Source organism: Polypterus senegalus, chromosome 17 (genome assembly GCF_016835505.1).
Source record: "Polypterus senegalus isolate Bchr_013 chromosome 17, ASM1683550v1, whole genome shotgun sequence".
Lineage (NCBI taxonomy): Eukaryota > Metazoa > Chordata > Cladistia > Polypteriformes > Polypteridae > Polypterus > Polypterus senegalus.
Genome location: NC_053170.1, coordinates 9,910,570 through 9,971,517, shown reverse-complemented (window position 1 = coordinate 9,971,517; position 60,948 = coordinate 9,910,570). Strand labels below are relative to the sequence as shown.

Sequence of the window (60,948 nt, the reverse complement as noted above, 5' to 3'; positions counted from 1 at the left end):
TAAAAATGAAGTCAAGAAATCATTATTTGCCATTGGTTTTCTTTTTTTCTATGCCTTGATTTCATGAAACATTAAAACAAACTGAAAAAACGGAGGTGTTCTAAAACTTATGACTGGTAGTGTTTGTTTATTTATCTACCCATGTATTTGTTTTTTTTAAAGTGCTTCTGGAGAAAGCCAAATTTACCCCTGGGGATTAATAAAGTTCTATCTATTGGACAACCAGGCAGATGTAATAGCGAAAATGACATGCCAGCAATGATGAGGTCGCAGCCATTTACTACAAACACTTTACTGAATGCTTTAGTTTCTAATACCATTTCAATACACAGACGGTCTTTAATCACATTTTACATCAAAGCATATCAAAAGAACCAGTTAGAAGGGAAAGGATTCCCTAAAAACACACTGTAGAAATAACTAAAGGTTAAAGAGAAGCTGCTTTTGAAATGTGTCATCTCCGTATCGCCTGTATTATCTATTTTTTTTTTTCTGTTGACATCAGACTCTGGATTATTGAATTATTCTTAGAAGTACTATTGGGTAATATTCATATCACAGGAAAAATGACAATCAAGTGTAGGAAAAAGGACTAAGGAGGGACATTTTGCAGCTTCTCAAATAGACGCTCAAAAACTGAACAGCAAATTCAGATCGTCATATGTACACAGCTTTAAACCAAAACTTATAAATTAATATTTTCCAAATATTTCAGTTCTCCTAGTCAAATTGACTGATATGTGCACTGTAAGGCATGAAAAAGCCCTCTCGATATAAATCAAGTGAAGTAAAATACAATCTACACCAGCTAAAAAGTATGAAATGATTGCCAGGAAAGTAAAATAGTGCAATTTACAGAGGGCACAGAAAACACCGAGCACACACACATAAGGTGACAAGACCTATTAGGGCAAAAGGCAGGATTTAATTAATCCTGGATGGGACAAATCAACACTCACTCATTTAGAGTCACCAGTTAGTCAAATGTTCCTTAGGGGCGGGAAACGAACACAACATGAAGAGAAGAGAAAATGCAAACTGGCCTTAAACGGAACTTATGGTAACATCTGCCTGTTCCAGTTGCCATAATCACAGAGAAGTTGATCCTACGAACATGAAATGCACTTAACGCAAGCCATTGACACATGTATTTGAATGCAGTTAAATACAAATTCTGGAAAGGTGTGATAGGGTTTAGTTTGAAAAGGGCAGTGGAAATCTCAATTTTTTCAAAATATCAATACGAAAAGCAAAATATCTACAAAATCCATAACAGTTTGGGTACACGACACCTTTGTTATTTACTATCCGCGTGAAGATTTCATCCAGTAAAGTCTCATTTTGTGTTAATTGTCAATGTCTTCAACTGTCCTAAAAATAAAGAAAGAACGAACAATATGAAGTCAACTCACACTTACCAGAAATTGCAAATACTGTATTTTCACTGACACCTACAAAATGTATATTTCATGAACTGCATCTAGTCGGTTGATTCTCTCTCCACAAGCCTATGAGAGAGAATATTTGACAATAGGAAAAGTGAAGAATTCCACAGCTGTAGCCCTTTAGCTCAGCTAAAAAGTCCAAGCACTCTTGGCAGTTAAATGTTATAAAACGGCAAAAGAAATAAAGGAGAGATGAGACAACCTGCAAGAAAACCTGGATTTAACAAAAACACTGCTGCAGTCAGAGAGGAGCGTTACAGCTTTTAGTTCAATTCGTTGAACTCCTTTGCCCTCCTAACTTAACCATCTCCCATATTTAATGAATACGGATGACGTCTATTGACGGAGTGGAGTGACCAATGAAGCGGCTGTCACATGACCCCAAGCAATCCCATGTTCCTGTACATGAAATTCCGTGCTGTAATGTTCGACTTACAATTTTGCACCCAAGTGCAACGCTTGCCTAAGATAATGTTTTTAACCTATTAAATGTGTGTGTGTGTATATACGGGGAATTGATTTTGAAATTAAATTTATTGCAACACAAGTACAATCCACAAAGGAAACAGCAGAATAAACATTCAAAAAAACAAACAGCAGAAGTTCTGGTCCCCCAACCAATTGCTAAAACTGCCTAGTACACTATTTCACTTGATCACGACAAATGCACAAAAATTCAGTTTTGTTTTTTTATATTTTAACTTACAGCCAAGAACAAAAGGCTAGACTACTCTAAAGTTGCCTTAGAAACATGTTTGTCAGAAGTGGTTTCCTGAAATTAAAACCCACCTAGAAATGTCAGATGGTGCCTCTAGAATTTTTTTTTTTTTTTTTTTACTTCCTTTCACTCTGAAGAACTGCATTTTAAGATAAAGTCAGCCGTCCGCCTCTGCCTCTAGCCTGACACGTTATCCTGGGCGGCACTCCATCGTGCAGAGTATGGCTACTGCGGTTCTCTCTCTTTCCAACACTGCTTTCCTTTACGACACCAACCGCAAAAGTTCTACATTCTTAAGTAAACGATTTGTTAAACTTTGGAATGTGAACACGGGGTCCTGTGATATGAATACAAATTTAAAAAGATAAATATACAAATATATACATTAAACTTCACAAAAAGCACCAGAATTCAGCTAACTTACAACTTAAACATTGTCTAATATTCTTCATTGCGATAACAAGTGCTTAATTTGTTTATTGTCAGTTGCCAAACGAGAACTCCATTCTCCTTATGGCTGTAAAAATCTCTTATTTGTGGCTTTCACTAGAGCAAAAATAATAATAAAAGACCACACCCTTATTGTAAACAGAAACCAAAACTGATCTTAGCAGTGCGAGGTGTTCAGCATCCCACAAGTGAACATCCAGCTATGTAGCCATCGGAATTCGGATTACAGCTATTCACTCAATATTCCGCAAAAAAAAAAAAAGCATATTTCGGAATAGGCCATCTGTTATTTCACATATTCCATTGATATTTCAATACTAAAGTGCGTGGTATGAAATTCAGTGTACTAAATTGTATACCCAAAAAAGTACAAATACAGCATGTGTAAACTTACAAAGGGTTCCTGCATGATTTCAATTCTGATTCAAGCCAAAGTGTGAGCACACATTCTCAAACCTAGCGGCATTATTGAAAAGTCTTCAGCATTTCCAAGAGGGCACTTTCTTGTTTAATTAAAGTTGTGTTTGTGGGGATTGGGATTTTTTTTTCTTTTTAAATAAGTGGAGGTGTTCTTTGCAGAAGGAAACAAAAAAAAAAAAAAAAGGAAAGGAACGCGCTTGTCAGGGTGGGCCAAAGTGAAGCATTTGCTGCTTCATACCTCACAGTGATGAATACAACCAAAACTGTTTGGTTGCCACAGCAAAACACCAAGGAGAACTAGAGCACATTGACATTTGAACGCGGGGTGGGGAAGAGTTACTGTTTCCTCAAAAGGTTGGCCAGGAAGCCTGAACTGGAATGTTGTGCTTGCTGGTTTTCCTTCTGGTGACTCTGAGAGCTGGTGGGATCAATTTGGTTCAGCTCAGACTGGTCCAGCATTTCAAAATCATCCCCTTCGACATCAGTGTCCAACTCGGAGCTAGATTGCTTGCGGTAGCCCCGAGTTGCTCTCTGGGTAGCGTCTCTCTGACTGGAACTCTGGGCAGCACCTATCAAGGCTGCTTGAATCATATTGCTGGCCAGGACTCCTGCTAGGTCTGTGGTGAAGTTCTGTGGAGGGGGTAACCCGCTTAGCGACAGTTCTGCGTCAATTTCTTCCTGATCAGAGTACAGGCGCCCCCTCTCCCGTGGAAAGGATCGATAGGAAACGCTAGGGATGCCGATGCTGGTATCTTCATCATCATCAAGAATAGTAGCTTCGGGATTGATAGAAGGAAAATCTGGAAGATCGCGGGCAAAAGATTCTTCAGGATCACTGTGACGGTCCAAATCTAACAGGAAAAGAATAAGCGGGGTTCACAATATTATCAGAACTTGGCAATTAACATTAAAATATATTTTCAAATGTGTCCCCAGAAGGATGTATGGCGTATTTTAAATACACAAACACACAGAAATACAAATTAAAGCATTCCCATGGGTGCGTAGGATACAAGCAAGTTCATTCATACATTTCTTTCAGACAAAACTGACTAATCCAATGCAAACAGGCTCCTGATATCACTCCTGATATTTTAATCTTTCACTTGATTCAAAATTCTGCTGCTAGGACCATAAAACTCCTCTTTTTAAATATCTGCACTGGTATCAAGTTCACTGAAGGGCTGACTGAAAAAATCCTCTTAGTATGTGAAGCTTCAAATGGCTTGAGCCCTTTCTACTTAGAACTTAGCAATGCATACATTTCATCATGATCAGAAAATTCAATCCTTTCTAAGGAGAAATAAAACTGCTGGTGTGTAGGAGTGTTGCATACCCAGATTACATCTGTAGATCATATTGCATCTGTTGGTAATTTGCAAAAAAAAAAAAAAGTTTACAATCGTTAGAAACTATTAATGACTCCAGGCATTAAAAACTGCGTACATTTGAGAGGGTGGGAAAGGGTGGTACTCGTGCAGAGGTGCCACAGGTAAAAGCTTCTCTATCTTAAAATACTTCCTGCATGGGTTTCATATTCTGATTGAGTGAAGCACAATTGGGTTGTTACTACTTGTTAGTATATTGGTGATAAATATTAACGAGATTAAATCACTTAGAGATCTGTACATAGACAACGTTTTTGCAAATTTAACTCACCAGCAACACATTTCTTTCACTACATTCAAATTAGAAACTTTGTTAAACAGAAACTGCCCAATTTCCCACACCTCCCACCTACCTCTATACCAGAAAAAATATTGCTCAGTCTCGAGGACTCAAGACAGCATTTCTGCAATATATAAAACTAATTTTACAGTCCCTCCCTTTCAGAGATCCAAGAGAGAAGTGGGAAAAGGATCTCTTACTCAACATCTCAGAAAAGGAGTGGAAAGTAGCAAAGCACAGAATTCACTTGAGCTCCATATGCGCAAAACACAATCATTCAACTTAAAATTATATATCGAGCACATCTCTCTCATTTAAAATTCTCCAAAATGTTTCCAGGGCAAGATCCAACCTGCGAATACTGCAATGAAGTTCCAGCCTCACTGGGTCACATGTTTTGGGCCTGCACCAAATTAACATCATTCTGGACCCAAATCTTTAAATGCCTTTCAGACAGCCTTGGTGTCACAATCCCTCCTAATCCACTAACAGCTGTGTTTGGTGGGCTTACAAGGGGGCTTAAAGTGGAGAAGGACAAAGAAACTGTAATTGCCTTTCCTACACTATTGGCACGTAAACTTAACTTACTCAACTGGAAGAATCCTAACTCTCCTATTCTAAAGTCAGTGGATAACCGATGTTATATACTATTTGAAACTGGAAAAAAACAAATTCGCACTTAGAGGATCTGTACAGAACTTCTTCAAAACCTGGCAGGTTCTAATCAAAAACATTTTTGGAATACAGTAAGCATTTAAATTGAGGAAGCAGATTATCTTCCCTCTTTTACTCCATTTATCATTATTCATTTATTACTTTATCTATTAATTTGTCTTTACTAGCATAAAGTTTTACACTGCTGGCCTAGCCCTCTTTCTCAGGGGTGGAGAGTTGATTTGTTTCAAACATTTTTCTTTTTTGTAAAACTCAAGTTATGTATATGGAGTGTTATAGTCCAAAGACATGCAGGTTAGGTGCATTGGCGATTCTACATTGTCCCTTTAGGTGTGTGTGTGTGTGTGTGTGTGCGCCCTGCCCGGGGTTTGTTTCCTGCCTTGCGCCCTGTGTTGGCTGTGATTGGCTCCAGCAGACCCCCCTTGATCCTGTAGTTAGGATATAGCAGGTTGGATAATGGATGGATGAATTCAATAAAATAAAAATAAAAAAAAGAAACCGTTAATGACTCACTTCTATTCTGTTATTTCTTCTCGGTATCCTGCTTTGGCGCGTCATGCTACTGTACAGTGGGGGAAATAAGTATTCATCCCCTGCTGAATTTGCAAAGTTTTCTCACTTACAAAGAAATGAACAGTCTCCAATTTTTATGGTAGTTTCATTTTATTGGAGAGAAACAGAAAAATCAACCACAAATCCTGAAAAAACATTACGTAAAACTTATAAATTGATTTGCATGTCATTGAGAGAAATGTTAAGATGTTAAAGACAGGCCTGTACCTGTGCCTTCTTGAACAGGGGGACCTTGCGGGTGCTGCAGGATTTTAATCCAATACGGTGTAGTGTGTTACCAATGATGTTCTTGGTGACTGTGGTGGTCCCAACTTCCTTCAGATTATTAAAAAGATCCTCCCGTGTAGTTTTTGGCTGATCCCTTACCTTTCTCATCATCATCCTCACCCCATGAGGCATGGAGCTCCAGACCGAGGCGAATTGATGGTCATTTTATATTTCTTGCATTTCTGAATAATCACACCAACAGTTGTCACCTTCTCACCAAGCTTCTTGCTGAAGGTCTTATAGCCCACGGTGGTGGAGAGGTTGGAATGGAAGAAATTGATTCTGTGGACAGGTGTGCTTTATACACAGAACGATTTGAGATCAGGAGTATCTGTAATTGATTAATTGATTGTTTGTTTGTTTGACTGCAATCTGTGTGCCCACTGACTGGGTTGTAGGGGATCAAATATTTATTTCACTCAATGACATGCAAATCAATTTATAACTTTTATGTAATGAGTTCTTTCTGGATTTTTGGTTGATATTCTGTCTCTCACTCCATTAAAGTGAAACTAACATAAAAATGAGAGACTGTTCATTTCTTTGTAAGCAAGCCAATGTACAAATTCAGCAGGGGATCAAATACTCATTTTCCCCCACTGTACCTTGTTAAGGCACTTACCCTGCAATCTGTCACTGGCACAACATCACATTCCTTTAACTTTAGTTTACAGTTGTGGATGTCAGTATGAGAGAATGATACTGCTGAACATCCTAGAGTGGCAGAAAAGCCATTTTGCTTACATCACCAAACCTTTTTCTATTATAAAGAGCTGTGAAAAGACCCATTTTGCACAGGAATTCTGTCAGCTGGGGATTTGTTCTCCTATTGTCTAATGATAACTGGCCATATCTTAAATTCCATGATAATGGGACTTTATGGGTTACCAAAACTGTGCCAATATAACGAGGAGCGTCAAAATCGTATGCTTTTGGACTGTACGTTTTCATTCCAGACTGTTCATTAACTGATTAATATTGCTAATGTAAATAACTTCTTGGGCCCTAATATTAGCAGACTGTCGTTTAAGACTTCATAACCCTTAGTTTTTTTCATTTTTCCTTAACTAGCAGTCAAACAATAATGAGGCATAAAGCAAGCCAACAGATGACCAGCTAATGCAGGGGTCTCAAACAGAGTTCCTGGAGGGGCCACTCCATACTCTCTTTTTTTAAAATTAGAATTTAGTTTTTGTTAAAAATCCCAGAGTTCAGTGGGAAAAGGATCTCTTACTCAACGTTTCAAAAAAAAAAAAAAAAAAAAAAGGAGTGGAAGGCAGCCAATGCACAGAATTCACTCGAGTTACATATGTGCAAAGCATTCAATTATTCAACTGAAATTTTTTTTTATCAAGCACATTTATCTCGTTGAAAATTGTCAAAAATGTTTCCAGGGTAAGTTCCAACCTGTGAACATTGCAATGAAGCTCCAGCTTCACTAGGCCACATGTTTTGGGTGTGCAACGAATTAACATCATTCTGGATAAAAAAAATTTTAAGTGCCCATTGGTGTTACAATCTCTCCTAATCCATCAACTGCTGTGTTTGGTGGGCTCACAGAGGGGCTTAAAGTGGAGAAGGACAAACAAACTGTAATGGCCTTTACTTCACTATTAGCATGTAGACTTATCTTGCTCAACTGGAAGAATCCCAACTCACCTCTTTTATCTCAGTGGGTAACTGATGTTATATGCGAGGGATGCTCAAAACGCTTCTGCACTTTTATATTTTCGTTGGAAACGGTGAAGGTGGGAGGAGGAGTAATTGGGCATTAAAACGTTGGTACGACGCTGGGGAAATTGCATCGCAAATGAAGGTGACTCTCGTAAAAACATAATATTTGTTTTTGAAATTCTTAGAGGTTAAATAAAAATAAACTAAGTGCGGAAACTTTTTGAGTATCCCTCGTACTATTTGAAATTGGAAAAAAATCAAATTCTCACTTAGAGGATTTGTTCAAAACTTTTTTAAAACCTGGCAGGATCTGATCAAGAATAATGACTATTTTAGAATAAGCATTTATATTGGGGAGAAAGACTCCTTTACTACTCTCAAAAGTTTTATTCTGGCTGTTGGCCTTCCTCTCTTTCTCATGAGTGGGGTTGAACTGAATTTAGTTTTGTTAAGTTTGATTTGATTGTATGTAATGTTATATGTTTTTAATAAATTCAATCACTACTATATATACAGTAAATAAATAAACGTGTTGTGGGTGAGACTGTTTGTGTCTGGGCCAGTCTCCACAATGGCATCCCAGATGGGACTTTCCGCCTGGTTCAAGGAGGAGGGCCCCGTCACAAAATAATTTTGTGGACAGCCCAGTGCAGCAGGTGCGCCCACACACGTGCCGCGGATACGGTGTGCCCTCAACCCCGGGACAAGGAGTCGCCCAGCAGACCGTTGCCGCCGTATCGCGGAGGACTGGTGCTCACCTGGTGAGAAACAACGGCCAGGTCAAGGGTGCAGCGGGCTCCGACAAGCGTGCCGGCGCACAGCAAAGCCATGCCGGGGACGTTTCCTCGGGCAGACGGGATCCGGGAGGTAAGTTTCCCTGCTTGTCGGCAACCGGCCCTGTGGAGCCAAGTGTGTTCTTTATTTACAGAGCAGGGGCTGCCCGGATCCGCGTCAGTGGTGGGGGCATGTCGGTTTGCGGGGCTCCAGTGGCACGACACCAGCTACGAGAGCTGCGGAAAGGGAGCCGCTGCCGCTCGTGAAAGCCCAAAAAGGCCACCGCACCAGGAAGATGACAGCAAAGATGGCCGCGGACCAGAAGTCCCACCCGCTGACAGGCACGGGATTGGCCGGTGTGTCTTGTGTGCCCGCCAATGACTGTATAGAGGCGGGACCAAGGAATTCCCGTCTCGTGCCTGGGAGAGACCCGATTGGGCCGGAGGAAGAGGCCCACAGGAAGTCGCCAGCGTGTGTTGCTGACAGACAGGTGAGCTCACCATCAGCCAACTTCCTGTCTTTGCCGGCTGCTCTGCATGAGCTGGAGGCCTGCCTTCAGCCTGCAGAGCAGCGGTTGTTGCAGATGCTACGTGCCCTCCGGGCAGAAGTGCAAGTACTGGAGAGGAAGGCGGTCGCGTCGCTAGAGGTGCTACGGATGGCAACAAGACGGCGCAACACAGGAATCTTCAGCCGGAACGGTACGGCAGAGACGGTGAGTACAGCTGACTCCGTACAGCATAAGGGAGAATCCGCCGAAATTGGCTGTGACGCTGATGACCAGCAACCAGTATGCGGTTCTCCAACAACGGACGCAGCAGGGAGTGCTGTGCGCGAGGTGAGAAGGGAGAGAACGCAGGAGCTGGCAGGACAAGGGCTGATGAGTGCCCTGGGTCTTAGCACCCTACGCTCCGAGTCCGCGAAAGTCTCTCGTCGCTCTGTAGGGACACAGACGGGATCGGATCTGAGCGCTTGCCATGCTCAGATCCAGACCATCACGGCGTCCCAGAGGAAAAGGAGTAATTGAGGGAAGAATGCCGGTTCCTCCGATATAGGAGGATGTGGTGCTGGGTGCTCACGTCTGGTTGCTGGCCGCCCTCTGCAGGGGCAGGGGGAACCCGTGAAGTCAGCGGGGAGGAAAGGACTGAAGGCGGTCCCGTCTGTTGCATCAATAGGAGGGACACGGAACCCACGGAGGGGGTGCCAAACATGCAAGTGCCAGGGTGCCGGTTGGAGGGGCGGGCACTGCCAGTGCGTGGCACAAGAGGATGCCAGGGAAGGGTGGCCAGGCAGCAGCTCTGCCCCAGTCTTTCTATTTGTTGCAGGACCAAACCCTGGACGTGCAATGGGACCCTCTACGTTGGGAACCTGCCCTCATGCAACGGGCTGTCTGACGGGAGGATTCTCCGCTGGCGAGGCGTATGCCGCCACGGCTGGCGGAGACTACAGAGGAGCGAGTGGCTCCTACCAAAGGGGCGCGAAAACCTCGGAGGGGGTGCCGAACGAGTGGGCACCAGGGTGCCGGTAAGAGGGGGGAGTGCAGCCTGTGCGAGGCATAGGAGGACAGCAAGTGGTGGTGTTCAGGTGGCATCTCCAACCCTATCCCTGATAGGAGAACAGGGCCGGACCTCGGCTGCCCAGGAGTAGGACCCGCTTCGGGGGTAAGCTGCCCTCGCAGGACGTGTCGCTCCTCCAGAGTGGTCTTCGCTGACTGTGGGGCACTGTCAAGGATGCCAGGGGCAACGACCCGGCCGGGACACCTTGAGGGACACCACCGCCCTGGTTGCTTTGGGGGCCATGGGTTGAGGGCATGGAAGCCCAACCCTGTAGAACAGCCGTCACTTCCGCCACACTGCGGTGTGTCAGCGGGAGATTGCCGGGGTGTACCTGGAGCTCATCCGGGAGTGGATAAAAGGGGCCGCCTCCCTTTATTCTGGGCGAGAGTCGGGAGTGGAGTGGACTGAGCTGAAGAGGAGAGAAGGAGGCGGTCTGAAGAAGGCATTGTGTGGCCAGGACTTTTGGGGACTTTGGGGGTTTTGTGGTGCACCTTGTAAATATTGCTGTAAATAAACGTGTTGTGGGTGAGATGAATGTGTCCGCCTGTCTGTGTCTGGGCCAGTATCTAATAAATAAATAAATATATATACACACACACATATACAGGTATATATATAAAAAATCCAACGCCTGTCTGCTTTTCACGAGAGAACTACTTAACGGATTTAGATGGTTTTTTTCTATAATTTGCTTGAACATTCCTGCTGATTTTGCAATTTCTCTCATTGCGTTAAATATCATAGTTTGCTTGCAGTAGCGATTTATTTGCGCAAATCCAAGAGAGACACAGCAGACTGAGGGGTGAGGGGTGGGGGGTGAGGCCCTCCTCACTCATGGTTCAGCCTCAGGGTGTATCTTAATCCATTTAGCTAGCGAACTAGAGAACTATTTAACGGATTTAGATCAGGCTTTTTTCTTGAATTTGCTTGAACATTCCGGTTGACTTTGCGACTTCTCTCATCATGCTAAGAATCATAGTTCACTTGCAGGAGCGATATAGTTGCGATAATGCGAGACAGAGGCTGCGGGCCGAGGGGAGGGGAGAGCATGAAGTCAGGAGTAGGGAATCAGGCAGGGCCCCTCCTCACCGTCCTGTTTCAATTCTATGAGTCAGAAGCCGCAGGTGGTGGCTAGTAAAAAATAAAAGAATTCAATTTGAAAAGTACTGCAAAAGGGAGCTACTTCTCATATACTGTTCTGTAACATGACCTTAACAAAGGCTTCTATTTGGTTTTAATACACTTACAAAAAATAAGTGGCCTACTAAAATACCTTTATTTTGGAATGGTCAGGGGTGGCTTAAGTGAGAAATGGTTCTCTTCATATTGCATACTGTAACACATGTGAGCTTCAGGCGTGTTTCATGAGTCTGGGGTTGAATAGAATACAGAGAAGGATCTAATGTGACACTACCACTACCACTAATGCAATTTCTGTTTGCTTTATAGTAAAGGAGAACTATATGGAAGACTTATGAGGTCAATTCCACCTGAACACCAGCCAATCCCTTCTGTTTTCATCTCCATATATAAGCCACCTAACCTAGAAAGTCCTCATCTGCCTAAATACATTGTCCCAAGTGGAACAGATTTTTGTGAAGAAAGCCACCTAAACATATGAACAGTGACATATTTATTGACATATTTTTATATGACATTGAACGGCACCCTAAATTTTCTTTTGTTTTGGTGTTTCTCATTTCATAATGCATTACTATCAGATCTGTGAATCCTTCATACTCACAAGTAATTTTAGCAGAGAGTATCAAAGGCTTGTGATATGCCACACTAAAACAGAGAAGAATAACCACTCCACTGATGCTTTGTCAGTATCAGGACCAAACATAACAGTATGAGTAATAGATGCATTTTTTCATTACCTAAACTATAGTGTTACTGTCAATTCTTGATGTTAATGAAAAACATTATTTAACAGCTGGTCAGTAATCTCTGCCATTTCTAAAAGTGTCAAATTGTACTTTTATGAGAATACAATTGTGATCTTTTGTGGAGTAGAACAGATCAATAGTTCTTAGGCCTTCACTTTTTCCTTTTATAACCTTTTTCTAAAACAGTATATCTATATGAAGGAGACTTTGGTATAAATGAGATGAAGTTAGGTGGTCCCTTGTGGGCTCACTTTTTTGCATCTCACTATTGTTGGGCTGCCAGTTAAGGAAAAAAGAAACAATCAAGAATTCTGAATTTTAAACAGCAATGTAATTAATACTGTGGCAAGAGAAGCCTGTTCTTATAAGCAGCAGTAATTTCTGATTACTGAGAAGAAAGTAGCTGGAATGAAAATCAGCAGTCTCCTGGTATCCAAGTTTGACCTCCTTGCCTTTAACAACTGATGACTGTTGTTTAGACATGCAAAAAGTTGTAAGTATGTGAATAGGCTCTGAGCCTGTACTCTATGAAGAATGCTAAAACAAGAATAAACTGAAATGGATAGAAGTAATGCAATATTGATCCCATACTGGAGAGTAATGCAGACTTACCTTCAGAGCCTTCAGTGAGTGGCGTCTGGCCACGAGACAGGTTAAAGGTACCATTATCTGTGTAGGACACCTCTGCATCGGAGTGCTCAGAGTCTGTGATTGCCAGCTCTTTGGCCAAGCCTGTATCATCCAGCTGCATTGAAAACAAGGTTGGGAAGTATAAACAAGGAAGCTAGACATTATGTGTGAACTGTTGTGACACAACAATCAATAAAATGACACTTCAAGTAACCACTTGCAAAACTGTTGGCAATCAATAAATACAGCTAATCCCAATTTATACAATTTCAGTGTATGCAATTAAATGAGGTTTACCATATGCATGAGGCACATGTAATTGCCATACCTCCTGCGCTTCAAAAGCATGTTTGGTCCCAGCCAGTACTCAGATGAGAGACCACATAGGAAAAGCTTGGGTTGCTGCAGGAAGAGGTATTCTTTAGCCTAACAGGGGGCATCTACTCTGTTATATATGCAGTGACGGGACATTGTACTGTCCTTTATTTGACACGTACAACAGAGGTCCAGATTCTGTGGTAAAAGATCCCTGGGCATCTATAGAAAGGAGTAGGGCGTTTCCTGATGTCCTGGTGAAATTGCCTACACTGTACTACAGTCTGGTCATTCTGTCCCCCTAATCATCTCCTGCTCCTTTTTGGCTAACTATCCTTCTCACCCTTTCAACGCCTAATAGCTAATGTGTGGCGAGAGTACTGGCTCAAGAATGGCTGTTGTCACATCATCCAGGAGGATGCTACATATTGATGATGGTCGAAGTGGTTCCCCACTGTCTATGTAAGCTGCTTAGAACAGGTTAGATAAGTACTATATAAATGTAATTAATTATTATAAATTAACCTATACACCTCAGCCTCTGCTGTTCCGGAGAAGGTAGGCCTTCCAAACATGTTTGCTTTGCTTACCAAACGCTGCCTACAGTGGCTCGGCTACATTCACCGAAGGGCATATGGTTGTATACCCAAAGACATCCTGTATGGGGAACTGGCCAAGGATTTCAGAAATGTTGGAAAGCCAACCCTAAGTTATAAAGAAGCATGAAAACATGGCAGGAATGCATGCAATATCGAACCATTAGCTTGGGAAACCATTACATCAGACTGCAGTAAATGGAAGTAGGCCATTATTGCTGGCCTGATGAGTGAGGTGAGGAGAGGCAGACTATAGGTAGAAAAAAGGGACTGCAGAAGCCAAAAGGCCATCCATGTAGATCCTATCCTCACTTTCATCAGCGTGATATGCAACAAGGTCTGCCATTCAAAAAAAAAAAAAAAACAAGCCTTACAGTCATAGTAAATACTGCAGCTCAACAATGGACTGAGCAAACCATTTTGCACTTATTCTATTGTCTTTCAAGACAGGAGGGTGCCAATCATAAAATACTATTTAGTTTGTATAGAAATCTAATCACATTTTTAGTAAATATTAACTTATTAAATATTTAGACCACAAGCCTTCAAAAATGGATATCCAACATACATGTTAGGTTTGAATACACAATGGGAGATCTGAAAATCAAGAGTACACCTTATATGAAGGATTTATGAGTCGTAGTGGACTGGACACTAGCAACTTCCAGACAGTGTTCAGAAGCCATTAAGAAGGAAAACAGAATGTTAGGATACATAGCACCTGGATGTGTGGAGTACAAGTCACAGGAGGATCTGCTCAAGCTTTATAACACACTAGTGAGGCCTCATCTGGAGTACTGAGGGCAGTTTTGGTCTCCAGGTTACAAAATGGACAAAGCAGCACTAGAAAAGGTCCAGAGGAAAGCGACTAGGCTGACTCCAGGACTACAGGGGATGAATTACGAAGAAATATTAAAAAAAGATGAGCCTTTTCAGTTTAAGCTAAAGAAGATCAAGAGGTGACATGATTGAAGTGTTTAAAATTATGAAGGGAATTAGCATGGTTATTTTAAAATGACTTCATCAAGAACATGGAGACACAGTTGGAAACTTATTAAGTTCACACAAACATTACAAAGTTTTTCTTTACACATATAAGCGACCAAGTAGTGTGGTGGACATTAAGACTTTAGGGACTTTCAAAACTCAATGCATTTTTTTTTTTAAGAAATAAGTGGATAGACCTAGCAAGCTTTTTTAGGCTGAATGGCCTGTTCTCATCCAGATTGTTATAATGTTCTAAAATTATAACAGGTCAAATGTACAAACCCCACCCAAACCATACTCCAGTACAGGTTCTATTAGGTCCAGCTTTCAACAGATAATTGAAAACACAGTCCTTCGTTAATGGGTATCAGTCACCATCTTCTGTGTCCACATTATAAGAGCAAAAGACAACAATGGAGCTTTGACGTAAAGTACATTATATGTAAAATCCAACAATGAGAACCCAAGGGTGACGTGCTTGTATTTCAGTGTATAAAACTGCAGAGCACCATCTGTCTGTATGCAATAATGTCAAGATTAGGCACTCAAGTCTTTCAGTCTCTCTCAGTTCATTTGATTACCTTGGGACAAAATGCAGCTAGCTCCTCCTCACTGTCACTGCCTTCTACCATGGACCCTTGTGTATAACCTTTGTTTAGCACTGCATGAATAGACAAGAAGAAAGGAGTTAGTGTTCTAAAAAGAATTCAGTAAAAACCAGTGATGCATCCAAACACGGATAGGCTATATACACATCAAGTCCCATCCTTTTCAACATAAAATGTAAAAAATAAAAATTACACTGAATTAATGTTCATTTTGAAAAAGGTACTGGCAGAAGACAGCAAATAAGCATGATAAATCATTTTGAACAAAAATTGGAGCAATGTGCACAGTGAAGCGAATTTCTGATAAGACTCCTTGAAGCAGCTGTTCCAGTACAGTGTTCTAAGAGCCTGGGTCTAGCTAGGTAGTACTGGACACAAAAAAAAACATAACCAGGCTTACACATTTCTATCTAAAAAATATAGTTCAGAAATGAGGATACAGCCTTGATCCGAGACAGGAATCTTGAGGGATCTTACTGGAATGAAGAAGACAGCTATGCTGCATTATTACCTGTAGAAATGTGCTGCCTTCCATTCGATATATACTGTGCAAGGAAAAGTGCCCAGCAGAGAAGGCAGACAACTAAGTCCAGGTGGGAAAAATTAGATAGCCAAATTCTTCTGTCGACTTGCTTGTCAGTAAACTGTCCTGACCATACTACACACAGGATAAAACCGGAGTATACAAAATGGGAGGCACTATACCTTTTAAAGTGGGATTTTTGCACTGATTTTACCTGGATAAACTCTTTGTGACACGTGCTATATCTTGGATTTCGGGGTGGGTTTCTGTGCTGAATCAGTCGTTTGCTGCAATACTTTTACTTATGCAAAATGATACTCAGTCAAGCCAAGATTGTGTAGGAGATAAACAAAAACTTCTAGCAAAGTGTTTCTTTTAAGTCGCGGTTTGTGAACAGTAACTAACATTTATTTTCAAACTGTGTAGTGATAGAGCATACGTAAGTAGCAATTGTCACAAGTCAATATGTGATCCTGGATGGAATGCTCACACTCATGGACACACCTGCAAATTTTAAAAGGTCAATCAAACTTCTTTATTAGCAGGTCACTTTATATAGTAAGAAAAATAAAAGGGGGCTTTACTTTAAGTCTGAGGTGTTTTCATATTTAAAAAAAGCCCACATAATACTAGCTTCATTGGCGTCTTGAAAATGTGTGAACCTTTTCCAATAGCCCTATAATATTAATTATTTAAAGCTACAATCACTTCATGAGTAACATGTGCCACTACATTAATAGCAGAACAGGTATGACAGGGATGCACATGAACATACTTTGTCTCTCCTTCTGTTTTGTCATCATGTAGCCACGGACACTGAAGTCAAACCTCAGAAGAGCAGGTTCCAGCCAAGCATGGATTTTCTGGCCCACTTTATGATACATTGCCAAAGGGCACAGCAATAAAGCAAGCACTGAGAAAAGAAAAAAAAAATGAACAAACATACAAGTGCTCAATTACTCAAATCAAATAAAGAAGTATAAATACAAAGTTATATCCAACTACTAGTGTAGTTAATTATTCAAGTAGAATGGATTGCAGTGCAAACTAATTACCAAAACATGCCACACAGTGAACAGCATCCTTATATTTTATTTATTACAACACTAGACAAGTTGGCCAACAAGGTAATAAGCCCTCAGAAAACATTTTCGGCACCACAGGAGAAGAGCAGAGGTAGACTATTAAACTGAAAGGAACAAGTCTACTACTATGGGAAATATAAAGGAATATGCCACCTAAAAATTATACATTTTTTAATATGTTCTTTACTTCATGTCATTTGTAGTGATGGCAGAGAAAACTTGAATCTCATCTTTCGTGGAGATTGAACATAACACTGCTAACAGAACAAGACCGAATGGTGGCAAATGCTGGACAACAGCAAACTCTATAAAAAATGTCCTTAAAAAATCTCATGCTACTCATGTTATATAAACCAAAAGTTAGGTCTTCTAGCTCTATACACACAAAATGCAAAACATGTTTAATAACATTATAGCAAAAAATACATACAACTCAGGAAAAATGAAAGTAATCCACAAACAGAAAGCCCCTTTACTCGGTGTCCTGCTTTTGAGTTGAAGACAGAACTTTTCACCAATGAATAAGGGGAAAAGATGGGTCTTCATTTCAAAAGCATAAAACTGTGTGATGGGGCTTCCTGTTTGTGGACTAATTTCAAATTCCAGAGATACTTAACAATATTTTAGCAAAACAATACATTCATTCTGCACATTATGAGTACAGGACTGAATGACTTGACATGTGGATTCTAGGACACGAGTAACTCAAGATTTTTTCATGGACGCTTTCATATACTTTTCTATTGTCCAGTGTTAGTTATCTGTTCTATCAAAAATGTTACGTTTGTTCTCCACAAAAACATGAAATTAAAAATATTTCTCATCAACTACTAAAAACTACATAGGGCAAGAAAAAAACATACATTTTATATTATATATGGTGAGGGATGGGCTGCACCCTTACCCGGCCAGGATGCCCTTGGGATGGAAGGACCACTCCCCCAGAGCGCTAGATGGCATCCCTCCTGGATTATAGCGGTGGTTCAGATTCTCACACAGCAGTATGAGATATGGACTTTTTCGATTCAGTCCTGTTGGGTTCTGTGAGTGCTGAAGGGACTGGGGAGCCCTACTTCATGGGGCTTTGCCTCATTCGGAATTGCTTGCAGACCACATGTACGGAAGACCGGAAGGACTCTCAGGTGCTAGATAAAAGGAGCTGCCTGCCTCACATCGAGGAGCCAGAGACGGAAGGAAGGTGGACAAGACTTGTGAGGAGCAGTGGAGGAGGCAGTGACAGAGAGAATGAACGACAGAGTTGCGCTGTATTGTTCTGAGAAAATTGCATATGCTTGCGACTGTGGCAAGAAACACTTGCTGTGGAAGACTTTCCCACAATAAAGATTCCTTGGGCTTTTGTACTTGTGTCCGTACCTGCTCATGTTGGGTGTTTGAGGATATATATAAGATGGATTGATATAATTTTTCTCAGACGGAGTATGACTATTGATACCACTGTGGTGAAACTGAAGGCTGGAATATTGTATATGCTTATGTCCACCAACTGTCAACTTCACGGTTAACATCACATATGAGACTCATAATATGGAATAAAATAATTCAAAATTGAACAAATAACTTCAAATAATGCATTCTGTGCAGTGTCCCCTACGACACCATTTTTAAAAGTGGCAGATTCCTTTTAATGAATAGAGGCATCATTATACATTCAGCTGTAAGCTTGTTTCTGGTTTCATTTACAATATGTGACAGTGCACTAAATAATCTCTCACTCTCTACACTATTTCCTTGACATTTGTGAGACGAAGTGAGGAACCGTACTTTGTTAGCTGACCAGCACTTAAGAAGTTTGTCTGAATGAGAAAATGTGGCCTCTCCCAGGTATGTTTCCAGCTGTATGGCAGCAGATATTGGAACAAAGCTCACTGATGCCACTGTATGTTCATCTATATAATCTCATTAAACATGCGCTCTAAACTACCACTTGGCTGGCCCTTCCAGGGACTTTTGGCAGGCGGTGCTGCATTAATCCTGTGCAGCTGCCTCTACGCCACACAATTCCTGCAGTTCTAGCAAAATCATCTCTTTTGGCCTCCTTGGATGTGAAGATATAAAAAAGATATAAAAGAACTAATCCTTATAGCTATAACAGGAAACATTTTCTGATGACATGCATGCCAGTATTATGTCCAATCAATAGACAATTTTTAATAGTTTTGAAAACATTTTATGTAAGTAATTGATAAGATTATTCCAAAATGCTTCATTTTAATTTTAAGAAATGTTGGCAATTAAGGATTTTTTTTTTAATTTGCCACCATACCGAATTAATTCATAATAAATTCTTTAAATGTATTTACACATAATTATGGATAAAGAGACGGGACACAAATTTGTAAAAATCTAACAAATGCAGTTTCAAAAGAATAACTATATATCCATATCTTTATCTGTCTCTACGTATCCATATCTATCTCTATACAGTATATCTATATCAATCTATAAATATCCATATCTGTATGTGGTGGGAATGAGATGTATTCCACTGAACAAAGTTTTAATATTGACTATATGGAAAATGAAAATAATGAATTGAGATAGAAATATGTGATGTTTCTTAGACAAAAGCAAAAAATAGCATTGCTCCTGTAAAATAATCAATTTGAATGCAGGATTGTCAATATTGATGCAGGCACACATAGCAATAAATCCAAAATGTAAGCTTTATGTTCAGTGCTTGTTTGCAGAGCTTCAGTAAATAGAAAAACTCTACACCAATAATGCTTTTCATTATGCAGCAATGATGAAGCACAGTACGGATTTTATTCCATCTCGTTCTGTCAGATAACAGATGCATCAGGTACCCTGTTTTTCAAAGAAGCACACTCTTCATGTCTATAAAAAACATATTTACTTGTAATATGAACAGCCAAAGTTGTTATGTATATTAATCGAACCTTCAGCATTTCATTGATTAAAACACAAAGCGATAACCGGACCTTTTATTTTTGTATCTGAAACAAACTTTTTCATTACAAAAAAGCTAATAAGTTAATGAAGTTTCCAAATTAACAAAATACATGGAAAATAAGTAGTGTAGTTTAAATAGTGAAGTTTTGGGCTCGCTTTTTTTTTTTTTGGATCCTTAATGTTCACACAATCATGTGTGCGTGCTAATGGTATCATTTATAGGCATCGGTGCATATATATATATAAAAAATTTTTGGATGGAGCGTTACTTTAAAATGTACAAACTGAACAGATACCCACGATGCACTTTCAAAGGGCAGGTATACTTACGCATGCCATAGGACAGAAGCAGCCCTGAAATGTAGCGGCCCAGCACTGCCAAAAATGTGAAGAAGCCACAGGCTAAAAGACAAAACTGCAGTGGAAGAAAAATGCCAAGAATAACTATGAGAACATTTTACTCTAACCCAGGGTTCTCAAACTCTGGTCCTGGAGGGCCCCAGTGGCTGCAGGTTTTCATTCTCACCCTTTTCCTAATTAGTGACATGTTTTTGATGCTAATTAACTTCTTTTGAATTAATTGTAACTGACTTGCTCTTGAAGACTCAGACCCCTTGTTTCTTTTTCCTTAATTAGCTGCCAAACAATAGTGAGATACAAAATGAGCTAAAGCATGACCAGCAACCTGTGTCCATCACACAATAACTGAAAATCAAGAAAGATGAAGGTCTCGGGAATGCTCATCTGCTCCGGTCCACAAAACATTCTAACACTGCTCTTAGAAAAGAGAAAAATCAACAATTTCAGAAATGTCTGCTATTGCACAATGAGAGCAGCAACAAGCCATGGAATTAAAGAACGAGTTTAATTAACAAGAATTGGCAGTTAATTAAGCAACTGCTTGGGGTGTAATTGGTTGGAGTTTGATTCCCTGACTTTGTTGGTCTTCTGTTGGCTCACTCACTTCACAATTCATTTCTGTTTAAGGAAAGAAATGAAGCAATTCAGAGGAACAATGAAGAAATTCTAGGAAACAAATCTTTAAAAACAAGTCAATTAAAATTAATTCAAAAGAAGTTCATTACCAGCAAAAACTGATCACTAATTAAGAAAAGGGTTAAAATGAAAACCTGCAGCCACTGTGGCCCTCCGGGACCAGAGTTTGAGAACCCTGCTCTAACATATTGCTCTATTATTATAGAAAGTAACAATTAAAAGCACTTCTAGCTAAACAACATTGATGCAGTCCTCTCAGCGACTGAGTAAACAAAATCCTCTCGTTTTCTAGGTACTGAATAAATGTTGTCTTGCCAGTTAGAGAAGAAGCCGTTTCATGCTAGTCTTAAGGACGTTCATACAGATGCCCACCTTGCCTGGACTGTGATGCTTGAAAAGCATCAGGTTTCTTGAAAAAGACACTCCGCTGACCCACAGTGCAGCAACATGATGGCACAGCTCCGGAATGCTTAGCAGACCAGGATGCACCAGACCCCAGCTAAAGGCATTTGGGAAAAGAAAAGCTGATCAAAATGTTGCATTTCGAAGCAAAAAAAAAAAACAGACAACTATCCATTTCAGTTTGCATAGTAATGATTTTGCTATACTGTTACAAACAGGTCTTTGCTGTGTTTCAATGTTAATTCATATATAGCCAAGTTGAAACTACACTGCACCTAGCACAGGCCTTATAAAGCCCATTAAGGCATTCATTGTTGGCTATACAAGAAATAAATTATTGGTGGCGCCTAGGACAGCTATGAGCAGTGACTGTATTATTGAGTGACAATACAGGAAATGCCCTCTTTATATAAATAGTTTGTGCTATAATAACGTTTAAAATTTTATTTAGAATAAGGATAAATGAATAAATAACTGTGCACATTAATTCAGTAATACAACATTCCATGAACAGTAAGAAATTCAGTGCAAATCAGGAATTATGTACCATCACTGTAATATTAAATAAACTTCAAATTAAAAATCCAACATGACTTGTCAGGGGTCATAACAGGACACGCCTGTGACTATTTTGAACTTATCAGTCACCACCTGTTTTTCAAGAGGAAGTGCTGTGCACAGCATGTAAATTATTATGTGTTTTTTTTTTTTTTTAAACTTTCATAACTTGCACACCACAGACATGTCAAAATGAAACTGAATCTTGCTCTGCAATATTAAACAAAGTAAATAACTTTCATTTGCTCCTTAATATTGCTGCCTTACCTTTCAGTCTCGGGATCCTCCAGATGTTTCACTGTGTAAAACAAATAATCCAGAAATCAAAGTTTTTACTTTCAAAAGACTAAGTGTATTTAGCTACAACATGGGATTTAAAATAAAATTCCAAAAGGAATTGCTCAACTGCAAGAGTAAATTGTTAGATTAAAAAAAAAAGTAGAAGCAGCTTCTGGGGAACAGAAGTACCTGAACAAATGGAAACATCTACTCAGATTTCATTTATTTTTATTAAGCAAAATTCCAATGACCTCCCAGGCCTTTACAATAAATAAATAAAACATACATACATACACAGTACTGTATATCTATACATATACATATATATATATATCTATACATAGAGCTTTGCAAAAGGTGTACAAACTTGGCAAAAGCCTAAATAATTCATGCTAAGATTATGAGTTACAATGTTAAGGCTGTATAACCATTTCAACCAAACTGAGAGAAAATTATTTTGTGTTTAAAAATTCCAAAAGCTAAAATTTTTTTTTTTTTTAAACAAAACACAACATATGCGTTATTCAGCACACATGCACTCCTAAACATGTTATCCAGCTGAAGTCAGCATGTTCAGGCCTGACCAATACTTGGATGGGAGACTAACCAGGAAAAAGCTTAAGTTGCTGCTGGAAGAGGTGGTAGTGAGCCACCCTGTGGTCTGAACGTGGACCCCAAAGCCCCAGAGCAGTAATGCAACACTATGCTGTCCTTCAGATGAGACGTAAAAAACAAGGTTCTGACTCTCTGTGGTGATCGAAGATCCCTAGGCATCCTTTGTAAAGAGTAGGGTGTACCACCTGGGTAAATTGTCCGCAACGGCCTGGTCATTCCCGCCCCCTACTCATCCCCTGTCTCTAACTGGCTCTCTCTCTCTCTCTCTGACCACTTTGCCACCTAACAGCTCACGTGTGGCGAGTGTACTGGTGCAAAAACTGCTGCCGTCGCATCATCCAGGTGGGTGCTACACATTGGTGGTGGCTGAAGTGGCTCCCCATTCACTGTGTAAAGTGCTTCAAGTACCTTGAAAAGTGCTTTATAAATATTATAAATTATTATTAGTATTCTTTTTCACAAAATGCTACACATTTGCATATGCACGGACCAAAGGTAATGAATTAAAAATGGAAAATTAATTTAATTCATAAAATTGGAAAAGAATGTGTTTTCAAGAAAAACACTGGGTAACCGGAAAGCAAAGAACAAGTAGGAGGCACATAAAGAGGGAAAAAATAACCTCAGAAACGCACAGTAAGCAGTTTGACAAAAACACCAGGAAAAGGCTTTATGAGGCCCCTTTTAGAATATAAATCATTCTTTATCAGTACATACACTCAATACCAGTGTTTCCCAAACTTGGTCCTGGGGACCCCCCAGTGGCTGCAGGTTTTCGTTCCAACCAGATTCCTAATCAGTGACAACACCTGATAACACTGATCTCATTTAATTAGCTGATATTATTTTTCTTTTATTCTACATTCAGAAAAGCACAGCGGCATGATTTTGACATTTATAAGACATTAAGAAATATTTCTGCTTTTGCTATAGATTTAAATGCGTACCTTTCTTTTGTTGATTTCTCTGTGCAGTTCCCATACACCACAGTTGTATCTTAATAATGACAATTAAAAACAAGCAGAGCAGACATGCAAGCAAACAACACTGAATAATCAAAGGCTGCAAGTACTTCAGCATCAGACCCACTAATTAGTAAATAATAATGTAATTAAACAATTCAAACACCTGGAAAAGTACAATGAAAATCAAGATGAAAACATTGCTAAGAAGAAAAAAGTACATTATTCCCATATAACTGCTTAGTACATTTTAATATATATTTTTTTTTTTCTAGGCAAACAAGTTTTCTAATTTCTATATTGGTCCCAATACTAACGTGTTGTACCGTGTTAGCCATTATGAATGTAGTGAGAAGTCAAGCAAAATGACACCTTTGATTGGCAAAGGGGCCCGAGTTGCCTTGAAAGCTTGCATATTATAATCTTTTTAGTTAGCCAATAAAAGGTGTCATTTTGCTTGACTTCTCACTATATTGTTCCCAAAACACAGAACTTGGGAAATAACACATCACTTCATTATCCCAGGAGTTCAATTAAAAACAGAAGCTGGTTGGAACAAAAACCTGCAGCCACAGGGAGTCCCCCAGGACCAAGTTTGGGAAGCACTGCTCTATACAGAGACACTACTCATATATATATATATATATATACACACACTCACCTAAAGGATTATTAGGAACACCATACTAATACGGTGTTTGCCTTAATTCTACGTGGCATTGATTCAACAAGGTGCTGAAAGCATTCTTTAGAAATGTTGGCCCATATTGATAGGATAGCATCTTGCAGTTGATGGAGATTTGAGGGATGCACATCCAGGGCACAAAGCTCCTGTTCCACCACATCCGAAAGATGCTCTATTGAGTTGAGATCTGGTGACTGTGGGGGCCATTTTAGTACAGTGAACTCATTGTCATGTTCAAGAAACCAATTTGAAATAATTCGAGCTTTGTGACATGGTGCATTATCCTGCTGGAAGTAGCCATCAGAGGATGGGTACATGGTGGTCATGAAGGGATGGACATGGTCAGAAACAATGCTCAGGTAGCCCGTGGCATTTAAACGATGCCCAATTGGCACTAAGGGGCCTAAAGTGTGCCAAGAAAACATCCCCCACACCATTACACCACCACCACCAGCCTGCACAGTGGTAACAAGGCATGATGGATCCATGTTCTCATTCTGTTTACTCCAAATTCTGACTCTACCATTTGAATGTCTCAACAGAAATCGAGACTCATCAGACCAGACAACATTTTTCCAGTCTTCAACTGTCCAATTTTGGTGAGCTCGTGCAAATTGTAGCCTCTTTTTCCTATTTGTAGTGGAGATGAGTGGTACCCGGTGGGGTCTTCTGCTGTTGTAGCCCATCCGCCTCAAGGTTGTGCGTGTTGTGGCTTTACAAATGCTTTGCTGCATACCTCGGTTGTAACGAGTGGTTATTTCAGTCAAAGTTGCTCTTCTATCAGCTTGACTCAGTTGGCCCATTCTCCTCTGACCTCTAGCATCAACAAGGCATTTTCAGCCCACAGGACTGCCGCATACTGGATGTTTTTCCCTTTTCACATCATTCTTTGTAAACCCTAGAAATGGTTGTGCGTGAAAATCCCAGTAACTGAGCAGATTGTGAAATACTCAGACCGGCTTGTCTGGCACCAACAACCATGCCACGCTCAAAATTGCTTAAATCACCTTTCTTTGCCATTCTGACATTCAGTTTGGAGTTCAGGAGATTATCTTGACCAGGACCACACCCCTAAATGCATTGAAGCAACTGCCATGTGATTGGTTGATTAGATAATTAATTGCATTAATGAAAAATTGAACAGGTGTTCCTAATAATCCTTTAGGTGAGTGTATATAAAATAATAAAATAAAAGACTTTTTAACCAGGGACGAGACGTAAGTTTCTCAGAGAGACACTTTCACGTCCCACGAGACGAGACTTTGTGCCAAGAGATTTAACCACGCCCAGGACCAGAAATAAAAGACAAACAGTAGATGACAAAGTAGAACGTCGTAAACAATTCAAAAATGTTGCTGCGATACACAGAGCAGAGCAGGTTAGAGATAACAAAAGTATTAAAATTTCAAAGTCTCAAAAAAATGATAGTAAAGATTGCATCAACACAAACAAACAGAAATTATTACTCCATGAAATAACGGAACAGCGAAAAGACATCAAAAATATTGTTTGGCTTGTAGAGCATCTAATTCATGTTGCCATCAGGGAAAAGTAGTGGCTGGCACATAGCGAGTTGGCGAGCAAAGCCCCTAGTTTAATAAAAATCACAAAATGAAAACTCTCAAACATAGAAATATTCAGACTCTTTACTATGGCAATCCAAATTGTGCTCAGGTGACTCTCGATTGCTTAAATTCTCTTTGAGGTGTGTGTAGAACTTGAGTGGAATCCAAACTAGGGTGAGGCGTGGACCAAGGCAAGGGGATCAACCATTTCTAAAGCTCTGAGTCTTCCCCGCAGCACAGTGGTCTCAGTAATTGTGAAATGGAAAACATTTCGATCCACCAGGACTCTTCCTAGAGTTGGCCGTTCAACCAAGCTGAGTAACTGGGCTAAAAGGGCTTTGGTCAGGAAAGTGACCAAGAACTCAATAGTCACACTAACAGAGGTTCAGGTGCCCTCTGCAGAGATAGGAGAACCTACCAGAAGGACAACACTCTGTCAAATCAGGTGTATAGGACAGCTCGCTCTAAGTTTGCAAGGAAATGGCTCTGGGAAAATGAGAAAAAAGGTACTGTGGTCCGATCAGACAAAAAATGAATTATCTGGGCAGACCTTCAAGCACTATGTCTGGCAAATACTGGGCACTGCTCTCACCTCCCTAATATCACCTCTGCAGTGAAGCATGGTGGTGGCAGTGTCATGCTGTGGTGGTGCTTCTCAGTAGGTGGAACAGGAAGAACTGAAGAATGAATGCAGCCAAATCCCAAGTGGTCCTTGAAAAAAACCTGCTTCAGAGTGCACACAACGTCAGACTGGGGCAATGGTTTCCCTTTAAGCATGACAATGACCTTAAGTGTGGCACAGCCAAAGCCCATACTTAAACCCCATAAAACATGTGGAGAGAACTTAAAATGGCAGTTTACAGACAACTTACCATCCAAACTATTGGAGCTTGAGAGGATCTGCCTGGAAGAATGGAACAAACACCTCAAATCCGGGCGGGCAAAGCTTGTAGAGACTTTCCCAAGAAGACTTAAAGCTAGAATTGCTGTCAAAGGGGTTGCTACGAAGTACTGATTTAAGTGTCTGAATACTTCTAGGAAGGTGAAATTTCAGTTTTTGATTTTTAATAAATCTGCAAACAACCACTGAAATCAGGTTTTCACTTTGTCATTATGGGTTATAGAGTGTAGAATGATGGGCAAAAACAGTAAATTCATCAATTTAAAATTAAATCTATAACACAGCATTAAATCTATAACAAAACCAAGTGCACAGAAAGTGAAGTGGTCCAAGTACTTCCTGAATCCACTGAATCTCACATTTGTTTCTACAATGTAATTTCCATTTTGATGGCCCTCTTTTAACACCAGTGGTTCTGAAAATGTGTACATGTCATTTACTGCATTTTGCAATGAAATGCTTCATATCCTATCATACCACTCTCGATGCAGCTTAATCCAATTAAAGACCAAGGTGGGATACACCTGTCTTGGCCACAACTGGACAATAGGTAGGAAATTGTCCTAAACAGGGTTCCAGTCCACTCACATTTAACTTATACAAGGCCTGTTTGGATTGCCAATGAACTTAACTTTGGAGGAAAATCCCAGAGAAAAAGAATCCAGACATGGAAAGAAAATGCAAACACCACACAGAATGGCTGGGCAGAGGAATCAAATTCAGTAAGCTGGATTCTTGAAGCACCACCATGCCACCTGTATATTCTCCATATACATATTTTTTAAATCACTTTACTTATTACTAGATTTTAAAGAAGGCATCTTATAAAAATGTCTGATGGCAATTCACTTTGTACAAGTTTGCAGTGGTTGCACCAATTTTGCAGATTTACTGATGTTTAAGTAATCATTGCTTCTGTACAAAAATCATTACTGGAATTATTTATCCGATACTCACACTGAAATTACTGCAAAAGCAAATACTATTTCGGTGTTAGTTTGTTTTATAATATTCTACATTTATCTCAATAATATTTTTGTAGGCCATATATAGGATTAGAGACACTCCATTTCACATACTCAGTCTTAAAACAAGTCCAAGTAATTATCCTTATACAAAACATAATTTCTGTATTTTCAGAAACTGTTAGCATTTGGAGATCTGTATTTTTGAGCATTTCTAAAACGACTTAAATGCATTTTGCAGGTTTCCAAATCATGATGCAATTTTGAATCACCAGCCAGAGATTCATAAGCATACAAACAAAACTAAGGTAGTGTATATACAGGAACCACAGTGTCACTTGCAAACATGTCACCAACAACACTCATGTATCTGTTCCCACTGGTAAATTCAGTATTTACCAACGCCAGTCTAAAAATCTTATCTAGTGCATTTCTTGTAGGAAGAGTCCATCTGTCTATGCAGATGAAACAGGGGGGCAGCTAGCAGAAGATCAAAGACCTGTTGAAGATCACGTCACATTCCTTGATCTTAGTCACGCTGCCCTCTCTGTTTCTGTTCTCTCTCAGGGCTTCAAAGACACTTTTCAAAGACAAACAAAAGAAGCTCAGCTCATTCTTAGCCTGGGATCACACAGTCAATTCTCGTTACCTGCAGGGGTTATGTTCCTGAAAATCCCTGCAGATAAAGAATCTGAACATGGAGAGATGTTGTTAAGATTTGGAGAAATGCAGTAAATTCACTCTTTTTATCTTCACTAACGTCAGTTTTTCTTTTTCTCACCTACTCTCATGTTTCTTCCTTTTGTATACCCCGGGTTTTGTCTCCTCCAATACATGTTACCTGCTTTTTCCTTTCAGGTTGCACACCTGTTGAAGACTATACAGCCAAAACATTGTGTCTTTTAATCTCTTTCTTTCTTAGCATGAAAATAACATTTCCCCAAAAAAGTTATGTGTATTCACACTAAATGTATTGACAAAAATTAGCACAGCATTCATGCTTGATGCATCATATTCCAAGACATACCTCCGAATTCTGGCCATATCTTGTTTTTCCAAGTGTCAATGCATACTATCACAGTCAGGCTGAATGACAGCAGAAAAATCATGCGCAAGGAGGTAAGAACAAAGAACCTACAAAACACACATTTAGAAACAGAAAGACTAATCATAAATTGTGTCTGTAACAGTATAGATGTATGAGTAATTATTTTACGATACTAAAAAAAATGTAAATTTTATACTGATACAGAAAAAAAAAAAAAAACACCACAATGGGCAACTGGAATAATCACTATGCAATTATCAGTTTCATTTTTTATTACCTGTGGACAAGGGCATAGACCCTTTACTTAATTTATAAGATATTAATTATGATTTGGTGCAACATGACTCTCCCAATGTTTCCATTTGAGGAAGATTAGGTTCCTTCCCACTTCAAAAGGTACAAAGCCGGACCATTTTATAAAACAAACTCACTCACACAAGTGGGACAGATGCGAAAGTCAGCAATGTATGCTGCACGACTTTAGAATGTGGCATAAACCACCGAGAGGACATGCAAACACCATATAAAGTATGACTAGGCTGAAAATCGATCTAAAGACCAGCAGCAATACTATAGAAGAATTCTGAAGAATGAGGGGAGACATTCATTCCATCGGCCTTGTTTGTTTAGCTAATAGCCAAGCTGTCCCAATCTCTCTCAATAAAAATACTTCTTAAAGGTTGTCATGGTGTTCTGCTTCAACTCCATGTCTCGGTAGATTATTTCAGTTTCCCACAACACTTTGCATAATGAAATGCTTCCCCAAACAGTCTCCTCTACTAAAGACTAAACAGACTTGATTCTCTCTGTCTCCCAAGAGTACCAGAAGTCCTAAGATGCACCTGGTTGCTCTTCTCGGATGCTGTATTTTTGTTGTAGTGTGGTGACCAGAACTAAACACAGTACTCCAGATGTGGTCTCACTGATGCGTTATATAGTCTAATATCCCTGGTTTTATATTTAAAAGTGTTTACAAAATAACGTAACATTTTAGTTCCCTTTCTAACTGCTTGGATGATGAAACGTGGATTCAACAAAAACCCCTACCATCCTTTCCAGAAATTGCTTCCTGTAGAATAGTATCTCCCATCTCATATTTACTTATAACTGATATTTCTTTTGCCCACATGTAGCACTTTTCAGGATTAAACTGTATTTTTGAAGTGCTCGCCCAGTTGTGAAAGGTTTTCCAGGTTTCTTTTTATTCTTGTTGCTGACTCCTCATTGTCTGCCATTCCTCCAATTTCAGTGTCATCTGAAAATTTCACAAGTTTAGTAACTAAACCAGAGTCTACATCATTAATATAAATTAGAAAAAGTAAGGGTCCAGATCACCTCACTCCACTCTCCTCTTAGTCTTCTGTATTTAACGAACTTGAGATCCACTTTTGTGTTTCACCTCTGAAACCTACAGCTTCTAGTTTTGTAGAAAAAAATACTATTACTAAAGAATCTAGTTTATTAAAGAGGGGGGGGGGGCATTCAGCGGTTATTCCTGCAACGTTGTTTTTGTAACCTTTGGTCATCAAAGTATTCATCTCTTGCCACTCTTTCTTAGCATGCCCTTGAAATCTGCTTCGCATAATATTACACTGGTTTTCCGTTATTAAAAAAGTCATGCCGGAGATCAACTAATTCAAACTTAATGTAAGAAAAGTACACGTGACTAAAATCTCCGGCATAATTTGCGCTCGCCTGATATGTACCCGTTTTTCATGCAACACGTGAAAGAATAACACCATGCGCGACTTAACATTGGTGGATCAGCTGGACACCAGGTTAAGTGTCAACACTCAACAAACTACTAAAGGCAGAGGGCAGAATACATTCACTTGATAAGGTTGATTTATTTAGGCCACGCACGCCTATGTGGCAGAAGCCTTCCTTAAATAGATCGCTATCGAAAAGCAGACCGGCTCACCAAAACAGGCCATTGACTCCCACGTAGAGTAGCAGGCTGTGCAACGGCTTCTCCCACACAAGCACCGACTGCAGGTAGGTGACAAGCGGCTCGTATGGTCCCAGTGCCTCCACCAGCGTCGCCTTAAGCTCCTGGACGCGGGTGTCCCTGTCTCGAGAAGCAAGCCCAAAAGCGAGGGGGCTGCGAGAAGCAGCGCTGCCGGTTGTAGCCGGGTGTATGCTCGTTTTCGAGTGGGCTCCTTCTTCCTCTCCCCCCACCAGCGCCATCTTTTCATTAATCTTGTAAACACTGCCTCTTTCCACACCTCCTCCCACGCACAAAAAGGAAGCGAAAATAAATAAATAAATAACCACTCTCTGGTTAAAACGTAAGCAGCACCTCCCCTGCGCAAGTGCACTCGACCACTTCATTCACGCGCATAGTGCTGTGCGTTTAAGCGGAAGTGACGTCACTGTCTCGTGCCGCGCAGACAGTGGCGGGGGCGTGACGTCACACATACACACCAAGTGGCAGCTGTAATCTTTACAGTTTGATCTCTCAATATATCTTCGCGCATCCTGAAGTGAAGTTATAATATTACATAATTCCCATTAAGCTTTCCACTTTTACCAAAATGCCTTTCTAGCATAAACTAGCATACAAACCTTTCTTCGCAGACATTTTTTTGGAACAACTGTAATGTTTTATTCAGAAATAAGTATTTAGTTTATGAAAGTGGCTCAGGAAAGGTATATTCCTAGTGAGTCAATTATTTAATAAAGAATGTCGTAGGTACAGTTACATGAAATGATCAAGATACAACATACCCGTAACTCCCAAGAGAATTTGCCGTGGCTATTTTTAACAAGGTAAAATGACCTGCGGGTCACATATCTGTTTTTGTTCTTAGACTTGAGTGCAACATTTGACACCACAGACCACAATATTTTTATAAATGTCCTTAGTTAATTTGTGGGTCTCTTGAGCAGTATCTTAAATTGGTTTTAGTTTTATTAAACAGGTAGAAAATTCTCTGTAAGTTGTGGTGATTGTAGTTCAGGGGTCCATGATATTGTATATGGGGTGCTACAAGGATCTAACCTGGGACCACTGTTATTGTTAAGCTATATATTACTGTTAGGCCAGTGTATTATCCTAGGATGAGTGAGACTTGTCACATCCATTGCTGGATTGGTCTATTCTCACACACACCCACACACACATACATCTTCACAAAGCTATGTATGAGCGATGCCTCCACTGTCGATCACACTAGTATTTCATATAGGTTCCTATTCACATAGGTACATATAAGTGATGCATGCTGTGCATTGCCTGCCATTCCCTCTTACTCCACACAGGGACTCACTAGCTTCAGCACAGACAATGTATGGGTGTTCCCAGATATAACTCAGACCCAAATGCCACTTTGGTCTCAAAGAATATCCTAAACACATTAAAGATGATAAGCTCTTTGGTTTTACTAACCAATGATGTCATACTTCTACCGCACTGTTCCTCTGTCGGACTGCCCTCCTCAGCCTGATGACCCTGCAAGTCAGATAAAAATATAAACTGTAGAAATTTAAAAGTAATATGGTATTTATTAAATTATAATAATACCAGTAGAATAAAGTATACAGTAATAGAAAAAGAAAATGTTAATAAGCAGCAAAGTCTGAATGTACAAACCAGATTCCAAAAAAGTTGGGACACTATACAAATCATGAATAAAAACTGAATGCAATGATGTGGAGGTGCCAACTTCTAATATTTTATTTAGAATTGAACATAAGTCACGGAACAAAAGTTTAAACTGAGAAAATGTATCATTTTAAGGGAAAAATATGTTGATTCAGAATTTCATGGTGTCAACAAATCCCAAAAAGTTGGGACAAGGCCATTTTCACCACTGTGTGGCATCTCCCCTTCTTCTTACAACACTCAACAGACGTCTGGGGACCGAGGAGACCAGTTTCTCAAGTTTAGAAATAGGAATGCTCTCCCATTCTTGTCTAATACAGGCCTCTAACTGTTCAATCGTCTTGGGCCTTCTTTGTCGCACCTTCCTCTTTATGATGCGCCAAATGTTCTCTATAGGTGAAAGATCTGGACTGCAGACTGGCCATTTCAGTACCCGGATCCTTCTCCTACGCAGCCATGATGTTGTGATTGATGCAGAATGTGGTCTGGCATTATCTTGTTGAAAAATGCAGGGTCTTCCCTGAAAGAGATGACGTCTGGATGGGAGCATATGTTGTTCTAGAACCTGAATATATTTTTCTGCATTGATGGTGCCTTTCCAGACATGCAAGCTGCCCATGCCACACGCACTCATGCAACCCCATACCATCAGAGATGCAGGCTTCTGAACTGAGCGTTGATAACAACTTGGGTTGTCCTTGTCCTCTTTGGTCCGGATGACATGGCGTCCCAGATTTCCAAAAGAACTTGAATCGTGACTCGCCTGACCACAGAACAGTCTTCCATTTTGCCACACTCCATTTTAAATGATCCCTGGCCCAGTGACAACGCCTGAGCTTGTGGATCTTGCTTAGAAATGGCTTCTTCTTTGCACTGTAGAGTTTCAGCTGGCAACGGCGGATGGCACGGTGGATTGTGTTCACTGACAATGGTTTCTGGAAGTATTCCTGAGCCCATTCTGTGATTTCCTTTACAGTAGCATTCCTGTTTGTGGTGCAGTGTCGTTTAAGGGCCCGGAGATCACGGGCATCCAGTATGGTTTTACGGCCTTGACCCTTACGCACAGAGATTGTTCCAGATTCTCTGAATCTTCGGATGATGTTATGCACAGTTGATGATGATAGATGCAAAGTCTTTGCAATTTTTCGCTGGGTAACACCTTTCTGATATTGCTCCACTATCTTTCTGCGCAACATTGTGGGAATTTGTGATCCTCTACCCATCTTGGCTTCTGAGAGACACTGCCACTCTGAGAAGCTCTTTTTATACCCAATCATGTTGCCAATTGACCTAATTAGTGTTAATTGGTCTTCCAGCTCTTCGTTATGCTCAAATTGACTTTTTCCAGCCTCTTATTGCTACTTGTCCCAACTTTTTTGGGATTTGTTGACACCGTGAAATTTTGAATCAACATATTTTTCCTTTAAAATGATACATTTACTCGGATTAAATGTTTGATCTGTCATCTACGTTCTATTACAAATAAAATATTGACATTTGCCATCTCCACATCATTACATTCAGTTTTTATTCACAATTTGTTTAGTGTCCCAACTTTTTTGGAATCCGGTTTGTATATAGTCTTAGACAGCTTACTGAAAATTAGCGATGTCAAGATGGATGTTGTCTTAGGTGTCTTTTTTATTCAATATTTGGTGTGATGCATGAGATATGTTCTTCGACGTCCAGGAGAAATGGTCTCTCTTTCTTATTTTGATGTGTCTCTGATGTCACATCCTCCTGTTGTCACTCTTTTATCTCTTGGATGGGCCATTATTTAGATAGATTGATAGATATATAGATAGATACTTTATTAATCCCAAGGGGAAATTCACATACTCCAGCAGCAGCATACTGATTAAAAGTAGTAAATTTAAGTTAAAAATACACATGGAGTTCTGGACCATGTGGTGTTACACTCATATTATCGGCAAGCTATCCTTATGTTGGATGGCTCTGTCCAAAAGCTTTGATCCTCATACTTATCTGTGCAATTTTTTACAGTCTCCCATTTTTTTTAAACTACTACCTTGTAAACAGTCTGACTATTTTATACTAAAAGCACCCTAAATTAGTTACATAACATGACATGTGCATTAATGGTATAAAAAATGTACAAATGTTTTTTGGTCATACATTTTAAGCCTACAAAAAAAGCAAAAAATGTAGATGCAGTTTTTTTCAGATGTCTTTGTAAATTAGTTAAGTAAGTTGAATTCAAGGGTCTTATAAATTCCTTTGTAAATTAGTTAAGACTGTTATAGTTAATCAGTCAGATTATTCCAAAACACAAGATGACCTTCCACAGTAATGCAAATGACTAAAAGCTGGCCGTGTCTTAAATTCATTTTGGTCTTATTTAACAGATTCAAAGTTACTTGTTAGTTGTGATGAGTGTAGTTCTGCAATCCATGATATTGTATATGAGATACTCCAAGGATCTATTCTGGGCCTGCTCTTATTTTCAACCTTCGTGCTCCTGTTAGGTCAGATTACTGTATATACTCACCAAAATAATCTCCCATGGAAAAATCTGGGCTTGATTTTACTGTATAATTTCCGGTATTTCATAATGTCGGTCATATAAATCGAATGCAGAAAACTCACACTATTGATTCAAGACATTATTATATGCTAACGCCCGCCTGAGAGAGTAACCACGGAGCACACTGCCTTTTTTTCTATGTATTGTGCCAATGTAACCACACGGTAAAACCTGAACTATTTCGAAGCGACGTTTGCACTGTTTTGTGTATCTCACACCCTCATACACCTTTATCGTAAGAGCATCCCTTATCTACGATGGAGCGTTCAATCAGACGAAAAATTGACGTGGCGAAATAAATTGGTAGCTGCACTGCTGCAACAAAATTCGATGTGTCTAAGAAAGTTGTGTGAGATTGGAGAAAGCAAGAAGATGTAAAAAAAAAAAAAATGAAGGGTCGCATTTTTGAAAGGGCATATAAGTCGGGATATAATTTTGTGATCGACTTTTTGGCTTTCAAGACCCAACTTATACGCTAGTATATACCGTATCTTGATATGCAAGGTGAAGTACCATAAGCACATAACATGCCGCTTTATTTATCTACAGCACTTGGTGACCCTGAAGATCTACTCCCTCGTAAACAATACCTTACTTACATTTCAGAATGAATGCATAGTAATTTCCTCAAACGAAATAAGGACAAAAACAGAAATCTTAGTTGTCGACAAAAATTAAAATAGTGACGGTCTTATAAACCTGATTCCTTAGTTTTAAAAGTCAAGGCAGAAGTGAAGAATTTACATATAATAATGAGCTGCTGACCTAAACTTTAAGTGGCATATTAGCCATATTACTAGGACTGCATTTTTTCATTTAAGGATCATTACAAAAGTTAGGCCTTTTATAACATTGAAATCATGTAGCCACAGTAGGGCACTATACAGGCATTTTGCTGTTGATATTAAGGAGCTCCAAATCGTGTTTCCTGATGCACTTCTGCTGAATGATTTGTTGACTGAACGTCTTCAGTGTTAGTGTGTCAAAGAGAGATCGTGCAACATTATTCATAATGACACTCGGTTTTTTTCTTTTATTTCACTCCATTAGGCAGGCAGACTTGACATCCTCAATTACACTCTTTGGCGGGAAAAGTGAAACCTAGTGCTACTAGAGGGAGCTCCTCAGGCGTACCTACAGACCCTTGAGTGATGATTAGTGTAAAATAAAAAGTTTTGGGAGGATCCACCCTATATAGTATATTGATACAGGACAACAAAAAAAAAAATAGCAGCAGAGTAGTCAATACAGAGTGAGTCTCAAACAAAAGACTGAAAACAAAGGTTATGCAAGTGGCTTAAATAGCCAAAAAGAAGGAAGAGGTGGGTTAATGAGATAACTGCCGGATATTAGGTGATCATGGGCATGGTGAGGAACAGGAATAGGAAAATTAGGTCGGGCTATTCTCTTCAGAGGATCTGAAAAAGGGGGAAGAAGAATTGTTAGTCCACTCATTTAGCCACTGTCCCAGCAATTTAATCTTAGTTAGACCCCCATGTGTGACACTAGGTAACTCAGAAACAGGTGTGAGGGCTTACCTGGATGTGCTTCCTGACTGGGACCTAAAGGGCCCCTGCAGTCAGCATACAGTAGGTCTTGGAGTAGGGAGGAAGCCATTGCTAATGGTGTATTACGTTTACCTCAGAAGGCGGTTGTCGGAGCTGGGATTGATGTCACACCTGAGTTGTAAAACATTTGGAAAACCAATATGGACACATACAAGAAAACGTTTGTTGTGCTTGCTCCATTGGAATAAACAGCTATTATGCTGTATTTTGAGCATCCAAACACTGTAGCAATAAGTCCACAAATAGAAGTTGGACAGTGCTGTGTGTGTGACTGATTTAATGAGACACAAATAGACAGAAGTGCTAATAAACAATATAATACTACAAATTTTTACTAAAGTTAGCGGTGTATGTCACAAATTTGGATTGTCATCATAATCAGAAATCGGACAAACTCAGATCTGACAGACCAGCCTCAGGTTTCAGAGTGGGAAATCCCACTTGTGGGGATGTGCCACTTGCAAATTCCGACTAAGAGCTCCGAAATTCGGACTTCCCACTTCATATGGAATTCAGCATTAGTGGCAAGACAAGGAAAGGACGCTAGAGGGTATGTACATAGAAGGACCAGAAGGATTAAGCTTTTGTTGTTTTAAGCTCCTATATGATTATGGGGAATTGTTCTGAATGCTCACCTGCTTTGGGTAATAAAGCCTTCTTCTTTTGTCACTTCTGTTCTTTTGTGGTTGTCATTTGGGTTCAGGGATGAAGCATCAGCGCCCCCCATAGTCCACACATATTTGAAATGTTTTCTTTGCATCTGTGTTTTTCAGATCTTTTTTAGATTTTAAATAATATTTGAAATTCAGCTCAAAGGGGCTGAAAGAAGGACAATTGTTAAACCATTTAAATGTATGAATATTAACCCAAAATAATCAATATATTTATAATACATAAATATTATTTTTCCATGTTTTCTCTGACACAATACAAAAAAATGTTAAATCCTTAAATTCACTTGAAATTGCTCAACAACAAAACTTTGTAAGTCCAAAATAATTTTAAAAATATACAGCAAACAAATTCGTGCACCACAGAGACTCCCTCTCAGTAGTACAAAAATTTAATTTGCTGGAGAAAACTTAAGAATAATTTTAAATGATATATGTTTAACCTTATTTGTAAAATAATACCTATCAGGAATTGTCCAAAACAAAGGGTGAGGGAGCGCTGATGTCTTGTTAGTCTGCATACTATAAACATGTAAAAGCCGGACATTTTCCAGGTTTTAGTTTTGGCTGCCGGATGTTGGACGTGAGGTCAAAAAGGAGAATTGCTGGACCTCAGGTAACTCTGTTCTCATCAAACCATAGAACTGTCTAATCTTTACATCACAGTGTCCCATATAGTTATTGTTACTTTTTATCATGTGATGTTTTTTTAGTTTGTCCAAACGTCTATGAAGCCCAAAACCATACATCCCAAGATAATTATGAAAATGTAAGGTCAAGTCTTTCCATATTAACCTTTCTACCTCATATTAAAGTAACTATCTGGTATCAACAACATATTGCTTTATGCTGTAATGAGTTATTCTAACACAAAGATACAAGGGCGCAGGGATCAATGCTACCCGATATTCTCGTGTTTAAAACTAAGGTATTGATAAAGTTATTGAAATAGTGAGGCGGGACAGTTAGTGCGCCTGCGCGGTTGCCAGGCAGAGTGATTGGCGGTTCACACGCGCGCTCTCAACGGTGGCGGCGCTTTTTTGTGTGTACAGTTTGGAGGACGGGATGAAACACTTTTTTTCTGTGCTGAAGCATTTCTTGACAGTGTAACGTCCAGCTAACCAAAGATGCCTAGGGAAATTATCACTTTACAGCTGGGCCAATGCGGAAACCAGAGTAAGTCCTGCACCTGAATTTTAGTCGGCTTCAAAGCGGGATAAATAATGAGAAAGGGTCAAATTTGAACCTGGGGCCTGAAAAAACTTTAGCGATGGTGCGCCGCATAGGGTCTGGGCAAGTGGCCTTCAGAGCATATTGCGCATTCAGTCTTTTAAAAGAGTTTGCTCGAGGTGTATTGTTTTGCAAATTTGTGACGATGGGTTAGTCCAGTTCCGTTCGCCTAAACAAACTGTTGTTTTCGTTAAGATGTGTGTCGGTTGCGTTGACCGTTAAATTGCAAGTTATTTTTTTTTGTAGTCCGACGGCCATGTATTAGTCTTTGAGACAACACCAGTGGCACTAAAGTCCTGTTAGGCCTCAGTAACGGTGTTTATCGTGAAAACCAGTTACTGTCCTAGGAAACTGATCGGCGCCCGAACTTAATGTCTCATTGGTATACTGCCTCGATTAATCGTTTGGGGTTTTATTTTCTTTAGATAGGTAATACTTCATTTTTGGTGTACTGTAATTGTTGGATCTACTCGAGGAATTAGTCAAAATATATTTCATCCTGCATTCAAAATGTCATGAAACAAAACCCTACTTGTCTGCTGTTAGTCTCTGACTGGTTAAATGCTGGAAGCGATTGTTTTCTTCTATAGTCCTAAAGTTCTTAAGTCTTTCATGGTTATGCAGTAGATATACATTCAGTTTGACCCTAGAGGCTTGCATGCATCCCATCTTCTGTTAGATCTTTACATTTTTACTTACCTGGCAGTTGACAGTAGTCTGGTGAGTACTGAGTACCTGATAACTAGTTTGCATTCCTTTAAAAAAAAAAACTGATATGTGTATTTAGTTGCTTTAGAGAAGGTGAAATTTTAAAGACAAATTTAAAATAGTTTGATTTATTACAAAGTTTAATCCATGTTAAACATATATAGACAAATATTGTTGTAATTTGTTTTTTTAAAATGTTTTTAGTTTACCTTTTTTTCTACACAAAGCTTATTGTTGCTATAATTATGTGAAAATGTAAGCAATCATTTTGGAAATTGTTGGCTTTTTCAACATATTTGAATAAACAAACAGTAGATCTCCATGCAAACATTCTCAGTCTTGGTGCAATCATTCTTGTAATGGGGTGGAGTAGGTTTATCATGTGGAAGAAGTAAGTACACCCTTACAATTATCACCACTTCAAATCCAGCAAATTAGATTCAGGTGTTCCAGATTAAGTGCCAATCTTTAGAACCGTTTTGGCGAGTATGAAGGTGGACGGTGTCTTATTTAAACCACGGATATCGAGGGTCCAGTGTTCTCTGTGCTGTTGGCGTGTGTGGTGTCATCATGGCAAGATCATAGGAGCTCTCCAAGGCCATCAGAAGGAAAGTTTTGGATGACTATGAACTTGTCAAGGTATTTGAAAAGATGGCCAAATTATTTCAAAGTAATCATTCCATTATAAGGAAAATCTTATACAACTACTGTAAATTTCAAATGACTGCTAATTTGTTCAGGATTGGTTATTTAACCCAAGAGCTTACTATTTCATGCTGCAAGAAGTCTCCAAGAACTTCAAAATTTAATTGTGGGATCAGCAGGTAACTTTTGTAACAGCTGGTGTCAAAAATGCATGCATCTCTTATCAGAAAGAGATTACACTGTAGACAAATTTAACCTGCAGGTGAGGTGTTACCAGGAAAAAGCCTCTGTTCAAAAAGAACTTTAGAGTTAAAACTTCAGTTTGCCATTAAACATCTAGTCAAAGACCAGACCTTCTGGAACAATGTGCTCCGGTGAGCTGAATTAAAGATATTGTTGTTTGGCTATATTAACAAACAAACTGAAGATAGCATTTCAGGAGAAGAATCTCGCACCAGCTGTGAAGCATGGTGGTGGATATGGTGTGATTTGGGCCTGGACAACTTGCAATCATTGAGTCAGCTGTGAAGTATGCATTATATCAATCTGTGCTTAAGGAAAATGTGAGGCCATCTGTCTGAATGTTAAAGTTGAACCGAAAATAGAACTTTCAACATGATAATGATCCGAAGCACACTAAGAAATCCTCCAAGAAAAAGCTCCGAAAGAAGAAATGGAAGGTTATGTACTGGCCTAGTCAAAGCCTCAATTTTAAATCCCTTTGAAATGGGAAGGTCATACAAGAAACCCCACAAACATCTTTCAAACTGAAGAAATTTTGCATAGAGGAGTGGTCAGAAATGTCAGAGTTGATGTCGGAGACTGGTGGGCAGTTATACAAAATGTCTACAAGACTTTTCTGCTAATGTGAAGCCAATGGTACACTTTCTTTTTCTGCCAGTAGATCAGTACATCTGTTTATTTTTGTCAAATAGATTATTGAAAAGGCAACTTTTCCTTGTGGTGTTTTTTTTTTTTAACAAGTATGTGGGCGCTTTTTTCTGAAGGCACTGTTGGCCTGTTCAAATATGTTTTTAAAATTAACAGTTTCCGTGGGTTGTACTTACTTTTTCACATGACTATACATGTAATGGAACAAAGACAGTTTGTGACTTGGTTAGGGTCACACAATAAATTCGAGGTGGGAAATTAGGAGACAGCCTTGTGCTTTAGCTATTATATAACATTTAAGCAAATATTTGAAAGCCCTTACAGAATGCATTAATACTCCTTTTTTTAACAGAGCTTTCCATTTTCAAATCATTTATGTTTCTTCTTTTTTTTCTGCAGTTGGTTTTGAGTTCTGGAAGCAGCTTTGTGCTGAACATGGCATCAGTCCAGAAGGAATAGTTGAAGAATTTGCTACAGAGGGCACAGACCGGAAGGATGTCTTCTTCTACCAAGTACGTCATTTATCACATTATGCAGTTTTTTTTTTATAGAAGGAGAATGTTAATGAAGGCCACCTGGATGTTTTAGTATTTTGTTTGGAGAACACCGGCTGTTGATCATAGTGTTAGGCTGCTTTTCTGCCTGATGGCCTGGACAGTTTGCAGTTACTGAGGAAGGTATTTTATCTTATGAGGAAAGTGTACTAGAGAATGTCTGATATGAAGGGGGAAGAATGTTCATGCAGCCTCACTAACGCCTGGACACAGGAGGGTATCTGTGATGATATGGGTTAAAGAGAACCAATTCTGCATTTTAAAATGGCCATTTTAGAGTCCTGTCCTCATTCCTATTGAAATGCTATGGCAGAATCGGACAGAAGCTGTCTTTGCCAGATATTCCACAAACATAAATGACTTACTTATAACAGCTCTGTACATAAGAGTGTTATGCTGTAGAAGTCTGATCCACAGCTACATGTTGTGTTTGCATGAAGATATGAGTAGATAAGAGTATTACTTATTTATTGCATTTAGTGTGGTGAGGCCTGGTAGTTAAGAGCTACGGTGGTGCCTTGTACTTCGAATTTAATTTGTTTCAGGTGACTGTTCAAAGTCCAAATCAGTTTTCCTTATTAGAAATAATGGAAAGTAAATTAACCTGTTCCCAGACTCTAAACAATACCCATTTTAATAAACATATACAGCAAATACACATAATTTAAGGTCAAAATAACACACTTAAATGCCCTACATAATAAATTAAAACATGAAAACAATAAATAAAATACGTAAATACTGTATAATAAAATGAAAATTCATTTACTTTGCCTTAGTGAGGAGTGGTAATATCCAGTGTGGCTGGTGGAGAGGAAGAAAAAGGTTACTGTTTTGAAGGGTAGTCTCCTTCCATAAACATGGCAACTAACTGTACTTACAATGTTCTCTCTCCCTTCTGCCTCTTAGCACTACTGGTTGAGGGTTTTGGTTCACATTCCCACTTTTCAACGGAGAAGAAATTTTCCAATATAGTCTGGTGTTGGCAACATTTCTGGATGTTCCTAAAGTATACCATCACATTGTCATTGAACAAGTTAGTGCTCCTATTCCACACTGCCGTGTTAGGATGCCACTGTTCCACAATGGCTTATGTTTTGGGGCTCGCAGCATAAATGGCATCTGTTACTGCATTTGTTTCACTGCGTAAGCAGTTCGGATGTAGAAGCATTGGTCGAACTCCGGATTGAATTTCACTCAAATTTAGTGTTCGAACTCTCAAACGTTTGAAGTTAGAATCGTTTGAGGTACAAGGCACTGCTGTATTTTTTTTGGGCTGGATTTAATTTTTAGTATCTTAATATTTCTTTTAATATTGAAATCCATTAGAGTGGCATCCGTGTGCTTGTGCTTTGGTGAGTTATTTTTTTCTCTAAAACTGCTTTCTTAATTTACTTTTGTAATATTTTTATATTCAGTTATTTCCCTTGTTCCATCTTTGTTCCTACATTTATTCAATGAATAAATAAATAGATGGTTGAAACCATCAAAATGAAAATTCCAAAATATATGCTTATGCAAGTTCGTTAAAATAAAAATGTAAATGGGACTTTTAAGTATCCTTTACGATTTATTTATTTTAGTGCCTTGTTGACATTTAGTGTTGATCTATGAATCGTTTTCACCTGTAGAGGGCATTCTTCTATTGTAGATTTTTTCCTTTTGTGACAAATTTTCACTTTGTTTCAGTGTACTTGAAAGTGAAAACTCTGTGTTTAAGCTTTTTTTTTTTTTTTTTATATAAATAGTTTTCATGATTTTATTTTTGTACTCAGATATTGAATTTTATGTTACAGTGGTTTAGCTATTTAGAAAGAGAACTGTTCAAATTTTAAAATGGTAGGTGTCACTTGCTGTGCCTTTATTTTATAAATATATATATATATATATATATATATATATATATATATATATATATATATATATATATATATATATATATATATATATATATATATATATATATATATATATATATATTATACCAAGCTGCCATTTTTCAAAAGTATATAATGTACATTTGATGAATAGTTGCAGTATTTTTCTTGGACTTAATATATAGTAAGGGTAAATTTGAAAACATATTGCAGCTTTAAATGTATGTTTTTGTTCCTTTCCAGGCAGATGATGAGCACTATATACCCCGAGCTGTGTTGCTGGATCTGGAGCCTCGTGTTATTCACACCATTCTTAATTCCCCTTATGCAAATCTTTATAATCCTGAGAATATATATCTGTCTGAACATGGTGGAGGTGCAGGAAATAATTGGGCCAGTGGATTTTCCCAGGTATTGTGTGAAGGACTGTTATGATCTGGTCACTGTGTGTAGATTTTATTTTTTCTTTGTGGAATTTCCACTCACATGCCAATGATGTACATGTTGAATTAATTGGAATCCACAAGTTGTCTAGTATAAGTTTGTGTGGGTGTTTTTGTGAGTGTGTCATGAACTGAACCAACGTTTAATCTGTTTCTGCTTTTCTGCCTAATGCGGCTGGCACAGGCTTTGATTTTCCTGTAATGGAAAAAGAATGTTCACAAAATGGATGAATGGATGGAATGTTATAGTAATTGAGGAAATGTCACCTGTTTTTTTTTTTTTTCTTATGTTTTGCTATTTTTGCAGCTTTCTGTTTCTATAGAGGGAGGGAGTTATAGCTTAACTTTTTTGTTAATTTAATTATAGGTCCTCCAGAATTAACAGCCTATTTCTTTTCCTTAGGGAGAAAAAATCCATGAAGATATATTTGATATTATAGACCGAGAAGCAGATGGAAGTGACAGCTTAGAGGTGAGAAAGAAGAGAAGCAATTAATAGAAATTCTGAAACTTGGTATAATAATTTAATGACGTGAACTGTAGCACTCACAACTTTGTCTTAATTTTTTTTAAACAAGACAGAGGTAATATTGGGAAAAGTGATGAAAAAACAGACCTGTTAGAGAAATATAATAAATTTGGCATGCAGTTTTTTAATGTAAAATTAATTTTTATGGAAGGTGAAATCTTTTTTTTCTGCATATCTCTTACATTTACTGCTGATTGGAGCTTTTTTGGATCTTGACAGATAAGTGCACTTGTATCTTGATTTTAAAATATTAGAAGGTACATTTTCATTGAATTTATCAGTTTTATTATATTAGATGCCTTTATAAGGAAACTAGAGCACGTAAAAGGTTATTTCTATTCTTGGAAATGATAAACAAAGTCAGGACCCCACTATAAACAATTACTAGGGAGCTACTGCCTTATATGCTTAGATGTTTAGGACCCACATCACTTACTGAGTTACAGATTCATTTAAAATAAACCATCATTTGTTCTTTCTGTATGTCTTTCTGCCTCTTTTATTACCTGTTTCCTGCCATTCTCCTTTGTACCTCACCTGGCATTGATCTTTCTGTGCTATAGTCTGATATTATCGCTGTGTAATTGACCTTCTCTGCCTCTTACAGTACGTTTCCTTTCATTACATTTGCAGTGAATCTGACAGACTTGGCATACTGTGTCTTTGATATGTTCATCCTATTCTTTTTCATTATTTAGTTCTTAACTCAATTTAAGATCTAAATTTAGAAAATTACAGTCTTTCACATGCAATCATAAAAGCCACAATGAACTTCATTTTCAACTCTTAATTCTTTCTCTGCAATTTATTTTTGCTTGCTGCTCTCTGGCATGAAATATAGATGAAACTTAATGGTGTGTGTTGAGGTGCAGTTTTAGCAATCACACAGCCTTTTTCTTTAAATAATGTGAATAACTTATACATTCAGCTTTACTGTAATATCTTGACTTGCTTTAGAATAAAAGCCACATATTGTATTGTTTCTTCTTTGTATTGTATCTTTGCCAGACAATCTCTGATAGCTGTGATGTTTTAAACTTTCGGGCAGATCATGGTGATGTTGTATATTTACCCTTGATGTGTAATTTGCTGTTTGTGTCATTCAGTGAGTTTAACATTGTAATTATAAAAACATGCAAAAATTGAAAAAAGTCAGATATTTGGTTTTCCAACATTATATAAGGTAAGTATTGTAAAATGATCAATTAAAGTGGTTTCTTTTGTCATCATATTAATGTTCACAAAGTCAGTCTAGAATGATTCAGTGCAGGTTGAAGGTGAGAATGATATGTGGGGAAAAGAAGAAAAAAAGATCACTGTGTGTTGGTTCTTTTGCGCTTGTCTTAGTTGCAGTCTGCAGCTTTGAAAGTCAGACATCTGATGTTATTTCTGCCTAATTTTCATCTTGTTTTAGCATGAAAATATCTTTTTTTTTTTTTTGCCTTGCTCTCTCTCAGGGGTGGGGTTGACTTGTTCTTAATTTTACTTTATGTAAAAATTGATTGGTTTGTATGGAATGATTGCAATAAAATTAATAAAATTTCAAAAAAAAAAAGAAAATATCTTTTTTGCGAATCTCATACTGTAGGCTATGTAAAATAACAAAACAGGACATAATGGGTGAAAAGTAAGCACGGTTTAGAAAAAAATCTTATTTTGTGAGCGTGCATACCTTTAAAAGAATAGTTACAAGAGTCTGTTATAAAATACTTATTTCTAGTTACCTTTTGTTGTCACAAGGATGCCTCATAAATGTGGATGGCATATATTCTTAAATTTAAATCTTTGCTGCTTCAGAACAGATGTATTTGGTAAGTTTTATGATTCACCTAAGGACCCCAGTACTCTTCAGCCCCATTGTAAAGTATTTTTAAAATTTATTAAAGAGCTTTACTTTAAAACACAATTTTATGTGATAAATTAATACATATAATAATTGTGAAGAAGTCATTTCAACTGGAAAAATACTGAACTACTCCTTTTAATGTACTTTAGGCAGAAGAGCTTTCTGAGGCTTGAAGTTCTCAGATTTTGTTTAGAATTCATTCAGTTAGGTCAATTGGTGTTTTATTCAGTTTTTAGATCAGATTAGTAATTTCACTTTCATTAATATCTTTTCCTTTGTGATTTTATTTTTTGTACAGACGACCCCCGAAATTCACAGGGTTACGTTCCTAGAGCACCCGAGAATTTTGGATGTGGTCAAAAAATGCCCATAAATGCCTATTTTTATAGTTTAAACTCTGAATATGCCCTCAAAACACTTTCATTTTTTTTCAAACTTGGCTTAATACATTATCCTAAAAAATTACAGTAAAGGTAAACCTGTATACTGTACAGTACTGTACTGCTATGTCTCCCACTGTGCTAGAATGTAAAATACCAATGTTACCCCTAAATGTACTGTAATTCATGCAGACACATTTTCTTTGGTATCCGCTGTTGTTTTCTTTAGTATGAGTAGGGTAAATATGTAATAATTTAATAAAAATGTAGTAAAATGTACGGGTACTCGTCAATAATGAATGATATTGATTGAAGATGATGATGATGAATTAGCTGTGCAGTACGATGAAGATGTAATGAAGATAATGACTGCACACCAAAGGTGCAGGGCGTTTGGGTGGCATCTTACGGCTTTAAAAAGAACAAAACAAAAAACACGAACACTCGGCGAAACACGCGAGATAGCTGCATGTGGTAAACAGTTATGATGCCGGAGATGTGTCACAGGACAACAGCAAGGAGAAATGAATAACTCTGTTGGATTGGCTACTTTCACTATTCCAAGCCATTTCTATTCACTTGCTTTCCGTGACCTTCAGTAATACTGATGGTGTCCTCATTGTGATTATGTAATCTTACTTCTGTTTATTATTTATTTTATTTGTTAATTTATTTTATTTCTTTTCATGTTATTTATGTTAATTAAATGTTTTTTTTTCCTTCTTTTATTGTAAAGCGCTTTGGCCACAGCATTCCTATGTTGTTTTAAATGTGCTATATAAATGAATTGACATTGATGTTTGCTTTGTGTTCTCTCTGCAGTACAGTATTGCCCCAAAAAAGCCATAAAAAATTGCGAAGGATATTTCTGGTTTCCACTAACAATTATTAGTTAGGTTCAAAGGAAAAATCTGTGAACGACTGAGGCCGTGAACTCTTAACCACAACTTTGCGGGGGTGTACAGTATTTTGACCTCAACTTATTTGGCCACAGTCCAGGTATCTTGATCCTTTGAGTGTTTTAGTTGAACTGTTTTTCGTTATTGGGAAAGTCTGAATTTCATAGGACTTTTTTTTTTTTTTGGTGAAATTTAGACGCAGGCTAATGAGGGAGGAAACAAAATGCCTATAATGACTGACATTGTGGGAGGTTTTAAAGGTTTCCTCATGTAGAAATTTGCTGCTGAAGTTTCTTTTTTTATATTTTTCAGACCTGAGAATCATGGCAACTAGGTAGTAGATTCACTCCAGCACACCCCCTATTATAAGAGAATTAAAGTTCTCATTTGGCAGGAAATTGCAGTGTGCATGTGTAGAAGATTAAAGAGATTCAGTCGAGCTGGTCTGGATTCAGTTACTTTGCATATACTTAAGGCTTATGGTAAATGTGGCTAAAGGGGTTAACTGTAAAGCATCAGATTGCAAGTTTAGGTACAGTCACTGACTTGGTCTGCGCCTGTGACCCTTAGAGGTTTTTAGTCCTGTACAACGCTTGCTGACAAGTTATGGTCAAAGAGATATCCTGGCTGTGGTTAAAGTATACTAGTGTACAACTGATGGGTTGAGATTCTGTATTGCCTCAAGTGAATGTAACATTAATTCCCTATTTTCATACATCTGTGTAGTAGTTAATGCACTACTTTAAAGTCACCTCCCATTTGTAAGTGCAACACCTTTTTATCAATTACACTTATGGGAAATGTGTATTGGTGACACTGTTGTACATGGTTGAAATGCTAAATTGGAATGATGTTGACAAATTTAGCATTTCTTTATTGTTGGTCAAAGAAGAATATAATATGTATCAAGGTTATTGCATTAATCTGTTTAGAATATAAAAATGTTTGGGATCATGGGTTTGTATTAAGTGGCCTATGTAAAATTATACCTGGGGTGGGATGTGTGTGTGTGTGTTGTTTTTTAAGTGTTTGTTTGTAGACCATTACCTTAGAATGTTTATATAAAAAAAGAATGGTTATGTATTAAGATGGTGAAGGTAGATTGCTAAACTTGTGCCATGATTTAGCAGCTCAAAGGCATCTTCCTTTTAAATGATTGCTTATTAAAGCTCACACTCCTGGATAAAATTCTATATCCTAAATCTTTTAGGATGTATTGTAAATGCAATGAAGTTTCATGCTCAAACCTCAAATATTAAGTTGCATCCATTTTTATTAAAGGTTAATTTTATTTTAGAGGTTCCTTTTTTGAGGTTTGCTTTTGCTGAATTAAAGCTATTGACTGACTGTAGATTCAATTTCCTTTCTTGTACATCTAGAAATAAAATAAAATGAGCACTTGTATTTAGATTGTAATTTGCTTTCAATACCCTTCAATGTCATATCCTTGAAAAAGTCCATGATATGATAGTTAATTGATATATTAAACTAAGAATTTAGGATGTTCCTTTAAAAGTGCCTTGAGCATGGCAAAGGTGCTATATAAATAAAATGTATTATTAAATTGTAACAAAGACTTCTTTTATAAAAGAAAAGAAAAAAAAAAGCAGCAGTTAAACATGGGGGACACTAAAGTCTGTACTCTGTCATAGTTCCTTTTCCTTCTATGTTGCTACATACTGATAGAGAACAATGACCATTGTTCTTTTATCAAGAATGCAGATGACAATGTGGTAGTAGGACACATGTTTTGAGGTGCTAAAAGTCGTTGTGTTCAAATTCTGTGGCCATTTTCAGAGTTGTCACTTGTGACTTCACAACTTTCCACTTTATTTTGTTCATGTAAATTTACAATCAATGTTTTAAGATAAACATGAGATTGTTGCATTTTCAGTATTTGATCAGCACAAAAACAATAGAGGAGTAGCTCTTTTTAAATATAAAAAGCAGCCAAAAACAAGTTAAGCATGTTCACAGTGACCCAAAATTAAATGTGGCCACAGAATGCCATTTCCGATTGAGCCATTTATTTATTTTGTGAGGTAATAAGTCAACATTACATCACATCTTGAGTGGTTCACATAGTATTGTTTTCTGTGACTTGTCCCACCAGGATGTAATGCTACATAGTGCGTTTATGTGAAATTCCCCATTGGGAAGCTAATACGTTCTGCCTTTCCCGATGCATTATTTGTCTAGGTGGTGTGTGGACCTTAATGTTATAGAGACTTAATGGAAGGTGAATGTCCTCCGAGCTTGGTTTTGAGAGATGAAATGTAAATAGTGACAGTGTGTTAATATATTGTAACCCACCTTAGAAATGATCATTTTTGCCACCAAAAATGTATATTCCAAATCCAGTCAATGCATTATGCAGATTGTTGAAGTTAAACAAAGATGTAATGCTGTTCTTTTAGCAATTCTTAATTCTTATTCATCGCCTTGTTAAGTAGACTCGGCAAAGAAAACCTCACAGAGCTTAAACGGTATACCAAAGCAGCAGGCAAAGTAATTGGAGCTGATATACATGATAAAAGTATGCGTGTACTAGGAGGTGGTACTAAATAAAACTAGAATATATCTCCATTGACAAATAAAAACACATAGTACACAGCACATGCTGTTCCTTTAGTTTTAGTTCAAGCCACTTAAGGGGTTCTTTTATGTCAAGTGACATGACTGTCATCTATGTAGGAGCTAAGGATCTTGTATGAATTACCTTAAAGGGAATACGGAAGTCTTTATTCTAAAATTAGAATTATTACAGGTTTACTTATTTTGTAATGTAGAGGGTATTTTTGAAGCTGATCACAGAAATATGTGAAGCTTTTAACCTATTTAATGTTTCTTGAATATTTTAGATGGGGAATGATTCTTTTTTTTTAATGGTAAAGCTTTGAGCATCATTACAGTAATAGTGAAGCCAGTTTCATGTCCTGTGTTCTGTTTAGTAGAAATTTTATTTTTTAGTACAGCATAGTCACAAAATCTAAAAGGAAGACATCTTCTTTCCTTTTAAAATGTTGAATATTTTGTCCATGTATTGTGTTTATACACACCATAACATTTATTTGTAATCATGATCCTGCATAACATTTTTATGGCCAACATAATTTAAAATACAAATATTAAAAGTAAACCCATTTTTCAAACCTGGTGGAAGAAAATAGTATATAGTCATTGAGTCTTGTAACCCAAGCCCGCTATTCATAGCCAAAAATGTATAATAATATTTTGACAAGCATCCTCCCCACCCAGCCATTTTTTTAACACTCCTGAACAATCTTTTTTTACAGGGCTTTGTACTTTGTCACTCCATTGCTGGTGGTACTGGCTCAGGTCTGGGCTCCTATCTTTTGGAGAGATTAAATGACAGGTTAGTGAATTTCGGTATGTCTGTGGGGAATTGTTTTGGTTTGAATGTTAATTCCTTCATCCAATAAAAGTGGTTAAATAAGCTAATGGAAAAACGCTTGCCCTTTAATATTAAACCACTTTTTCCCTTTTTAATTCCATAGGTACCCCAAAAAACTGGTTCAGACCTATTCAGTGTTTCCAAACCAGGATGAAATGAGTGATGTGGTTGTACAGCCATATAATTCCTTGCTGACTTTAAAACGGCTGACTCAGAATGCTGACTGTGTGGTAAGAGGAACAAAGAGAAAGACACAAGCAATGTTGCCTGCACTTGCCATGCATATTTTTTGCTTGTCATTCAACTTGTAAATGCTATTGATGTGATTCCAGACTATGAAGGAAACTGCAATTTTAATTTGTAACTGTCTGACTATTCTGAAAAGATGAGCTCAGCCACACTAACATAATAAGCAATATAACATTATGGGGAGGAAGTGCTTGCACATCATCCTGCTTAAGGGACTCTGACAGTTGCTGATGTTGCAGATTAGCCGTCCATCCATTTATTTTCTAAACTGATGTCTTTCTTAATACAGTAATTTTAATTTTTAACAGCTGCAACAAAAGTCTCAAATTTATAACAGTATGGAATTAAAATATTAATACTCAATACAACCTTACCTTAAACATCAGGCAGGAATCCAGAGCTGTAGAATTCTCATTCTCACTCTTATGGACAATTTTGTACATTGGGTGTTGTGTAGTCTGAATTCATTAATGTTTTTTCTACCATACAAGGACCCAAGTGTGCTCTATAGGTCACATTTTACATTTAATGGAGTAAAACCCAACATTACGTTTTTGAAATGAGTGCTTACATATGGCATTTCTCAGAAATTCTTTCGAAGAAAAATGCCTGCAGCAATATAAAAACTTGTCAATGTAAGGTCATATTTCTTCCCGTCTGAGGAGCACTTTTCTCTAATAGAGTGGTGTGCCTGCTTTAAAATACGAGTGGAATCTCTGATGTTGTGCTGGTAAATCTCCAGTTACTCTTTTGTGAATGACCTATGCTCAAGCTGAATTACTTTGAACAGGACGTGGATATACAACCTGTTGTTCTTAAAGAGTGTGGTTTTCTTTTTGAAAGGCAGGCATTAATTAATTAATATAGAGCTTAATTCTCCATTAAAAAAGAGAATGGCATTGTTTAATAACTCTGTATTACAGTGGGTACGGAAAGTATTCAGACCCCCTTCAATTTTTCACTCTTTGTTATATTGCAGCCATTTGCTAAAATCATTTAAATACATTTTTTCCTCATTAATGTACACACAGCACCCCATGTTGACAGACAAAAAAAAGATTTTTTGAAATTGTTGCATATTTATTAAAAAAGAAAAACTGAAATATCACCTGGTCCTAAGTATTCAGACCCTTTGCTGTGACACTCATATATTTAACTCAGGTGCTTTCCATTTCTTCTGATCATCCTTGAGGTCACCTTCATTTCAGTCCAGCTGTGTTTGATTATACTGATTGGACTTGATTAGGAAAGCCACACACCTGTCTATATAAGACCTTACAGCTCACAATGCATGTCGGAGCAAATGAGAATCATGAGGTCAAAGGAACTGCCTGAAGAGCTCAGAGACAGAATTGTGGCAAGGTACAGATCTGGCCAAGGTTACAAAAAAGATTCTGCTGCACTTAAGGTTCCCAAGAGCACAGTGGCCTCCATAATCCTTAAATGGAAGATGTTTGGGACGACTAGAACCCTTCCTAGAGCTGGCTGTCCGGCCAAGCTGAGCTACCGGGGGAGAAGAGCCTTGGTAAGAGAGGTAAAGAAGAACCCAAAGATCACTTTGGCTGAGCTCCAGAGATGCAGTCAGGAGATGGGAGAAAGCTGTAGAAAGTCAACCATCATTACAGCCCTCCACCAGTCAGAGCTTTATGGCAGAGTGGCCTGTCGGAAGCCTCTCCTCAGTGCAAGACGCACAACAGCCCGCATGGAGTTTGCTAAAAGACACCTGAAGGACTCTGAGATGGTGAGAAATAAGATTCTCTGGTCTGATGAGACCAAGATAGAACTTTTTTGTGGAGACAACCAGGCATTGCTCATCATTTGTCCAATACAGTCCCCACAGTGAAGCATGGCGGTGGCAGCATCATCCTGTGGGGGTGTTTTTCAGCTGTAGGGACAAGACGACCGGTTGCAATCGAGGGAAAGATAAATGCGGCCAAGTACAGGGATATCCTGGACAAAAACCTTCTCCAGAGTGCTAAGGACCTCAGACTGGGCCGAAGGTTTACCTTCCAACAAGACAATGACCCTAAGCACACAGCTAAAATAATGGAGTGGCTTCACAACAACTCTGTGACTGTTCTTGAATGGCCCAGCCAGAGCCCTGACTTAAGCCCAATTGAGCATCTCTGGAGAGACCTAAAAATGGCTGTCCACCAACATTTACCATCCAACCTGACAGAACTGGAGAGGATCTGCAAGGAGGAATGGCAGAGGATCCCCAAATCCAGGTGTGAAAAACTTGTTGCATCTTTCCCAAGAAGACTCCTGGCTGTATTAGCTCAAAAGGGTGCTTCTACTAAATACTGAGCAAAGGGTCTGAATACTTAGGAGCATGTGATATTTCAGTTTTTCTTTTTTAATAAATCTGCAACAATTTCAAAAATTCTTTTTTTTTGTCTGTCAATATGGGGTGCTGTGTGTACATTAATGAGGAAAAAAAATAATTTAAATGATTTTAGCAAAGGCTGCAATATAACAGAGTGAAAAATTGAAGGGGGTCTGAATACTTTCTGTATCCACTGTATGCTAGACTTGTACATTTTTTATCGACTTCTAAAAAAACATTGAGATTAAAAAAAACAGGTAATTTTACTAATATTTTGCATTGATATCCAGTTTTGATGGATCACAAAAAGTATGTTAATAGAGACAAACTTAACATGGTATCTTGTCTAAATGCTTCAGTTTCAGCCACGTTCAGCTTTGTGCTCATAGACCTTTTTTTATCTAAGGAATGCCTTATTTGTTTTATTTTCCAACATTCTAATCCTATTGAAGAATGAACCATCCATTTCCCATATTGTCACTATCAGAGTGGCTAGTAACTTTGCTAAACTTTAATGACTCATCAAATATGAACACAAATGTGTGTTCATTATATGTGTCTTGGTGAAAAGCTTAGCAGACCAGACTGTTTCCCACTGTCCAGTTGCTCCATCTCTAGCTGAGAAATCAAAACGTCAGTCTTTTTCCCGTAGGTCATATTCTGGACAACCGTCATGGGTTAATGTCCCCGAACCACATCCACATTCTACTTCTGATCTGAGGAACCAAGAGTTCTAATCTGAGATTCTCTTTTATAAACTCTTCACTCTCCTGGAGAGCTGGAACCTCATTTTAGGTTGCGACCATAATTTAAAAGAGGGCTGGGGGAAGAAGGGGTTGATCAGATAATAAATTAAGAGAGAGCCCATCTAAGTGTGGCATTTAACATGACTGTCAACTGAAAACCAGCTTGGACCCACACACAAGTCTCATAGCTTCTTTGGGCTTTGTGGGCAATTGCTTAGTATAAATGTGACAGGGTTAAAGCTTGACAAGTGAATGTTCATGAGTGGTCAGTCCTTTATAAACCATTGTTGAAATAAAAAATGCACTTGAAGCAGAATGTTCAAGAGCTTTATCATAAGATGCCTGATGTGAGAGAAAAAAGTTCCCTATTAGTTCTAATAAAGTCATTACATAGTGGCAACAGTGGCCATTATGCAAAACCAAAATACTTCAGAATAATGGTCCTCATAAATAAAAGCACAGAATGTGTGAAACACAATTGCATTACAGGAAAGAGCTGGGAGGCTTATTGCATAGGGTTACCCTGTAATGGTTTGGTGTTTCCAGAGCACTGGTGAGATGGGGAGTGTTGGGTGTATACTCCTGGGCATTTTGTAGGTGGTTATTAGACAAGAAGATGTATGCTTAGTGGATTTTCTTTATTGCTTTTTTCTTTACCTACATGTAACATAGGTGTGAATGTACAGTTTAAGCAAAGTAATCTGAAGGGACAAAATTTAGACTTGATTTTTTTTTATGGTGGTTCACAATTGCAACACTTTGGGAGTAATATAAGTAGCTTTATACATGATAACTCAAAAATGAATTGCTTAATCTAAATGAAGATTGGCACAGTTGCTATTATATGCTAGACACCTAAAGAATTTGAGCAATATTGCTGCTGTAAATTGTGCTCTTTATATACAACACACAGAATTTTGTGTGCCCCATCCCCGGTAACCTATCTGCTGAACATATGGGGAAAGAAAATACATTTTTTAACAAGATATCATTCTTACGTTTCCTTCCTTCCACTTATTAAGTACCAATCTGCAGTATTTTCCTGCTGACACTGTAGTAATCATATATGGAGTGTTATGTGCCCCTGCTTTATCAATTTTCATTTAAAGAAGTCCTTGATGTTAATGTTCTTGTTTGCTGTTTTTGTACTTGGGTTGGAGCATCCCTTGAATGTAACTTGTTGCAATAAGTATGAAGTAAAAAGTTAAAAACATAGTAGCATACTGAGAGTTACAGTAAAAATAAGAATCTTATTTTACTCCTTAGGTTGTTTTGGATAACACCGCATTGAATCGGATTGCCACAGACAGACTGCACATTCAGAACCCTTCATTTTCTCAGATTAATCAGCTGGTAAACTCTCTTGCTTGCTTTTTGTTTCACTGTAAAAATTGAAGCTCAATTACCAACGTAAAAATAAAATTTAAAATTAATCTAACTTTACTTTTTGTTACTGGGCTGCAGGTCTCCACCATCATGTCTGCCAGTACCACAACTCTGAGATATCCTGGCTATATGAACAATGATTTGATTGGCTTGATTGCGTCCCTAATTCCCACTCCCCGCCTGCATTTCCTCATGACCGGATATACCCCTCTCACCACGGACCAGTCAGTAAGTCTCTTAAGTTGTGGAGACTCCAGTGAGCTGCACTTTTTTTTTCTTTTTTCTTCAATGTGTTCAATTCATGATATTTTATTATTACAACACTTGAGGTATAGTATTATGCAAAAACTTTTAACATTAGATCTACCTAACAGCTGATATCATCTTCTCATTCTGACAGTCTTTTCTCTATTCTCCAATTCCTTCACATTAAAGGCTAACCTGGCAAATGCAAGCTAAGCGTGAAGTTGATTGTGTTTCATTTAACCCATGAGAAACAAGTTTGTTATTTAATGATCAGCTCACTGTTCATCTCAAACATGTCTCCAGTCTACAGGTGGGTGTTGTTGGCTAAATGAGACAAGGGAAAACGGCCAGTAGCCATGCCATGCTGAGCTGGAATATTCCTGGAAGAGCTGAATATGTGTGGTTTGCCATCATAGTGACAGAAATGTCTAGGATGAGCGCTTAAGTAAGGTCCACTGCACTATGAATCTCTCTTCTTCTGCTTGTGCTATGGCAAGTATATACCCAAGTGGAATCAGTGGATGCCATTAATAGTGGAAAACCATCATTGTTGCCTTCCAGCGGCCTTCTTTTGAATTAGTTTGACTTTCTGGGCTCTTGTCATGATACTACTGAGACACAATTGAGTTCTTTTTGTTCTGATTTGACATTTGCCAGTTGGCTTTCCAGATGACACAACTGTGGAAGTATTTAGACTCAAAGTATTTTCAGTTAGAATTGGTGCTAGATGGAAGAAGAGATGTTTGGCAAACTCGCTGAAAGCTTAGAAATATGTGTTTCCGCATTATTGTGCTTCTCATAAAATACAATTGAATGAAGTGAACTTCCTGCTAAAGCTAACGGGACTCACCAGTTAAACAATCCTTAGGAAAAGTTTCACAGTGTATTGTATTCTGCGCCATGTAACAATCATTATTAGTTATCAGTTGTTTGGAACCTTTATGAATGCACCCCAAAGTATATGTATTCTTATTAATTTTTTTATTCCTGTAGGAATAATTTTGGAAAAAGGAACAAAAAATAATCTTGCTTAGAATAAAGGTCAGTACACATTATAGATAATAGTCATTCACAGATTTAAACTGGTTGGAGAAGACGGACCTCTTTGATAGCTACACCCTTTAGGGATAGTCGGGTTATGGTCTGCTTGAAGGTTCAGCAGGGAGACTAAGCGTAATCTGGACAGAAAATGGTTACAACTTTCAGTTGTTGTGTTGTCTATTTTGTGGATTTTTCAAAACCAGATTTGGTTCCACAGTCTTTGTGAAGTGAAAGCCTTGCAGTTTCAGTTAATGTCCAATACTAATACTTTTTTGGATCAGAAGCCACAAGTCTGTTTGAGGATGATGAGGCACAGAGTAATGAGGTCTTTTTTTTTTGGCTAGTGACAAGTTATTTCATAACTGTAGATTGAGAAGCAAAAACCTTTAATCAGAAAATTGAGGTTTGTAAATCGACAGGTTTGCAGGCCATTTTCCTCTTCTGAATTCTGGGGCTCATTGTAACTGGGTGTTTTGAGCAGAATATTGCAGTTAATGGTAAAACAGTATCCGAAAATGAAAGCAGTCTTCATTAAGCTGCGAGACCTGCTGCAATTTTGGATTGTCACTCATTTTGGTTAGTAAGGGGATGATTTCTAAAACAGCTGGTTGCTTTCATGCACTAAGGTGTAATTTCTTGTGCCAGTTAAAGAAAATTTGTCTGTTAGCCCTTTGGAGATTAGTTTTTGGGGGTTTGTGGGGATGATAAAAACAAGTATCTTTTGAAAAGCTTTGTCCTTTATGGGTAGTCTGGGCAAGGGGAGCAATGTTTAAAAAGAGGTCATGATTGGCACTGTGCAGGTGTATGTAAGAAATAAATTGAAAGTTAAGCAAATGTACCTGTGTGTACTCAAATCATGTCCACTTTCATGGGAATTACCAAGGGCATCCCGTAACCCCCAGTTGCAGTCATGCAGTAGTGCTGGAGGGAATTGATAATTGTAAAGGAGGACTGGTTGGCACCCTGCCTGGGATTGGTTCTTGCCTTGTGCCCTGTGTTGACTGGGATTGGCTCCAGCAGACCCCCATAACCCTATGTTTGGATTCAGCGGGTTGGAAAATGGATGGATGGACTTGCAAGTGTCTGGTGAGTCAAAAGACAATTGAATTGGGACTAAAGTTAAATACGCTAACCCTCTCATGCAGTCATTTTCTAAATTGAGTATCTATAAAAAATAAAATTGTCTACTAATAAGAATTAGTTTAAAATTTGTTAGCCCAGTGTTTCCCAACCTCGGTTCAGTGACCCGCATGTGGCTGCAGGTTTTTGTTCCAACCAGCTTCTGTTTTTAGTTGGACTCTTGGGCTAATTAAGCGAGGTTATTTCGCAAGTTCTGTGTTTTGGGAACAATATAGAAATTGGAAAACTAAGTCTGGTAAATATATATTAAAATGTACCAAGCAGTTACAATATTTTCATCTTGGTTTTCATTCTACTTTTCTAGGTGTTCTAATTGTTTAATTAATCCATTATTTACTAATTAGTGCGTCTGATGCTAAAGTAGTTGCAGCCTTTGATTATTCAGTATTGTTTGCCAGCGTGTCTGCTCTGCTTATTTTTAATTGTCATTAATAAGATACAACAAAGGGGAAAAACTGCACAGAGAAAGGGCAAAATATAATGAAATCAACAGAACAGAGTTAAGCATTTAAATCAATAGCAAAAGCAGAAATACTTCAAAATTTCTTATGAATGTAAAAATCAAGCTGTTGTGCTTTTCTGAATATAGAATAAAAGAAAAATAATACCAGCTAATTAAATGAGCTCAGTGTTATCAGGTGTTGTCACTGATTAGGAATCTGGTTGGAACAAAAACCTGCAGCCACAGGGGGTCCCCAGGACCGAGGTTAGGAAACACTGGGTTAACCTATTCTTTGACCTGTTACTTCTTTTTAGTTAATTTAGCAAGGCCCTGTTGAAATCTCCTTTGTTTTAGCCAAGACATGTCCTCATTTTTTAATACATTTTTAGATTTATACATAGAGAAGCAAAGGGAGTGGTTTGCTTACATTGTGGCTGATGGTATCTTCAAGCCAAGTGAGAGAAGTAGACTTGCTGGTCTTGTACATGATGGGATGTTGCTGTTGCGTCATCACCCAGGACCTGCCTGTGTTGTCAACAGGTGGCCAGCGTACGAAAGACCACAGTTCTGGATGTCATGAGAAGGCTACTGCAGCCAAAGAATGTAATGGTGTCCACCGGCAGGGACCGACAGACCAATCACTGCTACATCGCTATTCTAAACATTATCCAGGGCGAAGTGGATCCCACACAGGTAAGACCCTCATTGCCCCTGTTTACCAGATCTGGACATGGAGCTTTTTCAGTGCTCTTCACTAATTAGATACGGTAGATCCAGCCATGGTTTCAGTAAGCTCTTTACTGAGCCTCCCAGTAAAGCCTCCTTCTGTAGTAAACTGGAGTGTATATTTTTCAGGTTCACAAAAGTCTTCAGAGGATCAGAGAGAGAAAGCTTGCTAGCTTCATTCCCTGGGGTCCAGCCAGTATCCAGGTAGCCCTGTCCAGACGGTCCCCATATCTACCTTCTGCTCACCGGGTCAGTGGACTCATGATGGCCAACCACACAAGCATTTCCTCTGTGAGTATGAGCTGAAATGAGCAGCTGTTGAGTCTAAATCTACTTGGGAGTCATTGTATGGTCAGTGGTTTGCTATGACCACGCTGTGTAGCAGAAGGTCAAGGTGCAATAAAATTTAGATCGCTATAGCAGTGTTTGTGAACTTGACAAGCAATTGGCACGAGTGGAGTAAAAGTGATGAGGCATCTTTAAGTCATCAATGCCTTCATGCCATTAACAGTCTTGCTTGGACTGTGTTTTGTGAAGGAGACATTTTTATGTCCTCATTTTGTCTTTTCTTTTTTTTTTTTACCCCTTCAGTTGTTTGACAGGACCTGTCGGCAGTACGACAAACTGAGGAAGCGCGAGGCTTTCTTGGAGCAGTTCAGAAAGGAGGATATGTTCAAAGACAATTTTGACGAGCTGGACAACTCCAGAGAAATTGTGCAGCAGTTGGTGGATGAGTATAGTGCTGCTACCCGTCCCGATTACATTTCTTGGGGGACACAGGAGCAGTGAGCTTTGGGGAGACATTGCTGGAGGAAAGGACCGTGTAGGGTAGCATCACTTGTATGTGTTGCCACATCTGAGCAGATCTTGTGGCCGATCTGTGCCAAAGCACTTTATACCAGAATGCACTCTTTTGACTGTTTTTAGAGTAATCTGTCCAGAGTTGTACCTGTGAAGTCCAGTGGTTAGTTGTCATAATTACACCCCCCAATTGTAGTACTGGAGTCTTGATAATGAGAGACACAAGCTGTGTTTGAGAACATTTAGCTTACATTTCTCTATCCCTGCACTGTGGAGGTGTGGTAGGAATTCATTTGTTTGCTATTTTCTCCTTGTGTCATTTCCATTTATGTCATCCTGGTGTAACTCTCTTCCTCTTGTCTCAGCTTTGATGGCTGCGCTGAAGTAGTTTACTAATTTTGTTGCCATTTAAATTTGTAATTTTCCTTGTATATTTTTGACCTGTCCATCAAATAAATGGCTTTGCAGTTGTCATGCACACAGTACACTGCCACTGGATGTTACGTTTCTTTTTGTTAAAGCAGTATGTGGGGTTGCAGGTTATTAAAAAGGGGAATCCACAAGCAGGGAGCGCTGAAACCCTCATAGGGTGGACAAGTGGGGTTGTGGAATACTGATGGGCCCCACTTACTCCAAATTTACTGTACAGTGTAAGTACGGTGGTGGCTTTAAAAGTGTGACTTCAGGTATCAATTGATTTATACATTTTAGCATTTGTGACCATAACTTGACCTCTTTCAGAGTGATGTCTGTATGTGTTAGTTCATGGACATGATCACTTGAAAGTTAATTGTGTGATCCAAATGAAGCTCTTATAATTTTCAGCACTGTAAATGCCAGCAGTTCCTAGAGCTGAATGAAAACGACTCCAATAGCTGTTGCTGTACACAGATACTTGTGGTGTTTTTGTGCATATTGACTTTCATTATGTTACTGCAAAGCATCATGTAGGGAAAATCAAGTGTCTGATGAATAAAGTTATTTTCTTTAAATAACTTGTCATGATAGGGTAGTGGGTAGCATTGGCCCTGCAGCCGTGATTGGTGGCATTTCCAAGGCCCTCCCTTAGTCCAAAGCATGTTAGGTTGATTGGTGGCACAAAACAGTAACCCCTTTGGAGTGGTATGGGTGGGGTGGGGTGTTTGGGTAGATGTCCTGTTCAGCACTGTGCCTTAAGGCCAAGTCACATTAGGTGATGTTTCATTTATAATCTTAGCGACTTAGAGGCAGTCAGCAGCGAACTCCCATGAAAGACAATGCTCAGTCCAGATAGCATGTGACCC

The 60,948-nt window shown here is 38.6% G+C and overlaps 2 protein-coding genes across 2 annotated transcripts; one reads left to right on the top strand and one right to left on the bottom strand.

Moving 5' to 3' along the window:
* Positions 1–276: 276 nt before the first annotated feature.
* On the bottom strand, positions 277–31,103 carry retreg3 (reticulophagy regulator family member 3). Its single transcript, XM_039739148.1, has 9 exons — positions 30,679–31,103; positions 28,737–28,843; positions 22,005–22,035; positions 21,150–21,276; positions 20,112–20,196; positions 16,541–16,678; positions 15,216–15,295; positions 12,719–12,851; positions 277–3,884 (listed from the first exon to the last, which is right to left on the bottom strand). Exons 1-9 carry the CDS (start codon positions 31,086–31,088, stop codon positions 3,370–3,372), a joined length of 1,626 nt encoding a protein of 541 aa, XP_039595082.1. The 5' UTR covers positions 31,089–31,103; the 3' UTR covers positions 277–3,369.
* Positions 31,104–38,139: 7,036 nt separating this feature from the next.
* Positions 38,140–60,158, top strand: tubg1 (tubulin, gamma 1). The gene is made up of 11 exons (XM_039739545.1): positions 38,140–38,321; positions 41,019–41,131; positions 43,294–43,461; positions 43,897–43,965; positions 50,444–50,523; positions 50,666–50,792; positions 55,150–55,236; positions 55,348–55,497; positions 58,679–58,831; positions 58,994–59,155; positions 59,456–60,158. The coding sequence occupies exons 1-11, from the start codon at positions 38,273–38,275 to the stop codon at positions 59,651–59,653; spliced, it is 1,356 nt and encodes a 451-aa protein (XP_039595479.1). The 5' UTR covers positions 38,140–38,272; the 3' UTR covers positions 59,654–60,158.
* Positions 60,159–60,948: the final 790 nt, after the last annotated feature.

Excerpts from the sequence above, each read along its gene's own strand:
- retreg3 (XM_039739148.1), bottom strand. The coding sequence starts at position 31,088 with ATGAAGTGGTCGAGTGCACTTGCGCAGGGGAGGTGCTGCTTACGTTTT. Across the intron at positions 22,036-28,736 it reads GATATGGCCAGAATTCGGAG|TGAAACATCTGGAGGATCCC; the intron begins GTATGTCTTGGA and ends TGTTTTACACAG. Across the intron at positions 16,679-20,111 it reads GCTTCTGTCCTATGGCATGC|TGCTTGCTTTATTGCTGTGC; the intron begins GTAAGTATACCT and ends TTCTTTTCTCAG.
- tubg1 (XM_039739545.1), top strand. The coding sequence starts at position 38,273 with ATGCCTAGGGAAATTATCACTTTACAGCTGGGCCAATGCGGAAACCAG. Across the intron at positions 43,462-43,896 it reads GGGCCAGTGGATTTTCCCAG|GGAGAAAAAATCCATGAAGA; the intron begins GTATTGTGTGAA and ends TCTTTTCCTTAG. Across the intron at positions 55,237-55,347 it reads TTTCTCAGATTAATCAGCTG|GTCTCCACCATCATGTCTGC; the intron begins GTAAACTCTCTT and ends ACTGGGCTGCAG.